Below are 58,013 nucleotides of genomic sequence, written 5' to 3'. Positions count from 1 at the left end.
AAAAAAAACGGCTGAAACGCATGGACGGGTTTTGTTTTTGTTGTTGAACGGAACTCCGAAAAAAATAAAGAAGATTCAACAGTAGCTGGTAGGTGTTTTAGGATTTAACGAAGAAGAAAAGAAGAAGAAGAAGAAGAAAAAAAAAGGGAATTTTCAGCAGCCAACCTCCGATGCAATATGAAGAAAAAAAAAAACACAGTATGCAACCATGACAGTTAACGGTTCATTTGCCAAAGACTTAACCATCTATGCTAACCGGCTACATGTTTATCGTTTCTTTTTTTCTTCTGTTTCCAGGACGCAATACATGGCTTTTTACTCCATCCATTTTGCAAAGCGGGAAACATTTGCCAAAATTTCGACGCTGCTGCTCTGTTTTCTCCTACCCTCTTTTTATTTATTCTTTATTTATTCTTTCAAAAGAACAAATCGTTTATCTGCTAGTTTTGCCGTTTAGGAATGGGCGAGTGTTTGGTGGCACTTCATTGAAAGCAAAGAGGTACGATTTGAGAGTTCATGAGAGGGGAATGAAAGACATGTATGATAAAAAAAAAAAAAAAAGGTTGTCCATATTTCCCATCTTGCATTGTACCTGTTGCTTTGAATCAAGGGTTACCGGTCGCTGGAGCGAGGTCCTCAAGTCAAGATGGGTTGAATGTGCGACTTTGGATGTACCGAAGGCTCTGCGGTTTAGTTTGCGCTTATCATTTTCATTATATTGTCATGGCTTACCTGTTCCTAAGGAGAAAAAACATTAAAGCAATACAAATCAACTCGGGCTGGTCTTTTATTGTTTGGACACAAGCAATTTCTCCAATGAATTTAAAAAAAAAAAGGGATACGATTTTGATGATGGAAGCGGCGTCATGCAAGGGGGGGTGGCCCAGAGAAAGGGGTGGAGGAGGGTCGTAGCACGGCTGGGAAACGGCTGAGTGATTGACCAGGGATCTTAAAAAGGGGATCCTGAGCGATGAGCGGCTGGAGCAGGGATGAGCAGCAGCAGTAATTGGCTGTCGTGAAGGTGCGGCTTGAGCGGGGTCTGTGATTGGATGATTGGAGAGAGCTGCTGGTGATGAGGTGATGAATGAATACAGCCTGTAGGTCTTCCAGAAGCTTCAAAAATACAAGGTGAATGGCAGCATTATTCTCAACTTCAGGCATGATATATATACAAATGACCCAGTTTGACCTATTAGGCTTATGTTCTGGGGCGAAGGTTGGAACAATAGGGGTACTGCACACCACCAGATCTCGTAATATAGTCCGCGTATGTTTGGCTGCTGAGACCTGGCAACCCTGGCCTAGCCGCTGCGGAAGGAAGCTTGATATGGGAATCACAGTTTTTCACATTTTAGCCACTTTCTGGCAGACTATTACTATATTTATCCTACACAAGTAAAGTCAAGCCAAGCCAAAAGTGGGTCTGATCTGGCCCGCGGGCCATATGTTTGACACCCCTGTACTCATCTACTGTATAGATGATTTAATCCGGCGCCTGCCCTGTAGAACATAAATTCCAGAGTATGTAAAAAAAAAAAAGTCAGTCTCTGGCCCATTCCTGTGTGGAGATTTTTATAGAATAACCAGAATGCTCATTCTAGCCGCTAGGGGGCGTTAAATAAAAAATAAAAAAAGGAAAGAGTTCCACTTGTGTCCAGCAGAGGGCACTGACATAAGAGCTCAGGATATGAACAACACATTATATAGCCACATGGTAAATGGACAGTCTGCCCCAGGGTGGCTGTGGCTTCAATAACAGCTTACCACCACCGAGAAATCTAGCCCATAAAACGTTTCATTGAAATGTTCCTGTCATTTTGAGTAAATCAAAGTCAATTAGCTTTGAAGATGCAAACCTCAAATATGGAAACACAAAAATGTTTGCAAATCATTCAAATGAAAAAAAATAAATAATTAAAAACATAATAATCCAACCTTAATCAGAAAGCACTTGGGTTGCCAGATCCTGAAACCAACTTTCATAAACAAACAGAGACCCAAACCCCAGCACCTGTCCCCAATCAAGCCCTAATTAGAGCCAGTGCAACCAGTACGTTTATGTCTGACTGACTCGGAACAGGGTGAATTCAAAAAGTGCTTTGTTTTGTTTTCCGGAAGTAGCAGATCACGTATGGGACAGTCAGTGGCAGTTTGCTCCAAGGTTGTTGGTTGCCACCTGCCATTAAGTAAATTAAAGAAGAAGAAAAGTGAATTCAGCCTCACTTCCAAATATGTCCACATGCAGAGAAGCAGGTAGAACTCGTACTTGTGTCCTCATGGTAACTTAAGTGTATCTGTGTTTTATTTACTTTTTTATTCTTAAAGCAGCAAGAGCACATGCTACATCATTACCCAGACACTACGAACACAACCTGGTGGAAGCCATTTTGGGTCAACCTGTGCTACGACCTGATGGATCAACTGCAGCCTCCATCTGGACTGTTCTACTGCTAAGTTTACGGTAATTCGGTTATCTATCTGTAATGATACTTGTAAAATGGCTACGTTAAAACATGAAACATAGGTTGCCCCAGACTTTACAAAGTCAGTGGCGGCGGACATTTGCCAGCGGGACCTCCATGTCTGTTGAAGGCCAGGCTCATTGACCTTTCATATGTGGCCCACCGCAGAAGACATTGCGTTCAGGGAATACTTTTCGGAATCCTCCATAGAGATGACTTCACCGGATGTTTTTGTGATTAGCTTTCTGGGCCGTGTTACCGAAAGATGCAGCAATGTTTGGGGAGTAGAATGAAATACCACAATAAATGAAAAGTTGTAACGGCAACAGCAACAGTTATACTTTTCCCACCGCAAACCCCCAGCGTCCTGATTTCTGATAATCCCAATATGACCAAACCTTGCCCATAGTTTTTTTTTTTCTTTCTCTATGACCCGCGGAACGTCAAATAAAACTGTCAAAAACGATCACATCACGCCACCGCTCCGCCGCCTTTACATCCAACGCATGTACGGCGTCTGGCCAGTGGCACCGTAATGGCCACTTCTTTGGTGGGCAGCTCTTTTCTTCATTTCACGGGGAAGTTTGTCATGCATATTTGGGAGCGTATGCAGCGTCTACAGCCATGGGAACCTTCTTGTCGGGCCCGAGGCGTGGTCCCCCAACAGCTCGCAGAGAAAACAAACTTAAGAGTTGGCTACTGCTTTGGAGAGTTGCCTTAATGAAGCACTGGATTTCCCCCCCGAGTGGCTTCGTCAGAGCTGGCTCCGAGATAGCGTCGTAAATAGCTCAGTCACAGTTGTACAATGCAGCATTTCCTCACGATGTTTGACTGACTCTTCACTGTTTCGATGAGCTAGAAAGATCCAGTGTCTTATTGATCGCAAAGATTGTCAATGGGGTTTAGATCTGGACTCTGTGGTGACCCTTCCATCCATCTCGCGCTTCTTGAACCCATTCTTCTGGCATTGTCACTGTGCCATCAGGGAAGACCCAATCCATCAAGCGTTCAATTTGCCTGTATAAACCTTGATTCAGTCCTGGTCTAGATTTCAGTCGAGTTTATTTTCGCTGGACTTTTACAATCGGCGACCTAACGCGTTGACGGAGCTTTGGTTTTCAGGGGTTTGGAAGCTCGGGGGATTTCGAGCAGACGCCCAAACCTCAGAGATATTAAGTGAAGCGTGACGCATCCAAATGTAATGTTTATGTCTGCGAGGCTCCCGCTGCGGAAATGAGCTACAGAGGGGGATGGTGGAGGAGCTAATTAAAACGTGAGAGACGGTTTACTTTGGCCAATCAGAGGGACGTCCGAGGTTATCTAGAGAATAAAAGGCGAGGGATCGTACGTCGTCCTTTGGCACGTGGAATCGAAACCCCTGACCTGGGACCTGGAATGCTGTAAGACTTTTGAATGGCTTGAGAGATTGCAGTTTGAACGGCGGCAATTAATCGAGGAAAAGAAATAAACGTTGTGGATTTCGTATGAACTTGACACATCTCGATAACCTACATCTGCGCCGCAAATTGGGCGTTTGGCTCGCAACAAAGCACCTGCCGCGGGTTTCGAGGGAACGAAGACGTCAAGGGAGCGTGGAGGAGCGTGCGACGGCAGCACGCAGGTCGAGTTTTCCATTTGATAAGGAAGGAGACTGGAATGTTCTCTCATCCGTGCGTTTACAGGCCAGCGGCATCCGAGGAGGCGGGTCGGGATTTTCCAAAAGTCCGCGCTCCTGTGTGGGAAGCCGGGCCCTTTTGTGAGAGAGATGGTTGAGAGATTCTGAAAAATCCGGACTTGTGATTTCTGTACCTGCTAATGTGCCCCTAAGTGTTTAACAGCCTTGAATCAGCCCGAGTCGAGTTGTCGTGCCGGTGAATCACGTATCGCCTTTCTGAGAGCTGTCTTTGCGGTTTGTAGATTGTATTCAAAGGGCCATACTATCCTCCCATTAGCCACATAGTCACCCCTGAGTCAGAGCGCGCTGTCAGTGTGTCAGCATGCAGCCCCCCCCCCCCCCACCCCCCTCCAGATACTGTTACAGAAACCGTCTGCTCACATGTCCCACACTAATCCAGACATTAGTTAAAAGTAATGTAAAAAAGTGTTTCTTTTCATTCACAGTTCAGTTTTAATCCCGTTCACTTTGGTTCTTCACATTCTTAAAAACCTATAAATCCATGGCCGGGCCCGTTCTGCGCTCAAAGGGTGTTCATCACGGCGCCATAGATCCGCTCGCTGAAAGTTATGACTTGTTTTCACTGTTCCCTAACACGTCATTCCCATTGCTGCCTCTAGAGGGTGCTCCAGACCAACTCTACATCCCGACCAGCCCAAGTCTTTCACTCCTTACTGTCTTAAGAAATGATCACACCTCACTTATGTCAAATTAATGGAAGATTTTGGTGTTTTATTATTCCAGCATCACCCCAGCTCCCCTCTCTAAAACACAGACTTGGATCACTCTTGTCCCGTCAGATGCTAACTCTTCAGACCCCGATAACCCCGTCCGTTGTCTTGGCAAGCTGAGTGCTAAATCTGCGTGGAGTTTCACACCTAATCTATATGTTATCTCGGACCAGCTGGGATTTGTTAACTTGTCAAAAGTCCCTGGTTCACCTCATTTGACACCACCTATAGCCTTCCGTGTGATTTAAAGCTGTACTTTCTTAGTACTAAAAGAACATCTTAAGTTGAGGCATGAAGTAATTGGTGCTAAGAGCAGTGCCAGCATCACGGTCATGTTCTTATACAGTTACACCTTATGGATCAGTTACAGGCGGCGTTCGCCGGGAGCCAACGTCACGTCACAAACATTCCTCTTTCCAAGATTCTGATGCTACTGCCAGGGTTGGGGAGAATACTTTGACATTGTATTTATTTACAATGTATTTTGTAACTCGTGTATTCCGTATTCTGTAACATATGTACTTAGAACACTGTTGATTTACATTTTAATGATGCACAAAAGCGGCGTATGATTACAAACATGCAGCTACTTGTAACTCGCTGTTACAAACCATTTACCACTAATGAGGAAGCAAAAAAGCACTTTGCAAATGCCCAAGGCCCAGAACAATGTTCAAAGTACAGTGTCCAAAGTACATTAAAGCAGTACTAAGTGTCTTGTGCCCCTAGAGGCCATAAGCACCACTGCAGGTGTCGCAGCATGTTGCATTTTTTGACTTAATACTACGCTGACAGAAAAGACAAAGGGAGAGAGGGATATTGTACATCCTTTTGCCTGCTAGCTTCTTCTTCGTGATTCCAATAGTGTGTATTGGGGCCTCCGACCCGGTGGCAGTGACGTTGCAAGGGAGGGAGATGAAAGGCCCCCCAATCATCCCATCAACACTTGTATTACCGACAGAGGAACTATGAAAAGGATTTAGTAAGGTAAACAAGTTACTTGGTGCTGCATTTATAAACCAGATTTTGAATGTTTTACAACTCAAATACGTATAAATGCTCATTACAGTTGACAGAAAGGTCCAGGGTTTTTTGTGCACTTTTGACGTACTGCATTTACACAGCGGCTTGTCAGAAATGTCACGTGTTAAGTCAGTAACGTTAAAGCCAATGTCAGCTTAAGTAAGACCTGCAGTTTGGCCATGAACACGAGATGGCGTCCTCCATCGCCACTTCCTGAATGAGATGAATAGCTTTCTAACTATTTAAACTTTCGAAACACATACATGTAGTATGGTTGCAAATACATCCTAAAGCTCCCATTGTAGTTGAATCAGACCCGAGCATTCACCCGGCGTGCCCCCTTCCCCACTCTGCCCCGGCCTCCTCTCCATACTGTCCTGAGCTGTACCCTGCGGTCAGTCGGTCGGGCGCATTCCTCCTAAAACGCTGGGATTAAAAGTCGGTACATACCATCCTTAAGATAAACTATCATATATAAAACACCACTCCTATGGGCCCTGCGGAATGCCGGCTATGTCCGCCCTAGACTCCGCTACAATTAATATACAGCACGGCCCACACGTCCGGGGAAAGATTGGCCGAATGGAGCTTGTTGATTTCGAGAAGAAGATCGTCTGCGTTTTTATTGCCGTTGGCGAGAGCCGCAGACTAATCTTTGCGTAACGGCGTTGGGGAAGAAAAACGCGCTCTTTTGACGTAATTATCGCTCCAGCTTCCCTCAAAGAAGAGATATATTAACGTTGGCTCGGACTCGGCGCGAGTTGGGACTTCCAAGATGGTGCTCTCCTGTAAGTTCTTCACCTCAAAAGACTTCTCACCAAGATGTATCTCCCATGTTGCTCTGGGATTCAGGCTTGGCTCCTGTAGCTCCAAGACCAAGCGGCGCCCGGTACATACATCCCACATACACATCATCACTCGGGCATAAGACCACTATGATATACAGCGCCTGGCCTGAGCGCAAAGCCAGAGCCTCTGACCCCCATTTTTGGAGAACGTCACCGATCTTTAAGTTTATGCTTCACGCTTAAATTTAATGCCTGGGACGTTGAGAAACAGACGGAACTCTCCCAGAGCCGCTAGAAGTTTGGAGAATTAGGGGCCATTCCAGCGATGGTTTGGATTCTTTAGCGCCCGGGACAAAGTGCAAGGTCTATTATGTCGTTGGGCAGTGAATGCTAGATTGTAGGTTTTGTTTTTTTTAAAGGGGTTGCGCTGAGGGACAGATTTTACAGCCCCATTCGCTGTGGGGTTGTTTCAAGAAGCTTCTGAAGCATCCAAAGATCCAGTGTCATTGTATTGATGACGAATGAGTCTAGCCAGAACGTGAGCCCGATGAATTCTGGTATTGTCATCTTGGAATATGTCTGTGCCATCAGGGAAGAAGAAATCCCTTGATGGAATAACCAGGATGTTCAGGTCGTTGACTGAGGATCCTCGCAATTAAGAAACACCCATAATGACCCTAGAGCTGACAACAACATCTGAACAGTTCCATCCAGGTAAAGGACACTTTTTCTTTCAACCTCCGCCCAAAAACAGACTCTTCCCTTTACTCCAAATACACGCGTACTGTTTCTACTATTAACAAGACTCTACTCTAATCCAGAGTGATGTGCCACTGAAGCCATTTCTGAAAACATGACTTCAACAGTTTTTCCTTCTCATGAGCCATGACACACTCTGCCCCTCCACAGCGCTCTGATCTCCGGTGACCCAGACCTCCTTTGAACGCCGCGCGAGATCCAATGACATACGGCCATTAAAGAGCGCTAAGTGTTTTCTGTAGCCCGAGTGCTAACCCGTAGACCTTCGCCCGACGTCATCCGCACGAGGATTAGCTTTCACATTATGTCATTATTTTTTGCCGTAGTTTATTACCAGCCTCAGAAGTGGCATCATTAAACAAACATAACGTCTTCCACGCCGGGGATGTGTTCAGGCGCACTGGGAAAATGTGACTCCGGCCTCGTTCCACCTTTTATCTGCTGGAGACCGAAGGTTCGACACGTCAAGGTGTGGCCGGCCACGGAAAGTAACGACATGTTAAATTCACTCTGGGAAACATTTCACCAAAATGTTTTGTGTCTGTGCCACAAGGAACAGTGGGTACATACATTTAGTCATTTAGTCAAAGATGGAGACAAAGCTTTTCATCCCAGTGCGTTGTCGGTGCATGTGGCAGAGTGAACTGGCTTGTTTCTTTCCTTTTTCTTTTTTTGTTAAAATTTTCCACCTTCAGTGAAAATTTACAATGCAAATGGTCATGAAATAAAAGAAAAACCACTGCATTAAAAAAGTGTTGCCTAACTTTTGACCGGTGCTGTGCATGATTCCCCAAAGTAGTCGTCACACAGTAGCAGCAGAAGATGGAATCTTGCGGTCCATCACACTCCCTTGTGTCACATGATTTGGTGACACTCTTCCCACTCTGAGTGGCCCTACGACGATGCGAACCCCAGTGCTCCCATTGACTCAGTGAACTTAACACTCCCAGGACCTGAGCAACACGTCTCGTGCTGGATTCCAGCCGCTCTGCCTCTGAACAGTATCTGTTTGACTCTGTTGATGTGTTGCTAGGAACAATTTTACCCCTTTTGACTTTGAATAGACACGAGCTGTTATAGAAAATGCCTGGGTGCTTTTTTGATGTCTTTTAACCCCTCCGATTCTTCACTCTTGACATGTTTGGTTGGTTGATCGGTTGCATGGTGAGCCGACCACTCCTACTTTTCTTTCCCAAAGCAGAAGCACTGCCTGTTTCAGACCAAGTGCACAATGTAATCTACCAGGCAAAGTCCTACTGCCCAGCTCACATGATGTTAGCTGTAGTCCATCCATCTCCTCACACGCCTGTATTTTCAGTCGCATGTTGTTAATGTGCACGTGGAAAGCACCTGGCGCACTCCGGGTGAGTCAGTGTGCTGCAGCAGGCCGCGGTGTGCAGAGTGGGCGTCTGCTGGAAAGCCTGAGTAAAGACGAGGAGAGACATCATTCACTTGAGCCTTTGAGCGAGAGCACAGACGAGAGCTTCATAAGAGCCGTCACGTGCACTAACGCTGACTGGGCAAAATCCACTTGTTTTTGAAAGTACTTTATATATACTCATTAAACCTCTTCATCTGTTGGGAGTAAACCTTAAAGGTGTCACTTTTTATTGGTTTGACCTCTCAGTGACCCAGTGGCTGTATGTGTGTTTAGCTTGGCACCTTTGCTTCCATCGTGGTGGACTCTGACGCTCTAGGATTGATTCTATTTCAGGAAGTTTTGGTTTGTTTTCTGGAACCATGGAGATGGTTGATTACCCTATTACCCAAATAATTGTTGTATTTGTGATTTAATTATTTGCGTATTAAAACCTGACCTTACTTCACAAGGGCATTGTATTTTCACTCTGTGGGTCACTGATAATCACCGTCTGTCAGAAACATGTACCTTCACGTGCAGCTGACTTGAGGCTCATAAATCAGCACCCATGAGCCCTCAGGGGGCGCACGGGGGGCCAAGCAGCGACACCCTCAGCCCCCCCACCTCCACCCGCCCCCTGCCTCCAGGGGCAGAGCGCAGGCTGAGTCAGCAGAGCATATCAGGATAACTGCACCGTACAAAAAGACACTGTACTGGTCTATTCTATTGTGGAGCACCGTGCCCTTGGTGAGGCATTGCACTCACTGAACCCCAGCCTCTCCAGCAGAGAGGAAAGCGACACCACGGAGAGGTGTCTGGGAATAAAGCCCCAAAAGCAGAGTGCAGCAGATCAGGATAAGGAAGGAGTCAGGTTTGAGTTTCGAAAAGTAAACTCATGAGGAGAGCAGTCCACAGGAAGAAGAAGTCAGGGCGAGCTTCAAGTGACAACCTCCTCCTTGTGTCCGCTGTGTCCGGGCGGCACAGTGGCAATAAAAGTTCTTTCTTTGGTGCTGCCTGACTCCTGCTCAGTGATCCAAGATATGGATTGAAGAACTGTGCCTCCATTGTAATATAATCAACAAAAATAACACCAATTTGAGAAGACACAAAGCCGCACCATCTTGAAGTTTTCAGTCTCGTCAGTGATATGAGCTCCTCTGCTTCACCAAAGCATCACAAACACAAATACTCTTAGCTTGAAGCACGTGTCACTGGGAATGATCTACACAATACAATTCCATTAGTCCAAACTGGAAGACAAGTTTAGACTGGTAAGAGCAGTCCGTTCACTGACTGACAGTCCAGTAAGAACCTGAAGAAGAAATTGTTTTTTGATTCCAGAAAGTGCATGCACTAACTCCTGTCTTTGTACTTTGAAAGGCTGAAAGGAGCAGAGTAAAAATGCACTCTCTCCTCCATCAGCCTCGTATTTTTCATGCAAATATGACCATCAGTTCTGCCTAAAAGTGGGAAGAAGATAACTTATTTAACCCCACCCCCAAGCCTGATATATGTTTTTGTTATCCACCATTTTCAGAAAGAGTAACGATGTAAGAATGAGTGAAGACGTCATAAAGCAGGCGGGCTGTTTGCTGTGTAAACAGGAGCAAATAGTGGAAGGGGATACGGCTGAGCGAAAGGCGCTGAGACAAACATGTTATTAGAAATCAGATACAAGTGCCGTGATGGAGGTGGACGAGCTCACGTTACACGAGCTACTATGGCTTTACTTTCACTGAAACTATTCATTTGAGAGTTTGAGCGCTGAGGTCATGGCTGAAAGCGGAACTTGAACTTGTCGCTTGTTTGTGATCGAAGTGGATCTTCCCGGTGCTATTAAAAGCCCATTTAGCGTGATGCTTCAAACTCACTGATGAAAGCTAATGATAAGGACATCTTCCCAAGACTCTGCTCACATGTTTTGCTCGGGGTTGACACTGAATCCATCTCGCGCCACAATCTATCCAGGACATCATCCCGCCGCCCGACCCGCTCTGCCGCTCCGTTTGTGGAGGGTGCACGTGAGGTGACGGAGCTTTACGTAACAACAGCAACGGGATACAGGCCGATATCAGAGAAGCCTAATTATTGGGGATGGCGTTTTATGGCCATCCCATCTGTTTTGTTTTTCTTCACGCAAACGCACATTCCCCATCCGAGGAGGCCCCACGGCGACGATACACCCGGGGATCAGGTTTTACGCGCCATACCCGACTGTTCAGGTTACACACAGCAAGAGCAGTAAGATGGGAGGAAGTCCTGAGATATAAGGTGGAGCTGTGGAGGTCGAGGTCATGACCAGGGCTCGGCCAAAGTAATGCTCCATGTTCTCCATACATAAGGTACATCACTGTTTTCTAAATACCCTCACACGAAGGAGTAACGGTACTGGAAGACATTCACTCATGAGTATTCTAAGTCTTCAGTTACTGCCCAACACTGACAGCTGGGTCACGCAGACACTCAAACCCAGCGCTCGCTCGCTCCCCCCCCAGCGTCTCGGACTCCTGTGTTTACCTGTCGGCCGCTCCTCTGCCCACAGGCTGCTCTCCATCACGGCCCCGTCCGCCTCATTCATCATCGGCCCCGCACAGGACGTCCTCTCTCAGTGCGGCGCTAACATCAATAACATAATGGCTGTTTACCCAGTGTTTATGTACAGTAGCGGGCCGTTGTCAGGGGGCCCCTTCGCCTCCGACGGCAAAACGAACAACAGCCCGGAGCTGCGAAGCCGAGGCGACCTGGATTTGTTTTAATAAAGCGCGAGCACGTCGCAATAACAAGTCACCAGTGAAAAACAACACGGCCACGGACCACGAGGGGAAACGTCGGATTAACTGCATTACCACCGGCGACCACCAGGGGACTCTACGACGCCAATGCAAACTGTCGGTGCAACTAACACATTGTTTTCTGCTATAAATCGGTTGTTACATAGAACTTTTCACAACTTCTTGAGTAATATTACCTTGATGCATTTTAATACTATTCTTATTTTATTATTTGTATCTTCTTTGCGTCTACACTGCCACAAAAAGGTCACATGCTCAAATATTTGGTTCAGGGAGCATGAGATGGATCGGCCGCCACAGAGTCCAGAGCTTAACCCCATTGAGAGTCTTTGGGATGTGCTGGAGAAGGCTTTGTGCAGTGGTAACACACTCCCATCATCAAAACAAAGGTCTGTAACACTGGATCTTTGGACATTGCCGAAGCTTAATGAAAGTCAATAAGTCTATAGAATGATTGCAGAACATGTGTGAGCGCGTAAACCCTCATCTCAGGTCCTGCCCTTGATGAACTCTGCCATCTTGTTCGGCACCTTCCTTCCTCCTCCTCCTCACATTTGAACACAGTGACATGGTGCGATGCATGTTTAAGACGCCGCAGCCTCCCACACCACCATCTGCTCTCCAGGCTCCGGCTCCTCCGCACCAACCATCCATACGCTGTTTACACCGGGGAAGCTTTGGCATCATCTGCGCTTCGGAAAGTGGACTTTTGTTTACAAGTTCAGCTTTGGCCTTCACTCATGCCTCTGTCGATAAAGGTGCTGTCACTCAGGCAGAGGCATGTATTTGTAGAGGCCTAACCTGAAGAGATCGGATGAAGGTTCTTGAGGCTATTCCATAATCGACTGTCCCGCTCATCTGGGACTGCTGATGTGTAAAAACGCTGATGCTTTACTGCCACTGAGCTGCATCCTTTAGCGTCTTAAGTCTCCCAGGATTATGTCTCTACTCAGCTATTTCTCTGGGATTACGTGTGTATTCTCCAAACCTTTGAGCCATCCTCTCGAACCCGCTGACATCCGATCACACAGGTGACGTAATCCTGCCGCACTGTACTGCAATGTGAGCAGGACTCTATTTTATTCTCATCATCTGCTTATAGAAGAATTACGCAACTTTTGTGATTGGTTGAAAATGATTGGATAGAAATAAAGTGACTCCTACAGAAATGTATGAGTTTTGATTTGAAGATTTATGGGGAAGGGTTTAAAGATACTGTCATGAAGAAGCACAACCCACTGTCTGGTCTGGTCATGTTGGAGCAGAGATGTGCCAAGGAACGCCAGCTGCCTTATTGCAACATAAGGATTAAAGTACAGTAGAAAAGCTAAACGATGTGAAATAAAGACCGCCTGCCAAAACAGATGTTGGATGTTTAACTGGCTTTGTGCTTGATTTTTCTTCAGTCTGTGGCTGTTATTTGCGCCTTTTTTACGACCCTGTTGGCCTTTTGCAACAAAACGTTTGATTTTGATTCCAATATCTTTTTTTTCAATTTCAAGTGAGCCGTATCCCTCTGACCAGCTTTTGACAACAAGACTTTTTCAGATCAGTCTTTTCCTTTTAAGTTTGCAACAAAATGACCATCACGTGTTGGGTTAGTCCTGAGTGCACCGTCAATGTGAGCCAACCTGACCAGCATGTTGTTGGAGGTAGGGGAACCCGAGAACCTGGAGGAAACCTGGCTGACTTCAGTCTCCCCTGAAACTGTGCAGCGTCTCCTGGGTTTGTCCTTGTTTGAAAGCGTGGTGTCCTGCACTGGTCAGCTCCTCCTTCCTCTCCTTGTGTGAGGCATGACTGCATCATAACTCTGCCCCTGATTCAGAGCGTGGGTCTGCTTTGGCCTCCTCTTCCTCTCATTGCAAACATCGCCATCACCTGGAACACTTCAGTACAAGGTTGTAGTTTGACTGGACCATCTTAGAATCTGGAAATGTTTTGCTTTAATCACAGTTCCTGAGAAAAAAACAGTTGCAACACTTGACGTTTTAAAGTGACTATCTCTTCCCGGCTTCTTTCAAAAGCTGTTCTCTTGCTCTGAAGTCGTCAAACCTCCATGCCCTAATTCTCTCCCAAATCCATTTTTACACAATGGACAAGCCTCCACATCCGCCCGTGCCTCCGAACAAGGGCCCACTGTGCAGCTCGCCGGTGCTTCCCTGACAGCCCTCCGTCATCTCCGCGCTGTGATTGCAAGAGCGCGCCGACTCCGAGCCAGCGGCGGTGACTCAGGCGGCGTGCCATTCGAACCCGGCACAGCGCGGAATTAAGACGTGCCAGTGACAGCCCAGTGATAGGTTTGTTTTAGCCGTGTTTTTCTTTTGGCCCGGCGGCACGCGGCTCCACAGCATGTACCGGGGAGGAGTGTTGTGTTTCGAAGCTATGGATGGGGTTTTGACAGGAGCCTTAAAACTTAATCAAGTCTTGTCAAAATCCAGAGGGAGAAAAACAGCGTTGGGCCTCACGGTGCTCATTCATCAACACTTGATTATTTTATATGTATTACTGTAGATATATACATTATTGGCTGTGTCTGTTTATGCACACTGTCGAGTGAAGTCCATTTTGCTCTATTGCAGTATGTGACAATAATACTCACCCACAAGTGTCTTGCCCAAAGACCTAATAGTCTGCGTCTTTGGGAGCTGGTATTCCAACCGGCAAACACCCAGTTGTTAGGCAACCTGCTCTGATGTCTGACTCACTGTTATCCTTCAATATTTTCATCATTCAGGTGAACTATAAATGTAAACATCCCCGAGAAGAATGAACATAGAAATGTGTTTAGAAAGTTTGGAATATGGAGCACAATGAATATTTTCAAAATGGGTTTGGGTAAGCATCATTTTAATGGAAGTGCATTTAAGTTCTTTAGGTCTTGTAATGGCAATGATATGTTATTATGGCCAGACCTGACTTAAAGGTATGATATAAACACAAGGTTCTGGCTATAAGATCATGCATCATTGGCACCATTTCAGTGCCGACTCGTGCAGAAAGCCGTATAACGTCCAAATGTGTGGAGCAGTCCAAGATCGATCAGATGCTGTTACCATTTCGACAGTTTTGATTGCTGCACTGCAAATCCACACACCCCTGCTGTGACCGGGCCAGCTAGAAAGCAAAGCAAAAAAACGGAGCTTCTGCGGATTAAAAGTCATTCTGGGTAACCAAGGCTGCGTAGGACACCAAGGTACTGAAATAAAAACCCACTTGAGGATGTGGAAAACATGTAAACTCAAACTTCCACCATCAGGGGACGGAAATGTGGGACCGTTCAGCTGTGCTACAATACCACTTCATATTCCATTCAAATCGCAAAGTAAATGGCTCCAAATTATAGACTACTGCAAGGAGACCCTGATCTCAAATAAAGGAAAAATGTTTGCTTCAAAACCAATTTTTTTCGGTGCGTCACGGGACGCAAGTCAACTCAAGTCTCCTCTGCAGATCCGCGTCATCGCAAGAATGTTAGTTGATGAGATCGAAGCAGTTGGCATCACACAAAGTCCCCGTAAAAGAACACCCCACTTCATCTTAATCTCGCCATGCTAACGACTATGGAACATTATTTCACCGCTCGAGAAAAATGGTTTACACTTGTAGTTTGGAAAAATAAATTATGACACCAATTCATTTACCCAACCACACCAAGGTTTCCACGATTGGGTTTTATGACCATACTTTAGCGCCATTATGTGCCATTACGGTTATCGTTCAAATTCCATGTCATTATCTCCTCTTTGTCTTGATCAAAAGGAGCTTGTCTTCAAACCCCAGCGCTCGCCGTAACCCAAGACGCCGCCATGAATAAGTCCGCTCATCCGTGCCATCTGTCGACACAAGCAACACCCTCCAGTGCTCATTCCGCTCCACAATGACTCGCTGTTCCACTATCGCACAGGTTCGGAGGTGAGACGGCTTTCCATAGAGGAGGTAGGTGTTGGACGTCAAAGTAAACTCAGCAAGTTCGGGTCCGGAAACCTCGCCGACTCAGCGCTTCTCGCCGATAAAGATCTGCGTAGTCATTGGAAACTAGCTTATCGACAACTTGGGAACATGCAGGTCCCCTTGGACAAATTCCCCAAGGACGGACAGGGCATCCATGGAGTTTCACTCACAGGATAGGATTCCTCATGCAATAATGATGTATTTAATCATGGATTGTAGTGGTTGGCAACTTCCGAAGCTCAGCCATTGTTTGTTTTACTAGCACCCTTTCACCCGTGAGTTACTTTTGCAAAATGAAGGGAAAAAAGAGCAGAGTGGAACTTATCCTTTCAAAGAAACTAGAGTGACTTAGGTGGAGTTCATCCATTATCTGCCAAAAAATAATGTTCCTTTTGAAACTTCTTACTAATAATTGACGACATTTACCTCAATTCATGGTGATTAAACAATTTGTAGAATGAAAACCTTGGGTAAACCTTCTTGCACCGACATTTATCCATTAGACAAGACTGTATAATGTTTAAGTGGGCGACAAACGATTAGAGACACTCAGCAACTAGTCAAGCCAGGAGTCAAACTCATGACGCTGAGGCTGGCACAGTGCTTATTAGCATACTGTATTTCTGCCGCTTTAGCCTCCTGTTCCCATGTGTCTCAAACCTTTCACACGGACACATGTAGCCAGTGTTATGAATAGCATCAGAGTTTATTGTCCAATATTTCTACTCCTTTTTTATTACCACTATTATTATCCACCGCCGTGTACTTCCCTTTGTGAGCCAATACCTATCCTCCACGCAGCCTTTATCTCCAGCTCCGTAAACACTAGCCTATAAACTTTGGCCCCACAAAGCTTCCCTGTGTGCCTTTTATTGAACCGGTCCAATTCAAATCCAAACTCACGTTGGTTCCTGCCTTCGATACGAGCTCAAATCTGCTGACAAGGTATGGCTAGTATCACTGCAACCCCCTAATCACGTAGTAAATATGTCAAGTCAAAACGCTCATAAAACACCAACCCTACATTTATCCATGTTCCACTATAGTTCCATGTTATTACGCTCAGCATATATCCCTTGGCTTGGCTCGGGGTAAAGCAATCTCTAAAGTTGGGCCAAAACGCTGAAAAGATGTGCCCTCAAGTACCCCCGCGAAGACGAGCTAGCGTTAGCGAGCCCGGTCGCTACGCTCGGGTAAGCTAGCCAGTTCTATGTATGGTGGCTTTTTCCAATCCGAAATCAACTCTGTGGGTTTGTATAAACTTTCATAAGCTGTGGTTGGTAAATGACTTTTCTTTTTTTTATAATGATGTGTTAGCTTGTAGCAATTTGCGGTTTGAGCACAATTACAGATCCTGACGTAGTGCAATTCAAAAACAATATCAAAGTAGTTCGTGGAAAGTTGAATTGGATGAGGATGAGCATGAAATAATTGCTGATATTAATTTCACCTACGTAATTTTACTTGGCTAATCAAAACACCATAAAACTGGCAGTTTTGATGTAATGGTTTGTGAGGGCATGGTATGCTAATGTAGCTCTAATAAAATATTACTGTAAATACTGCACATTTATGTTAGACTAATTGTTTTACATGTTCTATCTCTAGTGCTTTACACAGTAGCACTATGAATACTACCACCCAAGTACCAGTGTCAATAATAATAGTACAATAGTTGTGGTATAAGAATAACAGGTTGAGGGGTAATAAACTGCATCATAGGCAGATGCTCAATTTTCTTGGGAACTAGTACGGCACGGTGGCGCAGCGGTTAGCGGTTAGCACTCATGCTTCACAGCTAGAAAGTCCAGGGTTCGGTCCCAGGATGAGGCCTTTCTATGCAGAGTTTGCATGTTCTCCCCGTTTCTGTGTAGGTTTCCTCTGGGTACTCCGGTTTCCCCTGTACCACTAATAACATGTACAATAGGGATGAGTGATGTGAATGTGGTGGTCAAAGGGACCGTTGGCGCAGATGTGTACAGTTGCGTCAGTGCTTCTGTCAGTCTACGGGCCAGTGACCGTGTGCTCAGTGATGGTTGAATCTTTGTGCTGCCTTTAGAGTGACCGATCAGTGTAATCTGCTCCGTGTGTATCAGTTCCATGAGAACGTGTATTCCCCAGCCGCCACTCATCTGATGATGCTGATTATTGGAGCGTAGTGGACATCAGAGGCTTTTACGGAGTATCAGGGTTAGGCTCTCGCTGGGATTGAAGTGAGAATGCTTAGGACATATTTTTTCTAAAGCCCCTCCCTTTGCTGGTCTCGGACAGTAATCAGAATCCCATGGTGTTCAAGTTCAAAGTTCAAAGATTTTTATTGTCAATGAGTTGAGATGTTCTCTTCTAGTCCTTGTTGTGGAGCAGGGAGTGGAAAGTAAGGGGTGGAAGCACAGGGAGGGCAGGGAAGGGAGGGCAGCTTCCTGATAGCCTGGTGGATAAAGCTGTTCTTCAGTCGACTGGACCTGGCCCGTGGATTTCGCAGTCTCCTCCCTGAAGGCATTACCTTGCAGAGACTGTGTGATGGGTGTGTAGGGTGATTCTGAAGGCTTTGCGGGTGAGACGGGTGGAGTATGTTGCCACACAGCTGGTCAGGATGTCATCACTTTGACCAATAAGACATGTTTTCCATGTGAACTTGCCCGTCAATCACTTGAAGAGGGACTTTCAGGTCCAGTCAGGAGGGGAGGGAGCTTGATTGTTTACTTTCAGATTTTGCTCTTATGCTCTTCAAAATTCACTTTGCAACCATTCCCCCACCACATGCACACACTTTGGGAAAACCCGCGGTGGAGAAGATGTCAGCGCCCAGCATATGTCACATCTGCCTTCTCTTATCTGTGGCCAGACTAAAAACTGTGCAGCCTGTGGCCTATTGGCTAAACTCCTACTGTATTTTCACCCAGCAATATTTACTGTATGTCTCTGCCTCTTCCTGTAAACTTGTCTTTCTGCGGTCTCTGTGATTCACAAACTTGTTACGGTGGGCTGGTCCATAACACTGCAGCTGTAGTCATTGCCACCAAATTACACCCTGGATCCCACAAGTCAGCGCGGAATTTTGGACAGAATTTGATAACGTCAAAGCCATGCAGAATTGCAAGTGCTACCAAGATGGCAGCCTCGTCAGCACATCTGTGTGGCCTTGGCTTCACCACAACATGCGCAATAAAGTCCCTGGAACTGGTTGTGGGAAAGTCTACGGCGAGCAAGTGTTTTATTTTGAAATCTCGCTGCATGGATGTTCAAATCTTTCGGCAAATCGTTCATCTTGCGCTAAAGAGACTTGGCCGCAGTCGTATAGTGGCGACTGGTCTTCATCAGGCTGACAAATTCTCAAGAGGCATGTTTTTGAACTTAAAGCGCATGTAAAACTTCACCTTATTCCTGTCAAATTTGGTTCACGGATTTGTTATTCAAATCTGTCAGCAAATCATCCGTCTCTCTCAGCTGAAAGTCTCAAATGAAGAGCACAAGTGCAGAGCTGAAGGTGGTACTGGCCGCGCTGGCACAGCACAGGCGAGTAACTCCTATAGTGTCTAGACTAAAGCAGCGGCCAAATAACCTGCAATATAAGCTCTGCCCGAGATGAGTAATCTTACACAAACATCTGAGAAGGGAAGTCTCACTTGTAAATTGATTTACTACTTTTTTGACGCCCTGGAGTTTCACATTCATGCTCTTAAAGCCACAACGAAGATCATTTCAGGCTCCAGTTCTACGAATTGGCTCACATTTCATTTCCAAACTAATAAAAGTTTCATAAATCTATGTGAAAATCCCGAATGCTACAGCATCAACTGCGTAATGCGAGTGCTCTGTCTTTCAGGTCACCTGATGACATGTCAAAACATAAGGAGCCATTGTTGTCTTTTGCTTGATAGTGATTTAAAGTGTTCCCTTTGGCGGCTAGACACAGAACATACTATTTTCGCAGTGGGTTATCAAATCAAAGCATTTAGAGGAAGACATACTGTGTATTTAAGGCTCATTTTGGCAACATGTCAAAGCAAAGCAGCAATATCTCAGGGCCAGTCCCTTAAAGGCCCTATTCCAGATTTAGTTTTCAAGTAGAACACAATTTGTTTTGTCCTCTGTATAGTGAACTTAAAGGTGCATTATGCAACTTTTTATTCCCCAAAAAAGTTGATGATTGTGCATATGTAACCTTGTAGTGGCCCAGTGGCTGTATGAGTGGTCAGCATGGCACCTTTACTTTCGGTCATGATGGTCTCTAGGAAGCTCCTGGATCAAATGTTTTGTAGGTTTTCTGGTGAAAACCTTCCAAACAATTGATCCTAGAGCGTCTTATAGACCACCGCGATCTAAAGTAAAGGCACAATGCCTACCACTCATACAGCCACAGGGTCACGGTAAAATTTTAAAGGTTTTTTTCTCATAAAATGTTGCATGATGCACCTTTAAGATATTTGTGGAAAAAAACTATATAGTAGAGGTGCTCTGATGCGACAGATGTTCCTGAAGTCAGTAAACAAACCCATCTGTTACCAAATTGAATTTTTGGGGGGCTATGCGGACAGTAAAACCCCTAATGATCACAATTGTGTTATTTAATTAATTCATTTATTTTTTGCCAATGTAGGATCCCCAGCATCAGTCACAGTGCACAAACTTTGTTTAATATGCATAATGAGCCATAGGTGGTATCGACTGGTACTTGGTATTGGCGATTACTCTGAACCCAAGTATCGCATCTGATGGGAAAAACGGGTATCAGAACAAAACTGCTGCAAATTAGGACTTTATTCGACTTTATGAAGCAATTTCATAAACTTGGAGGCTAGTCTTTGTTAGCATTTCTGAGAGCGTGACCCTGAAAAGTTGTCCTAAAAGTTGTAAAACATTCTCATAAACTCACACATAGACACAACTAACTAGCAGCATAGGCTACATAAACATGCAGCACATTGGTGAATAAAGGGATTCATCATTCCTTGATTGAGTTTGTTGACAAGTTGCGGCATGGCGCTTGTATCGCTGTTCTCTTCAGGAATCCTCAAAGTCCTCAATCCCACATGCGAAAACAATCCGTCATACTTGTTTTATGTCTCCCTTTGGCTCGTCTCCAAACACATCTCGTCCAGCCATCCACGGCCTTAACACCTGCACCGCGCAAAACATTTCACGGAAAAACAGCCGCCATTTTAACACCCCTGTCATCATTCATCCCCGCGCGCTTTCTCAGAATATGCGGCTCTCTGATGCGCGCAAGATCTCCCCGAGAAAATGTTTGGCGCTAGCTAGCTCCCCCGAGGAACGGCGGAAATTTACTGTCCGCCTCGCTCGCTGGCTGTTGCTTTTGTAGCGTTCCCACTGGCGTCCAAACGAGGATCTCTGAGTGATAGTTTGAGGGATTTGTTTTTTTCATAATGGTCGTCTTCCAAGAATGCATCCCCACGGTGGTTTCCTGGGTCAGTGTGACTTGGAGAGGCTAAGCTAGCTGTATTTTAGCCCCGGCTAGCGTTTGCCGTTTCGTGTCAAAGCGTCTGAGCGAGTGCCAGGGAAATGCTTCCTCTGGTCAGTGAAGAGACGGTGCTTTGAATACGCTGATGTAAACATATAAAGGAAAGCAGTGGGGAGGCCATCTTGGATTTGTTTTTCATGTGGAAAACTTTGAGGCCATGTCGGGTCACGGCTCTTGTCCCATAGATACAAGTGCAGCAAGAGATTACAGGCTACTTATAGTTTTATTAGTTGTTTTATTTAAAGGGATATTTCAGGATTTTTGACATAGGGCCTCATTTCCTAGTTATCCGAGTGTTGTTGATTTCTGGAAATATATATATGTATTTTAATTCATGCTATATTTGAAGAGTTGAGTGGTGCTAGGCTAGCGCATGTCTATGGTAACTAGCCTGCATTAAAAACAGTCTGACCCAAGCACAATGAACTTATATTTGAGCAGCATTAGCTTCCTGGTTGGTAGGTTACCGGATCTAGAGTAGTTTGTTTACCTGTGGCCGGCATTAATTCACAAAGGAGCTTTCTACAAATCAGATATGGCAATGTTTGGAGCACTACCCCATGATTTTGAAGAGGTGTTTAATGCAGGCTACTAGTTACCATAGACATGCACTAGCCTAGCACCACTAAACTCTTCAAATATAAGGACTGCATGAATAAAAAAAAAAAAAAAGAATCTCCAGAAATCAACAACACTCTGGATAACTAGGAAATGAGGCCCCATGTCAAAATCCTGAACCATCCCTTTAAGTTCAATATGGTCCATTTGATGCTGCAGGAAATAATAAACACAAGCACTTCATCTACATCACCTTCCTTTTGCTGTTACTTGGCTACGATCCGACATAGCGTGTCTGTTAATATGCAGACACGCATGTTAACAGACACACCGTATACTGCACAGCTGTGACTAGGGGGGAAAGCAGGTACCTATTGGGAAAAAAATATTTTTAGAGTGCAAGTTTCGATGCCTGTTGGTCCGGGGACTGCATTAAAGGAAGTGATCTGGTTGTTTCAGTTCACGTAAATGATACTAATGGACATGGTCTTCAATGGAGGACAGTAATGTCAAAAATAGGATTAGTAATTCTATTTTCTGAGATTCACATGTGCTCAAACTGACAATACACAATAAACCTCACTGCTTGGCACAACACCGGGTTTTCCCTAATACAAGTGGGATGATCATTTCGGGAACCGCCAGATCGTATGGGAGGCATGTTTTCTATGTGGTTTGCATTAAAAGCATGCCCTAGTGGTGGTGACTATAGTGATATATAGAGATTCCTACAGCTGCTGCCAGACAGTATCAATCTCTTCTTGTTCTTGATAATTGAAGAGACTGCACTGCAAAAAGTATTTAACTAGATCAGTATAAACTTCTCAATTTGAGCATAATAATCCAAATTTTAGTTGTTTTGACTAGTTAAGAAGTTTTGGGCATTTGTCCTAGATTATTTTACTTGTTCTGAGATGTTTCGGACTCGTTTCGATACATTTCGTCCTTATTTCAGGTCATTTTCTTTGCCAATGGGGTAAGAAAATTGGTGTCATCTCATTGGCAATTTTACTTTCTTATTTCAAGCGAGATTTACCCTAGAACTGGTCTGAAATGTCCTCAAACAAGCAAAGTAAACTTGTCTAAAGTGTCTAAATGAGTGAAAACCACTCAAAACAAGATACATTTCCTCAATTCAAGTCATTTAAGCCAATGCTTGATATTTACGTTTTGTAGTGTGGTGGCCTCCCCATGGTGTACTTTTGTCCATCACAGTCTCATACTATGTTGCAAACTTAATTAAGATCAGAATGATTGACTGTACTGTAAAAACAAACCTAAAATACAATAATTATAAAAGTTTAAGAACCTTTATGCTTGGTGTGTTTCCTGTAACCACAGCAGAATATACAAGTCTCTAACACCACTGCACTGGCATCTTTCCCGAACTCACCCAGTCTCTCCTAACCCGCTGTTATGAGTTAATGAACTGTTCGGCTCGAAAGCAAAAAGCACATTGTCATTTCTAACGCGGTGGCTGATGTGACTGAGCTCACACGCCACACGCGTATTCTGGGGAATCCATGCGATTAGTGTATTCTGGGAAGTGGTGCGCTCATGTGTGGAGAGGTCGGAGGGGGGGGGGCAGCGCTGGGTGTGTGTGCGTGCTGGGCCGGTGGAGGGGGGGTTAGCACCGCCGGATCAGCACACGTCCTGTGGTTTTGAGCGCATCGTCACTGACTGGAATCCGACTGTAATCAGGAGCACAGCAGGGGCTCGACATCATCTGCACAAAAAAGAGGACGGGTCATTTGGGAAGCGCCAGGCTCACTCTCTCACACTCCGCAGACACGCAGGCGAAGTGGGGAAGTGTCTTGCCCAAGGACATCGCGACAGGTGTTTGGATCTATATGGCAAATGGTACAGTTAACAGTCTCGACTTATATAGCGCTTTTCTCACTTCATCAGGACCAAAGCGCTTTATAGCAAGGCGTGCAGTGGGGTTTCAGTCAGGGCCTTCAGTAGCAACCTCTTCATGAGGAAGGGGCGGCAAATATCGAGGAATTTAGTTGAGCGTGCACTTCTAATTGGCTGGAGATGGAGCGTCTTGCCCATGCGCAGTACGATTAGCGGAGAAAAACGAAAGGGGAGCTGCTGAGACACACTGTCATTGAACATCGCATTTTGATTGGCTGATAATTTTCTCAGTCATGTGGATAGATCAATAGATACAGACGGCATCTCTGGAATCGCCCATATATGGTCATTTTTGAAAACAGTTAAGGGGGAAAACAACTTTGAAAGAATCTAAACTTTGTCAAAAACTACTGTAACAAATGCTGAATTGTGAATATAGTTTCTACTAAATAAAGAAACAAAGACATGGGGAGGAGCAAAGTGGTTCAACAGCCCATAAATACATGAATAACGGAGAATGCTAACTTCATGCTACATGTTAGCATTGGGCTAATGCTAACGGTTAGCTAGCGCTGGCTACAACTGCCGTTTTTTCACTTCTACTGAACAATCTGCTGTGAGAAAATATCCATATGGGCCCGATTTACACTTGACTTTATTTATGTGATAAATAAGTTCATATTCCACCAGAAAATGGCTAAAAATAGTGGAAAATTGAGTTTCCCTAAAGATTCTATTTTCCCCCTCGGCGAAGCCACGCCCCCTTCTATGACGAGATGCCGTCTGTATCCACGCCCACCACTGGTCAGATGTTACCATAGAAACCTGCTCTTTAACTTCAGCTATGTATGAAAAGGTAAAATGATTGAATATAAATGCCTCGTGGACATCATAGAATGCTTCTGAAACTGATTTGATTCTTTATACTCTTGCTCCTTTGAAATTGTTGTTCTGTTTGACGTATGTTCCATGAAAAAAAAAAGATCAGGTAGCAACAAAATAAACCCCTAATCACACAGCTCATACGATCTGGAGGAGGTGAAATATTAGTCAATGTTGCACTGGCGCCTGTTGCCTGAGGTCTGTGTGGTAACCCTATACCCCCGCTGCTTGTAAACCGGTTTGGTGCTGATTTGGCTCTTTTTTTTTTTTTTTTTTTCTTATTTTCTTTTGATGGTGGAGAGCCTGAGACAGGGCCAGACCTGACTATTCTCTTCTGTCGAACAAGTGCAGAGCCAGTCTTCTCTGACATGGAGCTAAAGTAGGTCAGTGTAAGCAGAGCTGCAGACAGACGCAGGAACAATGGGCCGGAGAGGCCGGGGAACGCAACAGTCACACGTGCACCATAGGCTTGGTATCAATCTGTGCATTACCTTTAGGTTTAGATCAAGAGCAATACATCAGCCGTGAAAAAGTTTGCACTTCTATTGTATGATTGTAGGTATGAGCATTGCTGACCTGCTCAGAAAACATTAGCCAAGTTAGCCAATCTACAAAGCTAAAGTAGAGATGTTGCACGATGTTGTTACTTTAACAATACTTGGTTTACGATGCCGAGACTAAAATATTAATTGGGCTGAAACGGCCAAGTAACTTTCTTGAATGCTGTCCAACAGGCATCAAAACTTGGTCTCTAACAATATATTTTTTCCGATACCATACTGGTATCGTTTAACGGTAAAAAGCCGTGAGCGCAAGAGCGGCTCTTGTTTAAATTGTTTGTGAAGAGAACGCACTTCTGGCTAGCCCAAAGTCTCAAAATGTAGCCAAACAACACGCTTCAGCAATACAGCAATTAGAAAATATTCGAGATTGTGATGTCAAATCGCGAAGCATTGTGGGATTTGACGTGGACTCTTTCTTTAATAAACTAATACCGATTTAAAAGAGAATATATTGGGGTCATCTACAGTGTGCTAGATGGGTTTACCTGTTGCTGTTGTTGTTCCACAGCTCTTTTCTCCAATTTTTGTATTGCTCTTTGAACACAGTATGCTAGCACCCAGGAACGTGGTGGATTTCCATGGCAACAGTGAATTCATGATGGTAAATGGACTCAACTTTTTCCCTTCCTGGAACCGCCGACTTAATGTTGGTGGAGGGGTTTGAGAACCTGAATGATCCTGGGAGCTCTGTTGTCGGGGGCTGTTGTTGGTAGGGTCTCCCATGGCAAACAGGTCCTAGGTGACGGGTCAGACAAGGAGCAGTTCAGAAGATTTAACGGGCCTGTTGGTCTCTCATAAGGGATGAGAAACATGGATGGATGGATGGATGGATGGATGGATGGATGGATGGATGGATGGATGGATGGATGGATGGACGGACAGACTCAACGGACTCAAATTTTGTACCTTTTATCAGGCCCAAAGCACTTTACAGTAAGGAACCAGTCACCCATTCACACTTTCATTCATACACCAGTGTACACAGACACTGGAGGCAAGGAGGGTGAAGTGTCTTGCCCAAGGACACAATGACCGTGTGCATTTGCGGGAGCTGGGATTCGAACCCACGACCTTCCCATCACAACTGTGCCACCGTTGCCCCTATATAATATTCCATCTATTCCAACCTCTACACCAAAAGATCAAAACAGAAACAACAACAGATATAATAGATGTCCAATGTTTTGCAGAATTCTTGATAAATCTTACATTTGTTGTGAGCAAAATTCAAAGCCATCCATTCACAGCAAAAAAATGTGATCGTGGTCGTTTTCCACTCATTATTCTCTTTGACGCAAATGCCCTCTTTCCATCCATTACAATTAGCATATTCGATTAACCTCCTTTTATTGCCTGTGTAAACCATCCCGAAAAAACATCAACAAATTAGAATTTCAACTCCAAACCTTCCACTTCCATCACTCTTAATCTATGGATCCATCTATACATTTTCCCTTCCTCCGTATGATCGTGCAAACACGCCGTGGACTGAGACGACCTGGGATTTGGTCTGGGGCCAGCTTCTGAAAATACAGTGAGCCTTAAACGGCAGCTTCGCGGGCCAGATGATGTCATGAGGCTTCGCTCGGACCCCCCCCCCTCCCGCCGCTCTATGGCCGCTGGCCCCCTGCCAGACGCACGGCGGTGCAGGAGAAGAGCTCTGTATATACGTGTATCTGTCAGGAGGCTGTGACAGAAAACCACCCAGAGATGTTTTGGGAGAGGGAGATGCATGTGGATGGAAACGGTACATTTACTCATTCAGCTCAAGTTTCCGGAACAAACGATCGGCAAATAGGGCGAGAAGTGGCCCGGTTTAATTCAGATGAGTTGGAATGATTATGAAAAATGAGAGCAAAAAACAAAAGTGTTGAGTTGATGAGCAAAATAATAAAAATTCCCAAGTCTTGAGTGTTTGCTGGCTACGTTCGTTTACGCACTATAAAACTTTAATAGAACGCTGACACTGGAACATCTGTTGTGTCAGATGTTTTCCAATATTTCAATTTCACGGCTCTGGAAAGATAGAAAACCTCATTGTCACCTCGATACCGATGTTTCCACGCTGCTATAAACAGTGTTGTGTATTCTGGACCTCCAAAAACATGTCCTAAAAGCCTCGTGATCCAGTCTTCTATCAACCTTTTTATTGCTCCTTTTTAAAATATGATCTAAATCTGGGCTTTGAACCATGATTTGCGAATGTGACTTCACTTGTTAGAAAAACCCCATTTGAAATATCCTCCCCGAAAGTGTGTGGCTCCATCACTTGTGAAGGAACACTGCTTTATCCCAGTGCGCTGCAGCCTGTGGTCAGAAGTTAATGACCAGGGGAATCCCGCCGCTCTCTCCTCTTCAGTGGATCACATGGCCCGGCTCCTGAGTCACCACCACAGGCTGCACCCGAGCGGCCCCGCACACTCACCGCCTGCTCGCAATCTGCAGCCAAGCCAGCGGTGACATGCGGCTGCGCACAATCTGCGAGCGAGTCCGTGTAAATTCCCATCATGGTATTAAAACGCCGCACGTCAAGTATGTCCGGTATCGCCTGCAAACTTTTTACAAATGTTTAACCGAGAAACCGAGCTTGGTTTAAAAGAAACAGGTGCGCTATTCCACTGATAAAAGTGGACAGACTGTTGTCACAATAAAAAAAAAAGTTTTAAGATTAAGGTCATCTACATTTATTATTTAGTATTTTGGTTATTTTGTTTTGTTTGTTTCATTTGCAATATACACCAGCTAACAATAACCCCTGATTCATTTTATTAAGTTAATAATTACTTCACGTTGTCCATTTAAAACTTTGTTTATTCATTTACTCAGTAGACATTTGCCTGTACCACCTGGTGAGAAAGGAAGGGGCGTGGTCTTTGTCGGCCATTTTGAAATCTTAGGCTGGACCATGTGGCAGGGGAAACTGGTTTAACTTTGCTTTGTGTTTCCTTTTGTGTATGATTTTTGATTTATATTTTGTCTTTGATTTGAACACTTATTTCAGCTTACGTACAATGTTGAAAACTTACCTGCTGAACTTGCATGTGGAACTTACCCACTGAGCTAATGGTACTTTCCGGTGGGAGGTCCTTGCCCATTAGGGGGAAGTATAAAACCTGACTGCTTCTCGTCACTGGGTGCCATTTTGTGTGCGACATCTGTGTGTCAGAGAAGTTCCTTTTGTCTTGCAAAATAAATGCTTGGTAAGATCTACTTGTCAGTCTGAGCCTGCCCGTTTCGACCCCTCGTGGCCAGCTTCCTCACAGAGGGTATTGTCGCTTAACCGTTTCATTAAAGAGATAAGAAACTACACTGTAAAATGAAAAAATTTATTCAACTCAAAAAACTAATTCCAAGAGCTGCCAAGAAATTTTTGTTTGAATTATTAACAAACTTATTTGAGATTCGCTTCTTCAGTTCAATTGTATTCTTAGGTTGACATGACTGTTTTCAGTTGCAACGTGTTTCACTTCAGACAATTGAAATCAGTTGTGTCAACCTAAGAATACAATTAAACTGAACTGTCCAAAGAAGTGAATCTCAAATTGCAAATCGACTCCATTGTAAAGTTGTTATCGGTTCAGTCTAACATTTCTTGGCAGCCCTTGGAATTAGTTTTTTGAGTTGAAACAATTTTACATTTTGCAGTGTGGCCCATGTTGCTGTAGTGAAGCTTAGCAAGAGAGACATGGAGAGGAGAGGAAAGCATCTCCTGGATATGTACAACCTCAGCAGGGTTATTTTTTGGAATTGCTGCTGCTGGAGAAGACTCAAAGATTGCGTAAAGATGTGCAAGTGTGATGAGAGGACATTGTAATATGGTAAAACACTCCTAAAAGTCGATTTTGCATAATAACACCCCCTTTAAAGCCAATAATTACACAACAATACAACTGTGCTATAGGAGCGGGACATCAACTGCTCCATGGAGATGCCGTTCCCTTGCTGGGCGGCTCTGTTAATAACAAACTGCAAAAGCAACAGCGGATCAGCAGGAGCATGTTTGGTTCACCATATATTTGATTTTATGGTTTGAGTTTTACGACATTGTAACACACAGACTGGAATGTTCCGCATTGTGGCTTTAATCAGTCAACACCCGACTCATAAGGCTGCGAGAAGCAAAGAAAGTCATCTCATACTCGTATACTGGAGGAGGAGATGGAGAGGCTGAGGAGGCTGGTGGTTCTGCGGAGGAGAAGATGAGCCAGAGGAAAGCTACTGGAAGGAATATAACTCTTTCTGGTTCAATTTGCCCTAAACTTTTGGTTAAATTACATTTGTGAAGAAGCAGCTCAAAGATACTGTCTCACGCCCCTCCCTTGTGCTCCAACAGGTGACGGCGAAACTTCCAAACTCACACGTGACCTTTCCTGCCAAAAGGTGACGTCGCGTGACACCTGATAAGACGCAAAGGTCAAATGCAAAGGTAAGAGGGGGCTCGGAGAGTTTCAGTCTGTGGGGGGAGAGGAAGTGAAATATGAGCCAGCAAGAGCACAATCAAAGCACTGAATGGACGAGGGGTCGGAAGGTTAGGACCAACAGTGATCCAAGGGCCCCAGGGGGCTCTTAGGAACCCATTTGGACGTGTGTTAAGTTGTTTAACCACAATTACAGAACTAATGGGGTTTGTGTAAACATTTGGGATAAAAAAAGATCAAGGCTTTTCCCTAAACTTTGAAATCTGAAATAGAAACCTTTTCCCCCTTGCCTATTGGTGACCTTTTACATATTTACTAGTGGGCGATACCACTCATGTTATAAGAGGGAATGCATTTCGATAAAAAAAAAAACACATGTTTTATACCAGGGATAGGCAAGCTTGTGTTGTGGAGGGACAATTTTAATCATTGGCATAACAGCGAGGGCCGAAACCTCACCATTGTATCCTCAAGTAAAGAACTTTTTCTGCAAATGCCAATGTTCTACATCAGTGGTTCTCGGGTGTCATGGCTTTGGGACCCACCATTACTCGAGGGCGACGAGCTGCAACCCAAATAAAACTGTAAATTGTTATCTATCATTTAAAATCAAAAACAGCCCAGTAACATTCATTTTAACTGGTTCCGGTGTGTTTCCATGCACTTTCGAATGGAAAACTAAAACAATTTCCCACAGAAAATGGTTCCGCAATCCACTTTCTGGTCCCGACCACATGTTGAGAATCACTGTTTTACATTAGGACCAAGCTCTGCCAGGAAATCTGAAAAATATTGACACTATTTCCTGCATTTTTAGAGCACTTTAGCTGGTATTTTATCTCATATTTGCATAATAATATTTCTCAAAATCATCTTGGGGGCCAAAAAAAAAAGTGTGATTTAGCGCCTTTAATTCCTTTATGTCAGGGTTTCTAACATATTTTCATGTAAGAAAGTGATATCAGGCTACTGAAGTATCTCACCTAATGTGCAGAAAATGATATAACATATAACAATACAAATCATACTTTACAGACGTCATTCAAAAAACAACATATTTTTCTGCACTTGTAGACATTTGCGTTCTATAAATCAGCGATATTCAAATTGTTTTGAAATCTCGTACATCCTGCGTGTGATTATGATTCATGATTTGAGTGCCAGGTGGAACTCAAAATACTGATACAATTAGCAGTTGGTGTTGGTTTTAAATGAATGAAAATGGATTAAATAACATAAATGCAAAAGAAATGTTGAAAATTTGACCTATGCACTGATGCAGATTGAAAACAGCCGCAGAATATCCTTCTAAACAGTAACTATTGGGAACATGGACATCCAAATGTTTGTGCGTACTCTGTCTCCCTGAAAGAAATGTTCTCTCCCAATGTGATACGACAGGGCTGTTTCCAGATTTCTCAGAGCTCCAACACTATTTGACCAGAATTATCATTTTCTGACCCAGATTTTTTTGTATTAATTTTCTTCAACACTCCAGTAAAAGTCATATGGAGGAATCCAGGAAGTTCCTCTAGTAAAAGACATTTAGAGATATCAAGTAGGTCTATTTTGTTGCTATAGTTGCACCGTTTTTTTTTAGGTGTTCAAAGTGCGTATATCTTTTCCCTGTCTTTAGCCACAGCTGTCTCCTGCAAAGGAAATGACCATATTTGGATTACAGCGTCATCTTGGTTGCCTTTCGCGCTACACGTGGACACCGAACGTGTCAACACTTCTACTGCTACTTCCTGAATATATAAGAAGCATCATAAAAGGGTAAGTTTTGTCTTTTTTTTTTTTACTGACATTAAAACTAAGATGTTAAGAAGCTAAAAACTGTCAAAAAACTCAACTGTGGGAAAAATCCATGATTTCACGCTCCATGTCTTGCCTTAAATCTATAGACATGAGATTAGCATGTTCATATGCTGAAGTTTCATTTTAGCTCTGCTGCTTTGCATGACGTGAAAGATAAGCGCCCTCTGCTGGTGTTTGGTAGAACTACATTCAAGCTCATTTTCATTATTCAAGTCATACTGCATGAAACACCAAGGCTTTTGAAAGTGTTTGCCATCATAAATGTTTGGAAAATGACTCCGCTTCAGCTCCGGGGGCCGCAGTCGTCGTTGTGGGGCCCTGACCATGAGCCTAATCTGTTGTATCGACAAACGGTCATGCCATATAATGTCAAACAGCGCAAACAATGCCACTTTGTGTTCCCATCGTGGAGCTGCTTCTTCCCAAATATTATGATTGCCGTGAGTAATTATGACTGCACTGCATATCTCTCACTAATAAAGCACAAAAGGTCATCGACGCTCCGGGTTCAAGATCCAAACGTTTCTCATATTGAGCAGCGATTTGGAAGATGAAATCATAAACAGCAGTTTCTCCGAACGATTACCGAGAATTCCTGGACGTCCATCTCCCGAGCTGCCAAAGCATATCAATTATTCTGGACTGAGTGGACTGTGCACGGCTTCGTCATTTAAGAAGGTCGGGCTCAGTGCAGCGAGCTGAGGCATGGGGGGAAAGTTTATCTGTCTGTGTTGTGCTTGCGCAGAGAAGGAAGTGCGGTTGCGGAATAATATAATCTGACCGAGTTTGCGAGGGGGGGGGGGGGGAATTGGGTGTCTGTAGCCAATATTGTGGTTATGGGAAGTGGATAGGAAACACAATCACGTTCTCAGGCACCTTATAGTGGACTAACAATGAACTAATTATGCATAAATGTTTGTAAGCGATGTTGGTGAATGGGATTCTCGCAGGGACAGGGTTTATTATGAACGTCCTTGGTAAAAAAGGAAGAGAGACCACAGCCTTGCAGCAGTGAGGCTGGAGTGTTAACCGCTGCCCACCACATTTGCAAACAGACAAATATACAGAGGGGTTAGAGAGGAGGGGGTGGGAGTGTTCTTGTCCCAGTAGAACATGCAGGTTTATAATGAGAGGATGATATGGGTCAGAGGAAATGATACATCAAAAGTACATGTATACATACTTGAGTGTTGTAAGACCGAGCTGTAAACATGGACCAGGACTGAACCAGAACCAGGCCACAAACTATAAACCCCTGACCCGAAGCAGGGCCGGCTCCAGCCCTGCAATGTGGTCTGTGCTGCCGAGCGCTGAGGTCTAGTCCGGACTCGGATCGTGTGTGTCAGACCTGAGGCGGCTCTGGAGGCATGCCAGCACCCGCCCCGCGCGCATCCCTCCCCCTCTCTCCCTCCCTCCCCCCTCCTCCTCCTGCGTCTGAGCGCCAGCGTTCCGGGCTGCGCCTCTGGCACTTTCTTTTTTTAAAGGCAAGCTCAAAGCCACTGCGCGCTCAGACGCACCGGGACACGGCCGGAGCACATCCCTCACGGAGCACTCGCAATATTCCCACCGAGCGCTGGCACGAGGCTGAGAGCCGGGGGATGCATGTGACACCTGTGGATGCTGCCAGCGCGCGCCTGATGTGAGGACTCGCCGAGAGGGATCGGCTTTAACCGAAGCATTCGCACTGTTCCGTTACGCATCGCAGAGGATTGTGCGGACTCTTGATTACATTCGCTCGTCTTGCTCTGTGCGCTGCAAATAAAGGATACACACTGACTACAATGCTGCTGTGCGCGTGCGTGCTCTCGCTGCTCGTGGCCGCCTGCAGCGCGTCGTACGTGCCCTGCAAGCCGTGTGAGCAGAAGGAGCTGTCGCTGTGTCCGCCCGTGCCCGTGGGCTGTCAGCTGGTCAAGGAGCCCGGCTGCGGCTGCTGCCTGACGTGCGCGCTCGAGGAGGGCCAGTCGTGTGGCGTGTACACCGAGCCGTGCACGCGCGGGCTCCGCTGCCTGCCCAAGAACGGCGAGGAGAAGCCCCTGCACGCGCTGCTGCACGGACGCGGCATGTGCGCCAACGAGAAGTTGTACAAGCAGATGTACGGAGCCAAAGGTGAGCGCGCAGTCACTCACACCCAGCACCAGGCGGGGGAGAGGTAGGGCTGTGTGGAGGGGTCATTGTGCAGGAGCAGGGCTGGAGGCTCTGTTTCATTCATACATCCACTGCAGATCAGTCATGAGCTGCATGGTCCATCCACTTAAAGCTCCTACACCTGAAGTTTGTATCCCAACTCATTCTCTCATATAGTTATTTGTAGCATCCCAATTCATTACAGGAATGAGTGCACATTTCACAAATGGTGGGGTCACTTTACAGGGTCACTGTCACAGAGATGCTACAAAACTCACCTGCTAGAAATGGATACAAATGCTTTATAATTGATGCACGATGGATACATTTCCAACAAATGTAAAAGTTTGCAATATACAAAACCAGACCCAGAGAACCACTGGACTGTGATGCTCAGATGTGTTTGATATTCAGATGTCACAGACACATGAGCGTTTGCCAGCCCTGGGTTTGGACTTGCCTTGTCTGCTCCTCTAAACAGGGAGACTGACACCAAGACTATCGAGTCTCAAACAGAGCCCCGTTACATCTTTAAAGCTTCTGCTGCACGACATATTCCTTTCAGCTGATCACTGACAGCCTAATCTCAGTGTTACCTTTGAAATCGAAGTGCACACGCTCAGACAGCTCATTGTTCCTCATTGTGTCGTGTCGTATCACCACAAAACCCTCTCAGCTCACATATCAGATCGGACTATTGTGCTCTCTCTCAGTGGCTCAGGCAGAAGCTACGCTATACTGTTGAATGCATGTCTGCGCAGGCTCTCAGTCATCCAGGTGTGTCATCTGGATTAATGCATTCAGGACCTGGGTCAATACTCCAGATGCTGTTCCTTGAAATATAAGAAACATCACACTCTTAAGATTGGAGATTGGAGAACAGTGGAAGATGTTTGTTTAATGATGCTGTAGTGGAAAGCGTTTTTGCATAATTAGACTGAATCAAAAGTGAAGATGATTTGTTTGTGCAGCAATTCATTTCAAACTAAATGCACCTATTTATGTCTGTCACTCCAGAACCAATCCTCCCCAGTGCTCAAAATCTCACGTGTCTGTATTGCAAGACCTTTTCAAATGTCAAACGCAGTTGAGTTGCGGCTCTTGCTAGACATATGTTCACACTTTGTCATAAGCGTTCGCTTCGGGGGGTCAAAGGTGCGCTATCAGCCCGACACCTGTCATTACTTGGGCACGCGACTCCCCGGCCCACATTGTGCTGACCCTGCGAACTCTGTCAGCGTGGCCCCAGAGAAGCGACTGTCAGCCTGTCATCTGTCCAAATCAGCAGGTTGGCTTGTGCCTTAGGGTGCCTCCAATGAACATGAAACAGTGGGCTAGATTATAGGTGCCGGCCGGTCCACGGTGAAGGCTCCGTGCTGGCTGGGGACAGTCACTGAAGAGGCACTCAAGGGGCCTGGGAAAATGCATTGGGAGTAGAGCTGTTAGTGAGGCATGCTAAGCGAAGATGGGATGCGATCCGATCAAATAGAAGGGGTCCAAGTACAGAACCTTGTAGGACGCCAAGCCAACTCATCTATGAATGAAATGGGGCATATCCATAATGGTGGCTTTTAAACCTGCTTTGGCCATTCATGTTTCATTGATTGCAGTGCCCTCCGCTCTTTTCAGACCATTAGCCACGGCGAAAAGAAAATACAAACCATATTTTTTTAGCCAACGGCATACTAAGATATTGATGGTCGCCATGATCATTTATTGTAGTGCAGAACGTCTCAGAATGACACTTTGAAGACACAGGATGCAAATGAAAGAGGAAACAACCAATGATGACAGGATTACTCAAACTTTCTTGATTGAATGACATTATAACCAAGTTAAAAGCTCAATTGATTTAGACATATTCCTTAAGCCCAGATTTGGGTTAAGTGCAGCTCGTTTGAAGATAAGCTACTGCTAATTTTCTATTGTAAAACACGACTAGTTTGAAGATATAAGCCTTAAATATCCAGTAGAGGTAGTTTGTCAAATTTGGGAGGTGCACTTTCAATGCTATGGCCGGCGAAGAGTCTCACACCCCAGCCCTTTCTTTGCCTATCTTGCCTGATTGGAAAAAAGAAAGTGTTGGTGTCTCTCCCATTGAAGTCTCATTGTCTCCCGTGTCTTTCTTCTTGTCTTCTCTCGCCTTTGTGCTCCTGTCCACACCTTCAGACTCCTCCCGTGCGCCTCGGACCCGTTCCCAAAAACCTTTGTGTGTGTGGGTGATCTCTCCCACCGCACCGTCTCTTCTCGCCTTTCCCCCGGCACTGATCTCCACCATTCTCCCCCATCTACCTTCTGTCCCTTTTGGCCTTTTTCAACTCCAGCAACTGTGGAAAAGAAAACCCGAGTCTGGCTTTTGTCGAAGATTGAGCCAAAGCAATGATTTTGTTACTTGCTGGAAGGAAGGAAGAAGCCTGTAGTGAATTAGCTTGAATTTTGCTTCTCGAAACATGCAACGTCTTTGTGAAAAATCTTCAGTTCTGTCCACTGTGTCAGTCTCACAAAAATTCCCTCTGCTGGCATTTTGTATAACGAGACTTTAAAACAATTCAATGTGAGAGGTTTACTACTCGCGTGTGTTTAATACAACAACAAATACTGCAACAAAGTTCTCAAAAGTTGCATAAAAAACACAATATTTGATTTGTTTATACATTTTTTTGTCAGTAATTGGGATGGAACTTTGAGTGTGCTTTGGCGACTTTAGAAGTGGAATTTTTTGAGTATCTGCAACTTGTAAACCATAGTTTGGACTTGGTTTAAATCAGGATTTCAACTTGTACTTAAAACCTTGAGTTATTTTGACTTGACGGCAATAATGCAAACTTGTATTAGTCTTGCACTGGACGTTACTTCTTTGAGTAAACTTTCAATATGACAAACGACTCAACGAATTGAAAAATGTTCTTTAGAATATTTAACGTAATTTTCTGTATTATTGGACCGAGATCAGAACAAGATTGATCAAAGTGTCTGGACCTTAAAAAAACACACTGGTTTTCGATCAAACAAACAGAAGTCCAAGTGCAGAGCCTTGTGGGATGCCAAGCCAACTCCTCTGATTTGAAGTTGATATTATTCAAGCAATTGTGGCTTATAAACCTGCTTTTGGCCATTGGTGTTTCATGTTTTATATCATAAGACAGACTTTATGAGCAAGGACTGCTCTAAGAAGCTTTGTACTTTGCTTGGAGCACCCTCCACTGGGAGCAGGGGGAATTAGCCATGATACAAAGAAAATGGAAACCATTATTTTTAGCCAACAGTGTGCTAACATATTGATGATAGTGCCATATTAAACAAAGCTTGACTTGAAGACAACGCAAACTTGGATTAGTCTTGGATTAGACTTTTTTGGGTAAATGGGAACAAATTTGGTGAAGGTGTCTGGACCTTAAAATAATCACTCTATGTATATTTCTGATGAATATATTACATTATAACGTGGTTAAAAGATTATTTTGACCTAATGACACACTAAATTAGTTGAACAAGTTTGATGAGTAACTGTTATACTTAATTGTATTGAAACGTTTCATATTTTTTTCTGTTTTATAAGATTATTTCTAACGCTGCTACTGTTTCCCAGTCTTGCAAAGCACCTTCCCCACAGCAAAGCCCCCTTTCTGAGCAGTGATGCAGCATTATTTTACATTAGTCTCATCCAAATTGAAGCCTATTACAAATCATAACACATGGCAACACAATCCGCATTTCAACACGAGGAAAAGCAAGAGCGGCGATCCGTCAGCACACGTCAGATTAGATGAGGATTAGCGTGCTACGACTTGATTGCGAGCGAGAAGAGAAGAGGAAGAAGAAAAAAAAAATCTGTGTCAGCAAGAAAAGTGAAGGAATCTCTCTGAAGCAGCAGGCGGCATGATGTCATGAAGTTAGCAGGGGATTTGCAGCCACCGGCTGGCCCCGTTTCAGCTGTTAGCCTGTAGCAGCTTAGCGATCACGTCAGAGTGCAGAGGTACGAGGGTAGGCGCATTAAAAGTAAAATCTCAGAGGTGGAAGGGGCTAAGTGCGGCTTAAGGACAGTTTAAGCTACTTTATTGGGCAATGACTGCAGCAAAATTACAAGATTTACGATTGACTTAAATATTTAGCTGTAATAGCCTGGTGCCGTGGTAATTTGGTTGTAGTAGTCACAGAAGTCAGTGCTTTGGGCTGACGAATCATCATGTTCAGATACATGAGCGGGAGGCATCTGGAACAGACATCCGAGCCACCTCAGCTACTCTTACTCGAAAGAGCAACAGCTCTACTCTGAGTTGAAATGACTGCCCAGGTTGAGGAGTTCATCTGTTTTTATCGGCCATCTTGTCCTCATGGTCATGACCATAGGTGAAAATAGGAGCGTAGCTTGTTGAAGGTAAATTGAGAGGTTTTCCTCTGCTCCTTCTCATTTCACAAATGCCCACAATGTGGAATGGAGACTGAACATTTTCAATAATAGTCAGCCTAAACTTTTTTCCACATTAGACAAGTGCGTAATTGTGGACGAAACTACATCTTTTGACCAATCTAATCTAAAATTATAGTCCAGCATTACGGCTCTCCATTCAGTTTAATCTGTAACGCTGCCTAGTCTTTCTTACCAGGCAGCGAGCATATTTTTCACCCCGTTGAAAGATGCTCCGGAGGCAGAGACTGAATTGGCTTGTGGTTATTCCTGGGGGCTCTCCACATGACAAGTGTAATAGCATGTTTTCACAGGCCGAGGTGCCGGCCTGAGACTAAATATCCCATTTAGGTCACGCACTATAAAAGTTGTAAACTTCTGGTCTGCTTTTTCCCCAAACTGGCAACCCGAGTGGCCATAAATGTAGCCTATGTTGTCCTATATGTCAACAAGTCCCATTTCAACCTGGAGCGGTGCCACGATGGGCCAAGCAAGCTTTTAGCACTGGCAGTCAAACGGCGACATCTCAACACTCTGCTGAGAGGGAGCTCGATTTGTCATTTTAGCCAGACTTATTCATTATGACACAAGTGCAGTTATGGTATGTCTATCTAGTCAAGTCTCTGAAACCCTTGAGTTCCACTTTATTTCTACTGCATTTGGCTCCAACTTTTGCCTCTATAGAACAATTAATAGCAATCAAGTCAAAATGACAATCTTTCAAGTTTGGAGTTATAGCAAAGCCTGCCATTGTCTATGAAATCTGCTTTGCTCACACTGCTTAAAACCTGCTAACCTTGTAGTTTAGGGCTCTACAAATATGTTCTGAAATCCATTTGATTCTTCTATTAGTTTAACTGTTCATATTTCAGTCTGAGCTGGAATGTTGAATCTTTGGGTACCAAAATTTAGTGTGGAGCACATTTCGGGGGTATGTCTCCTTTTATGCTCCTGGACATGTTAAAAGACATGCCCTTTGAACTGAATCTTGATTTTTAGAACATAAATCACAAATTGCAATTGAAAATATATGCTTTTTTTTCATCCTTCTATTGTTCATTGGAAGAGTATGGAATTCAAACTTAAATAAACCAAGAACCCAACACAGCCATTTGTTTGCATGACTGGCTCAAGAGAACATTTAGCCATACATTTGAATGTTGTTTATCTCAACTAGCTTGTAATGCTTGTCATTGTGGCTTTGAAAAGTGGCGATACGTTCAGTTTTTCTTCTCCATGTTCTCCATGATAATCCAGGCTTTGTGCACGGAATGTGGTATAGCACATGCTAACTTCCTCCGTAATGACTGTTTCCTGTCTTTGTTTAGGCTATGGAGTTATGGTGCGTTCCAGGTAACTGGTATCTTTCCCACTTGAAAATTACGACTTATGACCTCAGAGCGTTCCGGGGGGAAAAAGTCGTATGTGAACAAAATGGCTAATGCTACAACAGTTAGCTCATACGATGCTAACGTTTTATAAACATGTCTCCAAACCAAATATAATAAAAAAAACATGCGACTTAACGTTATGTTGAAAGCTGTGACCAAAAGTAATGTTCACGTCATGATGCTGTCGTTTTGTTAGTTTTAACATTAGCATTTGCATTAGCATTAGCATTATTGCCTTCATCTCGTATACAAACTCGTACGAACTTGGGGTTTCTGAGTTTACAAGTTGTAACAGTAGCTTGCAGAAGCATGCAGCTGTTGGATAATTACTTCAAACATGTTAAAACTTTACTCAGGAATGGATGTAAACATTTCACCAGATAATCAAACTCTTTGTTTGTAAATGTAAGTGTTTTAGCCTTGAAGCTAAATGCTGACGTTAATAATATGACGCTAACAAATCATAAAATAGCACAACAATCACAACTGGACTGGAGTTTTCTTCTTATTTTTATTTGTATTGTTTTATTTTTAATTGACATTAAAATATAGACAGGAAGTAATCTTCACCCTACACTGGCCAAACAGGAAGTCGACCAAAAACACACCATTCACAGAGCCCATTCTTCTTCTTCCACATGCGACTAAACCTTTGCATGACCTGCGTTTTGCCACACTGGGTGCATTCCCACGTGGGCGCCGTCCCTCCGCCCGCCTCAAAGCGACTCCTGACAGACGCCCAGCTATGCTTTGAAGAGCCGTAACACAACACCGTGGCCACAATAAGTCGCCTGCAATAATCGCCCAATCACTTATTTTAATCCTGCCACGTTTGTAATTTGTTACCGTGTAAATTACCCAGTGTCCCTTGCTGCATACTTGCCTTTGTGATCGAGCTCTATAGGCAAGGGACTTTTGGGGAACACATTCTTGCACTTGTCCTGTTGATATATTGTTTTTCCAGTCAAATTTAGAGCTGCGTGGACATAAAAGGAAGTTCTACTAAAGGGAATAAATGGATACGCAAAAATAGCCGGAGTTCATCATAAATATCGGAGTATTTATTGCGTTGGACATCTCAAAACAGAAAGGAATGAGGCCGTTATTATAGTTTAATGGCGGCAATAAATCTGGTTTTGCAACGATCCAGCAATGAAAACTATTTTTAAAACATTTAGTAGTAACTCAAAATACATCACAATGCATTTAGTAGTTTGTGTGTGCACATCTTCATCTTAAAAGAGAAAAAAAAGTAAGAAAATGACAAAATAGGAAGCGTTATGATGACCACATGCAACGTAAACACCATGAAGAAACCGCTTTTTGACCAAGCACACGGCAAAACTAGTTGGTATATTTTATGGGTTTAGATATAGTCTTTTTTTTTTTTTTTTGCCCTCTGCTGGCTATCACGATTTCTCAATAAAGCATTCTGTTCAAAGCCTCATCTCTCCTGACTGCCTCTCTCCCGCAGATTCCCTGGACGCTCGAATGCCAGTGCCGGAGACGGTGCCCTCCATCGCCAAGGTGCCCTTATATGGCCTGGACCACATCAGCAGCCGCAAAGCCCAGGCCATGAAGCAGGCCAAAGACCGCAAGAAGCAGCTCGCCCGCGTGGGACAGGTCAGCCACGTGGACTTCCCCACACACGGAATCAGCAAGTCGGACCCAGAGTTTGTAAGAAAGGTCTTATTTATCGTGCATTTGTTGTTGCGTGGAAGTGCTTTGAGACTGGGTGTTGTTCTGTGTGGCAGGGCCCGTGCAGAAGGAGGCTGGATAACCTCATCCAGAGTATGAAGGACACGTCTCGGGTGTTTGCGCTGTCTCTGTACCTGCCCAACTGCGACAAAAAGGGCTTTTTCAAACGCAAGCAGGTACACAGTCTATCGGGAAACTCGCTTTTATGCAGGGCTGGACAATGTATCGGCAAAATATCGTTATTGCATCATCCATTTCGAAGGATATTGTGCATGGGAGCTTAAAAGTGAATACAGTTTAGTTTAGTCAGGATGGGATGTAGTGCGTGGAAATGGTTTATCGTTACCAACTAGTGCTTTTATTTTTCTCATTCCACGAAGCCCTGTTTATTATAGATGTCCTTTATTTGCCAAATCTATAAGGTTAAACCACTCAAATGTTACAGTAAACCTGAATGCTTACAGAACTGCTTTGCAAAATCATTTATCGTAGAATAGAAACATGAAATAATGTGCTTTTTCATGATTACAACTTTACAAAATCTGTGTCTAAGAAAGAAGAAAGATTCAATCAAACTAAAAATATGTGACTTTTCTTGTCTTCTTGTAGTGTAAGCCGTCCCGTGGCCGTAAGCGCGGCATCTGCTGGTGCGTGGACAAGTTCGGAGTGAAGATCCCTGGTATTAACTACGCCGGGGGAGACCTGCAGTGCAAAGATTTGGACAATGCCAGCAACAACGAGTGAGCCTTATACCGAGGCCTCCTGCTGCCAACCTGCCAACAAGCTAGCACACTTCCACAATCAGGAAAGATAAACTACACTCAAAAAGAAAAAGAAAACCTTTAATTATGTATATTATTTTGAATAGCCTAAATAGAGACGATCATTCAAAGTGTTTGCTGTCAAATAACATAAAACATGTGTAGAAAGAAACATAATGTATTAGCATGATTGGCTTGTAGCACAAACATGCTACGCTAGTCCGCTGTCCAGAAATGTCCTATTCTATTCCTATGGGGATTAGCTTAGTTTAGAGACTCGCGCCACAGAATAGTTTGTTAAAGATAATGTAGGGAACACACTGAAACAGAAACAAAAGTGAATAAAAATAAATGACTAAATAAAGTTAAAACAATAGATAATGATGGTATTCATGCAGATTCGTTCAGATTGCAATGTTTATTTTAAAACGTATTATGCATCAGCTAATTGTTAGCCTTTAGCTTCAAAACAAACTCGCCTTATAAAATATTTATATTCTCGGTATCTGCCAATAACTTGGTATCCACTGCATAATATTTAAATAAATCCCCATAGAAGGATGGGACAGGAGGCATCTGTGAGTTAATGCTAGGAACTAGCGTTGGTAGCGTAGCGTGAGTGCAACAAGCTAATACATTTGATTCACCACATTTCTTTTATTTTTTGAGTGTATACGTCTGTATGTACAGTATACGAGGTGTGGACTGTTCTCTAACTGGGGCTAAGTGAATTTGGCCCTAAACTTTACTACAATCGTAAAAACAAATGCTGACTTTAAGTAAATACACAACGTTACCCCTTTCCACTTCAGTGTTTTATGTTAACTGTAAATAATAACTTTAAGTAGGTAAAATAAATAACATCTTCAATTACCAGGAGAAATGTAGGTGGAAAGATACATAATATATTTAATTAAAGTCAACATTTAGTTTTTAGAGTGTATTTCACCTCATCTTTATATTATCCATAGAGCATAGAGAGTTCTATATTTGTATGATATGATTTATGAAAAGTGGAGAGATATGATTTGACAAGACATTTTTATATGTGGCTACATAGTTGTATCTCAAAAGCACCATGGAAAGCAGTTTTGAAGTTGTGGTACTAGCATAAAGACTAAAAGAGGTTATTCTCACTCTAATCTGCAGATATAAGTTGTGTGGACTTCAATGTTTGTGTGCAACGGAATTGTAAATAGTTGCTTTTCATATCCTAAAGTCGTGTTGCCAAAAAGGTGCAGGGCCTTATCTGTAGAAATAGTCCATGACATGAGAACCTCCCAGCACAAAGAATTTGATTTACTTTAATGATTCAGAGTCTTGATGTCTTAATTCCTTCTTTATAATGCTTGATGTGAAAACGGCATTTTAAAAGCCCCCGTAATGCTTCTGCCCCCTGCCCCACTTTGGGAACCACTGGTCTCGGTCAAGGTTAAATAGACTGAGGCATATTTAACAGATTGCCCTGTTTTTGCACGGTTTATGAACCTACAGTGTTTGGTGCCCTTTTGACCCCCATTTTAGACGCACCTCCATGCAAATGACGGCTTTATTTCAGCCATTGACTTTGCAAAAACAACAATGTGGCTTGAGGATTACAAGATTACAAGATAGGGGCCAAAAATAGTGCTAAGCTAGGCAATTATCATTAAGCCTCAATTTGAAAGTGCAATACAAGGTGTCATACATATTGCACACGTGACCTTTTCTTGACACATCCAAAATTTGCGTCACGCTTTATTATTTTTCCAACATCTTCTCTACGGTGATTGCAAATGACTTTTGTAAAGTTATGGCTCCGGATGTGTCGTCGTCCCATATTACCTGACATTCCCAGCGCCTCCGCACGCAAACTCGCCCAAATCATATGCAAAGGCTCCCCCCCTTTTCCGTGGTCCCCGGGCCTTCTCGCGGAGGGGTCTCTCGCCGCCACTTTCCAGGCAAATCCGCGCATTTTCCTGCTTCCTCCTCCAGCCTGGACCGGGGTTATCGAGTTTGTATGGAAATTCAAGTGCCTTCTTCCCCTGGCCCCGCTTTGAATATCCATTTTGCATACATAGGTACAAGCAAATGGCGGCATAGTTTTATTTTGTTTTGTTTTTTTCCGCTAAAGCGCTGCTGCTGATATTATATTGTTCTTTTGACACTTTATGGAAATGGAATAAGACAAGGGGCTGTATAGTCGCAATGGCCTGTTCTCTGTTTTCTTGTTGTAGCACATGTAAACAATGGAATAATGTGAACATACTGGTGAAATATTTATCAGGAGTGACATTGATGTACTTTTTTGTAATGGCAAAGTACTATTTAAATAAAGTTCATGTATTCACTGTGTGCTTGTTCGGGCGCATCATTCAGACAGATTGGAGAGAGATGGGGTCGATTGTGAATGTTTTTTTTTATTGTGTTACTTCAAGTCTTAAGTCACTTATGAACATTTTAGTATTTGCAAATCCTCTGCTAGTTACACTTACAGTCTCTTAAAGCTTTAAAATCACATTGTGCAAGTTTCTATTCAACATCTTTACGAATCTAGAACTATGCAAAAAAGCTCTACGGTTTAGTGCTGGTAAATATGAAGGAGATGATACTGTATATAGCTTACTCACAGGCAGGGCTCCTTTTGACAGCGATTCCTTTTGTAATTTGGGTTTTACTTCTCTGAAAATAATGTCTCAACTCATTCCTGAGATCCAGATTATTTAAAAAAAAAAACACACATGACCAATCTGTGCCTTCACATATAACATACATGTCCAAATCTAATACTCATTTTACTGCATTTTTTGTGTGAGTATCCAATTAGGAAACAGTCACTTTTCATGTACTTATGGTCAGAGGAGATGCTGCTGTATTTACGTCGCCAAAATGAAGCAGTCGCCAAAAGGAACTCTGCTCAGATGGATTGGGGGTGGGGTGATCTCGTCCTGCTGCTCTACATGTGTCCCAGCTCGGGTATCGCTAGGTCTTGCTCGGTGAGGTACTGGCTACAGTTGGGGTCTCCTCTGACGGTGGGGGCGGCCGGGATGGGGCGTCCAGTGTGGGGGTTGACGCACCAGCACTCCCCCCGCTGGCCGTGGAGGGACATCTTACACTGGAATAGATACATTGAAGCGATTTTAACAGTGCATATGCATGAAAGGTGCTCAAGAAATAAAGTTAGTAGTTGACTAGTACTTATATATTGTCTTTTCAGTATTATTTGACATGTCACTTTATCCTATCTTCCCAGTGTGTTTGCCAGCGGTCACCTGCTTGAGGTTATAGTGCCCCCTCTTGTCGCAGTTGGGGATGTGCAGGGCGTACAGATCCTCCAGTGGGCCGCGGTTGTCTCGGAAGGGCATCTTGGAAATCCTCTCCAGGACCTGGTCCAACTCCTGCTGGCACTGCGTCTGCAACAAGGTGCCACCGACAATCAACAGCAAGTCAGGTCCCTCTGTGAAGCTGGCCGCTCATAGAGAAGTCATTTGTGTTACAGATAGGGAGATATTTGTGAGTGTTTTGTTTGTTGTTGCTGACTCGGCTTCCCAAAGTGGACGGTACTGTACTGTCGCCTGCGTGCCAGTGACCCCGGCTTTACCTCACCGCTCCACCGGGCCCAGCGCCTCTCAGACAGAGCCAGAGTGTTTTCTGAGTCTGGACCAACCTTTTAAACACTTTTATGGCAAATGGAAACAGAGGCAGGGCCCAGGTGGAAGAACAACGTCATGTTTTGACTGAAGGGAAAATCTCCCCGTGGAGCATTAGTTTACTCTATTTTCAGCATCAAAGCGACTGGGGAAAACACTTTTTTTATTTGTTGTTTTACGCAATTAAACTCCCCTGTTTTGTCATGTTTACGCGTTTTTTGATAATGGGGTTTAAAACACAGAAGTGAAAGGCTATTACTGCTGCTTCTTTTTGTTCCAGGTTCATAAAATGTAAGGGGTACTAGAGAATACTTCGAACCTGAAATGCAGTTTGGGAAAGTGGCCAGAGGGAGGCAGGACTGTGCTAGTGCAAAAACTACTTCCACTACTACTACTACTACTACTGGAAAGTACCTGTGTTGCGAAGATTACAAATATATGACTGTATTTTTGGATCACATGACTTCTTGCATACACTATAACTACCATTGTGATGCTAATGCTAATCCTTTTGTCTTTTTTCCATGTCTGATTCTAATAAAATAAAATATGACAAAATCTCTGGTAGAATATGCTATGATTTCATAACAAATATATCTACCTGTTTAGGGCGAGCAGGTTTGGCCTCCTCCACCTTGTTGGTCTTCATCTTGGATTTCTGCTCCTGCCTGTGCTGCCGGACCGCCGTCTCTTTGGGTCCCAGCCACTGGGCCTGTTTGCTGGGCTTCTGCAGGATGGGCCCCTCACTGACCCCTTGCTCTGGGGTCACCTCCACCACTTCACCTGGGAGTACAGAGTGATTCAGGTGACTGTGAGTTGGGACGTATCGTGGGGTTACTGTTCGCAAAACAATAAGCAGCTTTCAATATTGTCAATCGTCACCCCTTGGTTGAGTCTTGACCGTTACAATTACATTCAGTTCAAACAAATTTCCCCTTGTGGGACAATAAAGGTCTATCTATCTATCTTCTTTGTTTTAGAGTAGGCATAGTCATCCATTCCTCCGGCCTCTCCCCCTGACTATGACCATCTCCTCTCTCTCCACAGAGCCTCGTTAAACATCAGCCCTCTCTTCAAACACATGGAGCAAACAGCGAGAGGCCACCAGGTCTGAGCGCCGTGTTTTTTCTGACAACACGCCGCATTTCCGAGGAAGAGGGAGTGGACCGCGGGTATCCTATATCTACGCTCGGACAGGAACAAGGGAGCTCATCTGATCTGGGCCAAAGCAGTGATGTTGATGAGCATCTGCTTCACGAAATCTGGGAATCAAATCGGTATGTTATTAAAAACACACACCGTAGGCTCATCAGGAACATAATTAAGCATTTGTTGGCACTTAGAAACGCTGAAAAATAATGTGCTTATTTGATATGGACATAACAGTTGTGTTTTAGGTCCATATTCCGTACTGAAGCATGTGGACTAGCTTTAAAATGCTTCCCAAACCCTGTGTGGCCCATACGGCATCACACCATATCGTACAGTCAGTTTGGCCCATACAGATGTTCATTTATAAAGTGTTGGAACAATATTTCTGTTCAGTGGCTTCCCCCGTGGCCAGCCTTCACTTGACACCCAAAATGGAAAGAAGGGAAATAAGCAGCGGAAGGTCAGATAGTCAGTTATGCAAGTGCTGCGCTGTCATGTACTGTGTGTGAGAGACAGTCGCAGGTCATTCCTCACTTGGAATCTGCACCTCTGTGATCGCCTCCCGAAAAAGTTCAAGTCTCATTGTTAACATAAACAAAAACACATAAACTGACACAGAGAATTGGCACAGATTTAAGAAAGCTTCTTGGCAGTCAGCAAAAATAACACTTTCTTCTGTTTTGGTCGGGTAACCGGCTGTGGCTATGAATTCGAAAACGAATGGTCAGACACAAAGAAGTTGTATGTATGATTCAATTCCAAGTGGCCTAGGTGCACCCACTGCATGAAATACTGGGAATGAGTCGTAAAACAGTGAAAACAAGCTTTTACTTTCACTAATGGCACGCTAGCAAATCTTTGGCGCGGTGATGAATACACTTTGACCGCAAAATGGGTTTTAAAAATGAGGAGGGCAGTTCTGTGTTCTCTCTATGATGCGACAAAATCCAGGAAATGCAGATCGGAGCATTTCAGCAGTTGAAGAACGAGCTCACTCAAAGCTCAAACTTACTCAAATGTCTCCTTTAAAGGTACCCAAGCAGTGGTATCAACTCCTGCACCTTGTTCCAGGACGTGGGAGAAACATGTGGATGGTCAGAAATTGAGTGAAAGGAGGAGCTGGTGTCCTTCTTCAGAGGGGTCAGAGTGTAACTGGAATCAGGTGTGCAGCGTTTGAGGTCAGTGTCTGGGAGCGGCTGTAACTTCAGTGTTTGAAATTCTCACAATGACAAAGTCAAGACTGTCAAACAGAATGTGCGTCAGCATAATAATGGCTTACATTTGGATTGTGCTTTACTGTACTGTCTCTGAGCGCTATATTGTAGTAACTATCATAATGAACTAATGGAGATTATATTGGAGTTATTGGACGCCAAAGCATTTAGACTTGTGACCTGGCAGCTAGAGTTGGTATCTGCGCTTTTCATATTATTTTGAGCTAGTTTTAGTCCATGGTAAAGGTTTGTGAATACCCCATTAATATAGCAGATAACATTTGATTCCAAACTCCAAGTCTCATAATACTTGTTGGAAAATTGTCAGATAGATGCTTTTTCAAAACCGTGTGACATGAGTCCGAGTCTTGTTCAGGGCGACGCGTTTTAAATAAAAGTAAAGTCACAAAATCAATGGTAAAGACGACTTGCTGCACGTGCACCGAGTTACATAACTGCTGCAGGGGTCAGCGTTCGGTCAGGAGCCCACTCTCGGGGGCACTAGGCCTCCCCCGGGGCCGGCGTGACCCAGCGGTGGTGTGGATCAGCAGAGACAACAGCAGCAGTCTCTGTCCAGTCTACTGCCTCCGTTAAGCCCCGCACAATGGAGCCCAGGATCTCTGCTCCATCGCCCACCAGCCACGCCCCACCCACCACCCGCCAGTCTTCACAGATTCTACTGGAATTGGTCTTCTGATGAAAATGTGTGGTAGGTCGACGTGCCCAGGAGACTTGTGGTTTATTACTATGATGAATTTGTGCAGCCTCATATTAGTAATGACCCACAGTGACAGACTGTTGAAAGACCCTGGCAGATGGTTGCCATGCATTCTGAAGCTCTATGACTGCGCAAAAACCAGCAAAGTCAGCAGCCTCGATGTTTACCTTCCAGCCTTAGCTCCCTGACAGTGCCCTGGAGGAGGACACGCTTCAGCTTGTGCGGAGACACCTCACTCGGGTTGATCGGTGAAGGGTGAGGGTCTAAAGTAGGCCGGGAGACAAGCCACAACACAGGAGGAGGGGCTGTCAATGTCAGCGTGTAGAAAAAGGTTTTGCTGATTGACAAATGAAACAGGGGGAATCTACGGAGGGCATTTGTAACATCCAACAAACAAAATGTAAGACAGTGATCGAGGTGTGTTTTGTAAAGAAAGAAAAAAAAGCCTAATACCTCTGCTTTAGTCCCGGCACAGTCACCTTTGACCAATATTACTGTGTGGGTAGTGGTTGTACGAGAGCCTTGGCACCAGCACCACACTGGATTGGTGCCCGGGGGCCAAGATGGCACCCACCTCCCCTTTCTGCAGCAGCCCGGGATGGAACAAGGATTACGCTGAGCTATTTTAGTCTCAAACTCCGTCTAGACGCCCCCGCAGGTACACAGGAATGCCCCTTGTTAGCGGACATTGTTATTCCTACAACCAGGAAAAAAAAAAACAGCATGGCAGACCTTTTTTTTTTTCCACCCAGACACCTTTTTACAACAGCGGGATATTTCTGGACAGACGCAGGAATTCTCGGGATAGAAATCGGAATCTCCAAGGCCGTCCACGGAGCAGTCAAAACAACGGACCGACTTTTCCCATCTGATTAGTGCCCTGTATTTGGATTGTGGGAAGTGCAAGCGATACGGAGCATAAACAGAGGAGTGCTGGGAACATTCGGGCGGGCAAAATATCAAGTCAAATTTAATCAAGGGGATCCTGTTGTTATCACTTATACAAATACAGCCAGCGATTGTACGCCGTGTTACTCTGGATTTCCAAAGGCAAGACCAAACTGGAGCAGGAGCGGGAAGGGATCAGGTGAAGAGTTGAGCTTTTCTTGCTCCACGTTGATGACGGCGCGAACTTCGCCAAACACAGACCCCACAAGAAGAGGAGTGCAAGTCGGGAAAGGCGATTTGCTAAGACTGCAGTGAGTCAAGTCGAGTGTCTAAAATCACCGCAGTACAGTCTTTTTCTGACACATTCATCAGGCTAAAGAAACCCTTCCAAATCTGCCGTGGGCGGGACTTGGCGCCGTTTCAAAGACTTTCCCCCAGGCTCCCCCATAAAAGTTCACTGGGGAGGTTTTTAAGGTGTGATTTCTGACAATACCCTGGCTCTTCGGAGAAAACATCCCACTGCCGATTCACTTCAGGTGTCCGGAGCGGCTCCCCCCCCCATCTGTTTGCGTTGACACATCGTTTGTAACAGACGTAAATCTTTGAGCTTTTATTCCTGAACCAGACTTTTTTTTTAGACCAAAATCTGCAACACATCATCCACACGGAGCACAGACAGAACATAAAACGGTTTGTGCCATGAGTGCAATGAATTACAACGGACGATATATCATTCACTTGACGCGTATATTCCAAAACACTGCCATATGTATTCTTTTAAAGTGACTTATGGCAATTAGAGTTTAAGGTTGTGTCTTGCACCAAATGTGTCTTGCACCAAATAAAGTGGTCATATGCATAATTGTAGGTTATGAACTTGTTTGTCTGCATTTTACAACTGAAAATGGGTGCTGTGTATGGAGCAAGCTGCGAACCAAAGTCTGGTTGGAGCCCAAAGTTCTGGCAGCATGGTCAGTAAAAAACACAACATGTGAGCCTCAATTTGGCTAACTACAAGCTAACAAATCTATGCCACTGTGATGAATTCAGTTTGAGTGCAAATCTGCTCATAATGAGTCCCGTGACAGTTACCGACCATTGTTCTGCCTGCTATATAAGGCTAAGGCATTATTATGTATATTTATATCTATTTATTTATCTTGATAAACAAAACTCTTGCACACTGTCTCACTCTTTTGACCTGACCTCTGACCTTCATCAGGCTTGAAGACAGCCTATTCCGCTCGGCCTTTTATAAGCTCAGGGACTCCCACAAAAAAGAACAACTACACATAGCGCCTCATCAGAACACCCAATAATCAAAAATATCATGCCTTTACAACACCAATGATCCAACCATTATCCTCCTCTTACGCACCTGTTGCCTTTTAAGGTGTGCAGAGCTTCTGTTTATCAAGTATCTATTTATTTATGAATTCCTTCTGCTCAGGGACACTATATCCTGAGCCAACAGCTGTAGGATCTTAGTCAGGAGTACCTTTGTAGGTTTGATTCTTGTTTTGTATAAGTTACTGTCTGTATCTTGCTTCATGTGGCTACATTCTTTGTCTAAAATTATAACCTTTTGACCTTTCCGATACAGCTGCTTGCTCAAACACCCTTTTCAAACCTTCACGTCGATTCTGCCGTCCTTTAGATAAGACAGATCTATTGTACAAACATAGAATTTGCTTTGAGGCAGGTTTTGTGTTTGTTTAGCTAGCTGACTTGCGAACAAGCTAGCATCTGACGGTGGCCTGGGGATGGCTAGCTTTGGCCGCTAATACGGCGTGCGCTACTAATAAAAGCACTATTTTCAGGCGCAGTTCCGTGCCCAAGGTCTAAAATCTGTTTGCTAATCCCCTTCTCTGCTTTTAAAGTTGTTTTGGGACACGTAAGTGGGTAAAAAAAAAGGCGTTGAGCACCTATTTTACGACCTCGCTTGTGTATCTTAGAAGAGTTTACTGGCGGAAACCGATTCTTAGCCAAACGAACGCAGGGGACTGATAGCAACCATCTGAAACAGCCATGGAAAGCACTGACGTGGAAACATACACAAGGTTCAGCATTTTGACGATGATTGTGCGAAGGCAGGGATCTCCAACCAGAGCTAACAGTTGCTCACCAGCTTTTTCCAACTTTCTGTGTATTTTGTCACCCCTTTTCCATGCATATAAACAATTTGCTAAAACAATTTGGACTAATTGTGAGTGCTAGAAACGAGTTTGGGCCAAGTAAAAAAAAATGTGTGTGGGAAAAATCGAAACCAGCTTTAATATATCTTCAGTGTTACTTGAAATATGTTTTGTCAAGAAAACATCCCAATGAGTCTTGATGTTTCAAAATGTAGTTACACAAGCCGTAAGCAGAGGGCGCCAAACTCTCTCCGACAGCGCATGCGCCTTTATTGAAGTGTAGGCTGGCGTACGGAAAAATGTGGAAAAGTCTGATGAAAATGCAACTTGCTAGCCTAATAGAGTTGAGGAAGCTAAAAGGCTAACGGTTAGCCGCTAACCACTTTACCTCCATTTTGTGAAGTATTAAAGTATTAACCATTGCTAATCCACTTTGTTCTCCTCTTTGATCGGAATAAAAATCGTATCGACTTGAGCACCACAATATGGAAATAACTTGAATATTTTAATAATGATAATTATTAGGAAATCTTATAAAAACATTTTAACACAGACCATTCTGTTACATCGAGGCCTGTCACCATAACTACTTTATCGACTTATTGTTCAATAAATGATAGATAAACAATACATTTTTGGGTTCAATATTTACCATCAGTGTATTTATTTGCATTTTTTTTCACCCTCTTTATTTTCTACATTGTATCTCATTGTATTTTATGTTCTAGGGCTGCAACTAACGATTATTTTGGTAATCGATTAATCGACCGCTTATTTTTAGATTAATTGATTAATCGCTTGGCTGTGAAAGGTGCATGGAAATTGTATTTTTTCCATTTTTTTATCACATAGAGCTAAAGTGACGCCGCTTGAGGACATGTTGATAGAGTAAACTTAAAGTAAACGTTTGTACAAGGCTATTTGTGCTAATTCTGCTTTCTGATTGGACGAGACAAAGACAGATATTTATGAAATTTACAATGTACAAAACACTGCAGACCCTAACTTTAAAAACAAAGTAGGTTTTCATCCAAAATACATCATTTTCATGTCTTTTTTGCTCTACTTTAGTCTGTGTTTACTAGAAAACGATTAATCGATTACTGAAATAGTTGACAACTATTTTAGTAATCGATTAGTTGTCGATTAATCGATTAGTTGTTTCAGCCCTATTATGTTCATTGTGGGATTTTTCAAGATTATGTACTTTTCGAGCACAGCCTAACTGTCATTCACTGTCAGTTAGTTTATGTGGCATTACAAGATAATAAAATCGTTTATCGCGATCGTTTCCTGCCTTGATGTATCGAACTTTAGATTTTGTTATCATGACAGGCCAAAAAACACCTTCCATAACCAGAACCAGTAAAGGGGAACTAAATTGGGCTGGAAACAGGTTCTTTGTAGGTCCTCTCACACCGTAGGCCCGTGGTTAAGTCGGCCCTGATAATACAACGTCTGACATGATGATCTTTACCTCGGCCTCTGCTACTTGATAAATCGATGTATTGATATTTTGGAACCAACCTTGTCACAACACTATGGGCCTGCGGCGGGCTGGGAGTCAAGTTACCAAAGCACTTCTATCTGCTTTATATGACAAGCCATTTTTCAAGTGACCCCCACATCAAGCTCATTCCGGTTCGTCCAAATCGATCAGAAAAGCCGAATTCGCTGATACACCCAACGATCTCTATTTCGCGACTGTCAGAGTAAAGTGCGGTGAGGAAGGATCACTCCTCTCCGTAAACATGCAGTGTTTTCCAGCCGCTCCTTCCCACTGACAGCAGCACTCCTGGGAACTCTACAGGTCAGCGGCTCTGCCTTTGAACGTGGACCGAAAGAGCAGCGGGGATGTGGAGCGCTGAGGTTCACAACATTAAACTGCTCCCTTCAAAAGTGTTAGATACTGTAACTACACAAGCAGGATACTTTTACAACAATCGCCAGATGAAGTTCATTCATTTGATATTGCGTACTTTCATTCTTGTGATATAGTGGCTGCAGTTTTGCTCCTCAGGGCTGTGTTGCGACTCATCTCAAACCATTCTTTAGCTTTGTATGTTGTTAGTTGTTTAAGAATGGTTTAAGAATGAATCGATGCGAGTGTGAGAGATCTGAAAGGGCCCTGTGCGCATGAATGGGAACGTGATATGAAATGATGATTGCATACGGATTATGGAGTCACAGAGGCCGTGTTGTGACAAGGGAAGAGTGATGGATGGAGACTACAGCACTAACATCAGCGGCTGCAGTCTAGACACTTCATTAAATATACATTGTTTACTGAGTGACCACTGGGAGAGGACTGGACTAAACCAGGACTAGACCAGGACTGAACCAGAGCCATATGAGTCTCAGGCTAAACCAGGACTAAATGCAGTTATGTAGTAAATGTGTACAGCACTAACACAAACAGCACAGGATACGCACAGTTCCTCTAAAGCAGAAATAAACCAAAAGAGCAATGTGAGGACTGCGATTTGGCAAAGTGAACTATCGACAACAACCAGGACTGAAGTGATCCCGGGTGAAGGCGTCCCATCCCGGGAGAGTGTGACTCACTGACCGCTGCTGTGCTGGGGCTCGCTGCTCAGTGTGGTCACCTCTCGCTCCACTCTGCGCCGGCACTGGCCCATGCCCTGCACCAGTTGCTCCAGGGGCAGCTCGGCCCCGGGCGTGGGGTAGCACCGCAGTCCCGTGGCGCACCTCGGCGTGTAGACCCCGCACGTGTGGCCCTCCTGACGCGCGCACACGGGGCAGCAGCCACAGCCCGGCTCCCGGACGATTTCCGCGCAGCTCTCCGTGAGCCGCGGACACAGCGCCAGCCGCTCGGCCGTGCAGCCCGGGCAGCGGAACACCATCTCGGCCCCGGAGGCACCGGACAGCAGCGCGGACAACACGAGCACGCTGCAGCCCGCAGACCAGAGCATGCTGACGGGTTAGTTGGAGGGTCTGGGTCGGTCACAGCGGTGGATGGAGAGAGAGAAGAGGCGAACAGGTGAAGAGGAGGGGGCTGCTGGGTCCTACAGGGGCCCGGGTTCGAGGCACACTGGACGGTCTGGGATCAAAGCCGGGCTAGACTCAAGTGGGGCTCGCTCGAGCTGAGTTTACTGCAGCCTCTGAGGTGAGAAAGCAAGGTGCAGACTGCAGAAGCCGCCCAAAGACAGCTCCAGCATAGACAATGACGGAAGTCACTTGACCAAAGTAGCAAGTAATATTTAATAATAATATTATTATTATAAATAGTAATATTAAATATTTAGTCAAGTAAGAGTAACGTTACTTTAAAAATAATTTTACTCAAGTGAAGTAAAAAGTAGTGGCCTAAATAATGACTCAAGTAGACTAAGCTAAGGGTTAAAAAAAAAGTCAGTATTGACATTAATGATGAGAAACAAAGCAAAAACTAATGTGAAATGTTTATATTTTTGATTAAAATCCCATAAAAGTATACAAAAAGGAATCACAGTGCAACGAGTTACTACCATTTTACTCAAGTAAGAGTACAGATACTTCATTTTAATATTACTCAAGTAGAAATAAAAAGTAATGTATGAAGAAGAAAAAAAACGACTTCAAAAATACTGCAAAAATACAGTTACTTCAAAAAGTGACTTAAGTACAGGTACTTGGTACAGGTAGGCTACTTACGAGTACTACGAGCCTCTGAAAGTACCATATTCCGCGGCTCAAACCTCTGTAAGGTCATGTTTAGTGCTGTGCTGAGCAGCGTCCTCACATGCTGTAACAGGTTATCTGATTAACAGGCTCTGAACTTTCAATGTCTGAGGCCTAAATAACCTGGGACTGCAGTCTGACCCCTGGGGAACACCTGCTGACACAATGTGATGCCTTTATCTACAGAGATAACAGGGTGATGGTCTGTTGAGACAACACAGGCCCCAACGAAGCATGGAGCTTTGAACTGAATTTTTATTCTAAATCATAAATCACAAACACAACCGTATACCTGTCGGAAAAATCACAACTTGCGCAGCTCCATTCCTTGATATTTCCCATTCAACCAGTAACAAAGTGCTCTGAAAACATTGTCACGCTAACATTTACACATCGAAACTAAACGATTACTACTACTTTACTACGACTAAGCAGCCCACTGCCACCGACCATAACACAACTAATGGTACAACTTTACTACTACTACTCCTAACACTCACTGTAAGAAGACACAGCCTCCCCTCTGTACAGTAGCCTACCCTCCCACCCTCCGCCTGCTCCGACATGGCTTCCCTCCAGACTCTCTGTTGACTCTTCGATTCCACTGGGAGAAATTTTAAGTAACTGACCTTGGCGGGAGATGGGCCCGATGGTCGAATTCTGCGGCCTGACCTCCCAGTACCCAAATACTCTGCCTTTTTTTGGGCCGGCCTACCTACTTCTGCCCCCTCTCAGGCCACAAAGGAAAATAAAATGATATTCCGGTGTTAGGTTTCGTCTATTTGTAGCTCTGGGCAAACAGAGATTAGTCTACGCCGCTGGGTACAGTTAATAGGAGCTTGTTCGCGACACCCCCAGGCCTGGGTTTGGCTGATCGATCGGAGACAGCACGGACAGAGGGAGACCTGTACAGTCGGAGGGGGACTTGGAGATGTCCGACGTTGGTGTTTGCTTCTTGGCCAGCGTCTGATGAGAGATGTTAACAAGAAGAAATGTAATACGGGCTTGATCCGGTCAGGATTTAGTCCCATTATTATTATTTCTTTCCTTGGTTTCAGTCAATAAAATGTCCAAATTGGGCCGTAGCAAGGGAGGAGGCCGTGTTCCTGATCACAAATCTATTCTATTGCGGGCAGACGCTTCAGGAAAACGGGGAATGTGTCGTTCTGCCTGTAAACATGCAGTTGATCCAATCCTTCACCCATATAAAATGACTTCAATGGATTTTCTGAGCGAAGCCCTCGCCGGGTGACTGATCTTTCTGAGAGGGGACGTAAACTGGCCTGCGTACTTGCCTGATTTATCCCCCTGTGATTATTTCCTTTTGGCGTATCCCCAATCCTTGGTTTATAATGATCGTCCACAAACCCTGAAGACCGACCAACATCCAAACTGAAACACACTGGTCGACATCCTTGAAAGACTGGACCAAAACTTTCCAAATCGTCTGAATTAGGTGTATTGACAATGGAGACCGACATTTTAAGGATATTATTTTCAAAACCGTGCTAAATTAAATCTCCAGTGTTGTGTGAGTTTTGAAACGTGCACAATTTTCAATAAGGAAACCCTCGTCGTGAAGGTTAAAACGTCGACTTGACTGGATTTGGTTGAGTTGAGAACGTTTCTCTCCTATCTCCAGAAGCTTCTCCTTAGCTCTTGTGGTCAGAACATGACAATGGAACCAAGCCAGACTGGTCTATATTCACCTTATTCCGCCCGCCTCTTTTTGTCCAATGTTAATTTGCACCAATACGTCAATGGGGAACCTCGCCATGCCCTGTATGTTGATGTATTTACGTATTTCATGTATGTTTTTTTTCTAACCACCAGAGCAGTGAACCTAAGAGGACTATATGGTGAATGAGGGGTTAAAGGCTGTGGACATTCCTACACAGCCAGAGTTTTGTGAGCTGTGAATCTATTAAGTCTTTTTATCTGAACTAGCAGCTTAATTGCAGTTTCTTACATTACAGTGACAGCATTGCTCCCTGAAATGTTTGGAAATGTGCTTAGAATCTTATCGCCGTAATGAATTGTGATGTTAGGAAAGTTTACAAGAGTGAGCTAACGATTTAAGATTCACTACAAATACAAAGTGACTTGAAATGAGCGAATGCCCGAGTCCTGCTGCGGCTTATTGGTAATTGTATTGGATCATTACGAACAGAGTGGCGTTTTCATGCCTGCACAGCTCCCCAACGGCCCGTGCTTCTGTGAAACTGATGAGATGATGTTGCTGTATGGAAATGTTTACCAAACTACACTACATAAAGCCCGACATGGAAACCAGCCGCGGCCCCCGAGTGGAAAATGCTCATATGTGTTTGTTTACTGCCTAGCAACAACTGATGCATGGGGCAAATTAGGAGTGTTTTATTTGCTCATGCTAATCTTTGTCAAGTGTAATGGACTGGGGACTTTTCCATTAAAATCGCATGAAAGCAGTGTATCAACAACATCTCGAGCAATTCCTTACAACATTCTGGTGGCGTGTTCACTGGATGCTTGGAAAACAGATTTGACCCCGAGGAAATGAAGAATTAATTTCCAAACTTCTTCAGCAGCCTCTGTCCGTCCACAGGCCTAATGGCTGCAATGGAATCAATTTTCTTACAGTTTGAAAAGTGTGTATTTAAATAAAACTTTGTGCCACAGTTAATGAAAGGAGGCTGCACACGGCCCGCTCCATTGTCCAGCTTAATCGGGATGCATCATATTAATCAAAAAAAATAAAAGTCCGGCTCTTTGCACAACTGAGATCCAGTTCGAACTGTTCACATTCAAATGAGCGGATTCGGTCACTCACGTCACACACTTTCTCCAGCTCTGCTTCAGGAGGGATTCCATGGAGGAGCAGCGGCTCTACTCCAAGCTCCTCCCTGATAACTAGGTGAGATTTGGAGTGTACATTGACAGGTACAATAGGACCAGTCCACCCACTCATTCAACCAAACAACCAAAGAAAAAACAATAGGACACATATCTTTTGCTCATAGCCCCACATGTCCTCTGCCTGTCAGTCTCACACTCATGAACAAGACCCTGAAATACTTGAACTCTGGGGAATCAGAAAAGAATTTAAACTGATTCTT

At 44.1% G+C, this 58,013-nt stretch overlaps 2 protein-coding genes across 2 annotated transcripts; one reads left to right on the top strand and one right to left on the bottom strand.

Annotated features, from left to right (window-relative positions):
• Positions 1–32,565: 32,565 nt before the first annotated feature.
• Positions 32,566–41,774, top strand: igfbp5a (insulin-like growth factor binding protein 5a). Its single transcript, XM_079581571.1, has 4 exons — positions 32,566–33,225; positions 40,517–40,719; positions 40,797–40,916; positions 41,350–41,774. The coding sequence occupies exons 1-4, from the start codon at positions 32,901–32,903 to the stop codon at positions 41,482–41,484; spliced, it is 783 nt and encodes a 260-aa protein (XP_079437697.1). The 5' UTR covers positions 32,566–32,900; the 3' UTR covers positions 41,485–41,774.
• Positions 41,775–44,323: 2,549 nt separating this feature from the next.
• igfbp2a (insulin-like growth factor binding protein 2a) lies at positions 44,324–54,376 on the bottom strand. Its single transcript, XM_079581575.1, has 4 exons — positions 53,807–54,376; positions 45,732–45,913; positions 44,753–44,893; positions 44,324–44,595 (listed from the first exon to the last, which is right to left on the bottom strand). The coding sequence occupies exons 1-4, from the start codon at positions 54,168–54,170 to the stop codon at positions 44,437–44,439; spliced, it is 846 nt and encodes a 281-aa protein (XP_079437701.1). The 5' UTR covers positions 54,171–54,376; the 3' UTR covers positions 44,324–44,436.
• Positions 54,377–58,013: the final 3,637 nt, after the last annotated feature.

Source organism: Gobius niger (genome assembly GCF_951799975.1).
Source record: "Gobius niger genome assembly, chromosome: 23".
Lineage (NCBI taxonomy): Eukaryota > Metazoa > Chordata > Actinopteri > Gobiiformes > Gobiidae > Gobius > Gobius niger.
The sequence above is the reverse complement of the archived record's forward strand: the minus strand, read 5'-3'. Positions and strand labels throughout refer to the sequence as shown.

What these genes read in the sequence shown, in the direction of transcription:
- igfbp5a (XM_079581571.1), top strand. Translation starts at nt 32,901, where the DNA reads ATGCTGCTGTGCGCGTGCGTGCTCTCGCTGCTCGTGGCCGCCTGCAGC. An exon ending in GCAGATGTACGGAGCCAAAG is followed by an intron (nt 33,226 to 40,516) that starts GTGAGCGCGCAG and finishes TCTCTCCCGCAG; the next exon opens with ATTCCCTGGACGCTCGAATG. An exon ending in GCAAGTCGGACCCAGAGTTT is followed by an intron (nt 40,720 to 40,796) that starts GTAAGAAAGGTC and finishes TCTGTGTGGCAG; the next exon opens with GGCCCGTGCAGAAGGAGGCT.
- igfbp2a (XM_079581575.1), bottom strand. Translation starts at nt 54,170, where the DNA reads ATGCTCTGGTCTGCGGGCTGCAGCGTGCTCGTGTTGTCCGCGCTGCTG. An exon ending in AACCTGCTCGCCCTAAACAG is followed by an intron (nt 44,894 to 45,731) that starts GTAGATATATTT and finishes ACCTTGTTGCAG; the next exon opens with ACGCAGTGCCAGCAGGAGTT. An exon ending in GGCACTATAACCTCAAGCAG is followed by an intron (nt 44,596 to 44,752) that starts GTGACCGCTGGC and finishes TATCTATTCCAG; the next exon opens with TGTAAGATGTCCCTCCACGG.